A 69,976-nucleotide genomic window follows, 5' to 3' on the forward strand; every position below is an offset into this window, starting at 1 on the left:
GCTGGCCTGGGCCTGCCCTGAGGGGCAGCTGAGAGTCCCCCAGGCCCCAGCACGAGGGGCAGCCCCTCAGGAATGGGGGCATCGATCCCCTCTCACCGCCCTGCAGAGGGGATGGCTCAAAAGGAGTCCCTGCAAGGAGAGGGCAGGCTGAGCTTCATCTCCATGTGGGAACTCCTCCTTCCTGGAGTCCTCCAGGCTGGGAGGGAGCCTTTGCCTGGTGGTCCAACCACAGCGAGCCCGGAGCTGAGCAGGGAGAGGTGCAAGGCTGTGTGTGAGCCCAGCACAGCCCAGATGTGCCACAGCTGTATGGAACCCACCGGAGAGGGGAGCAGCCCTGCCCTGAGCCAGGAACCTCCCGGGATCATCGGGATCCTGTGCAAAGGCAGGCAGGGAAAGCCCACAGCCAGGGCTGGAGGAGCTGGGGTGGGAACAGCCGCAAATGTGCCCAGATGTTTCCAAAGGGTCTGAAATACCCCCAAACCCCCAGCCGTGCCTGGGAAAGGAGATGGTGAAATTGAGCAAGTCTCCAAGGAGCGGTGGTGGAGATGGGAGGGGATCCAGAGAGCTCTGATGGGATTTTCCGTGATTCCCACCTTGGCTGATAACAGGTGCAGGCAGCCTTGGGGCTGGAAGTGTTTTTTCATTGAAATATTTGGTTTTCAATCATAGAATCAATCACAGAATCGTGGAATGGCTCGGGTTGGAAGGGGCCTGAAAGCTCCTCCAGCTCCAACACCCTGCCATGGGCAGGGACACCTCCCACTGGAGCAGGATGATCCAAACCCCGTCCAAGCTGGCCTTGCAGGAGTCTGGTCCTAGGGACAGTGCTCTGGGGCCTATCCTCCTTGTCCTCGTGCAGGAACAAGGACAAGGAACAATCCTCGAGCTGGCAACAGGGAGCCAAGAGCAGGGCAGGGAGGCAGGCAGATCCCAAAGCCTCCCCAGCTCTTTCTTCCCCTGAGGGTGCTCAGAGGGAGGCGCGGGAAGGAGGAGGCAGTCCCAGAAGCAGCCGGGTTTTCACACTTTTATTGTAAAGCTTTAGGAAGGGCTAATTACAATGGAGTTGGTCATCTTGACAGCTCAGCAAACGAGAACGGAACAGGGGAGAACGGAAAGAAAGGGGCATCACGACGGTGTCATGCTCACGGCTCCGAACAGAAAGAGTTACAAGGGAATCAATTGTGCTCACAGCGCCCGGGGAAAACCAAGCCCAAGGCCCAAAGGCTTCCCCGCACAGGGAAATGCATCACACATTGAGCAGTACAACCTTAGCAAGAGGCGTCGCCTTAGACATAGGGCACCATCTGAAAAATAGTGGGGGGACTTTACTCTGCCATAGGATTTCTCCTTTAGAAAAGCTACACCTGCATGTACATAAAACTGTACAAAAAACAAGGCATCACAAGCAAGGAAATGAAATCTCGTATAAATAGAACCAACACTGAAGAGCTACAAAGGGGTCGCTTAGATCCTTCCCACGCAGCCCGCCTGCTCCCTGGCTCCCACCTTTGGTTTTCCCCCTGGCTTGTCCTAGTGCAGTGTGAGATACAGTGAACCCTCCTCCTCCCTGTGCTTGTCTGGACTGGAGCCCGTGGGGAGCTGTCCTCCCCCCACGCGCACAGAGGCTTTATCCTTCTGGCTTATAATTGTGCAAATGAGCTTCTTCCCACAGCACCTCTTCCTCACCCTCCCCCAGGACTGATCCCCAGCCACACTGGCAGCTTCCCCGCGGGACAAATCCCCTCAACCCCCTCTCCCAGGACTGATGGCCGGCACCCTCTCCTCCCCAGGCACCCATCCCCCTGCACCCCTGGCACCCCGCTGGGGCCCCCAAGCCCCCCTCTGGCCTTCCCCACACACCCACCGGTGCCCCGAGACCCCCGAGCCCTCTGCACCCCCAGACACCCAACTCTGGCCCCACCGTGCTCCCGTTCAAACCCCCAGCAGCCCTCTGTGCACCCCCACGGGACTCAGCACCCCCAAACCCATCCCCACCGCCATCCCCCGGGGACCCCCCTGCACTCCCCCCTCCCTCCGCACCGTGCTCGCACTGAGGACCTCGCCAGGTGCTCCAGGAGACAGCACAGCAATTCCAGCCACAGGAATTCCAGCCTCGGGATCCCTCTGGAGACCCCAGCACAAGGTAGGGAGCCCCCCCGGCGGGATGAGGTGGTCTTGGACAAGCCCCCCTCGGATGTGGCTCCCCGGGGGTCCCCGAGAGGGGCACTGGACACTGCCACTGCCTGGGCCCAGGGGAGGCGTGAGCAGCCGAGTTGGCAGTGGAGTCAAAGATCGTGGCCAGCGCGGCCAAATTGCACATTCTGCCCAGTTTGGCCCTGAAACTACAGAGCTACAATAAAAACAAGGTCAGGAGCGGCACCTGCTCAGGCAGCCGGAGCGGGGGAACGCGGCCCCGCGGGGCAGAGCAGGAATCCCGGCCGGGCCGACCCCCACCGGGAGCATCCCGGCCGCTCCGGGGCCCCGGCCGGGCGGGAGCAGCAGCGGGAGGCCAGAGGAGGGTCCTGCCCCCTCCGGCTGGCACCGCCGGTGCCGGGGCCGCGGGCCATGCGGGGTGGCAGCGGTGCCACCCGGGGAAGGCAGGGCTGGGGCACGAGGGGCACGAGGGACGCGGGGCAGCGGGTGCGAGCAGGCGCCGTCTGCCGCCCTTCCTCTGTGCCCCGGGCTCGGCTGGCACCGTGCCCGCTCGGGGAGCCGCGCGGGGAGGTGGCTGCGTCCGCCACCGCCCCATGGGGGGAGAGGAGCTGCTCAGAGCGGGGTGCTGGGGGGAGAGGCTGGGCAGGGGGTCCCGACAGGCACTACAGCGACGGCAGGGCAGGCCCTGCCCCAGCCCTGCGGGGTCCCTGTGCCCCCGGAGCCCGGCGGAGCCCCGCGCCACCCCCGCGGGCACGGACCGGGCGCTCGCCACAGGAGAGCCGTCCTGCCGGCCTCGCTCCCTCGGGAAGGTGCCAGAGCTGGAGATGGGAAGCACAAGGGTGCAGCACGGCCCCTCCCGCGGCCCGGAGGGGAAGGGCTACCCAGGAATGAGGCGCGAGTCGCCCGGACCCCTCCGGCCAGGGGTGCACCCCAAAACCAGGCCTGTGCCCCGGCTGCCAAGGGAGCAGCGACAGGGCCGGGGGCCCCCTCAGGAAGCCCTGTGAGGGGCAGGGGCTCCTCTGACCCTGCACGGGAGCCGAGGACGCCGGGGCAGCAGGAACCTGCCGGGGAGACCGGTGGACCTTTGACAATGGAAGAGAAAGCTGGACCCCGTGAGAGTGGCCCTGTGGCCTAAGGGCAGCGGAGTCCAGCGGGCAGGGGCTCGGCGGCCCCCGGTGTGACCCTGAGACAAAGCTCCTCCTCACAAAGGCAATGGTGGCTTTACAGGCGGATGGGACGGAGGTCGAGGGCACGGCACAGCCTGGCCTCGTGGGCATCCCCTGCCCCGGAGGAGGCCCGAGGCGATGGGCTGAGAGCCGGAGCCGCTGGCGACCTCCCTGCCGGCAGAGGCGGATTGAGGGCTTCTCCGGACCCAGCCGGTCCCTTCCTGGGGACATCCCCTCCCCGGACCCAGCCGGTCCCTTCTCTGGGGGCTTCCCCACCCCTCCTCCACCCGCCAGGCACAGGGCCACCACCGGGGACCCCCCCACCCCCAAAGCAGCCCCCACCTATGGCACCGGGCAGTCCCTAGGGACCCTGCAGCTTGTGGGCACAGTGACAACGTTCAGAAAGAGATCCAGGCTGAAAAACAGCAAAGTCCCTACAGTCCGGCCAGGATGCTGCCCCTCTCCTCCAGCTCCCCAGCTGCTGTTTCAGGGACTGATCACATCTCTATTTACAATATAGAACACGAGTGCGGGCCGGACGCTGCGCTCCCAGGGGCTCTTCCACGCAGGAAACCATTCAAAGCTGGAACTTGCTCCCTGTGGTTTGTTTTTTTTTTTTCTCTTTTTTTTTTGTTTTGTTTTTCCTCTTTTTTTTTTTGTCTGCTTTTTTTTTTTTCCTCATTTTGTTTTGTTTTGTTTTCTCTTTAAATGTCTTTTTTGTTTGTTTGTTTCAAGGACAATAAAAAAGTTGCGATCAGGCAGGACTTGAATGTCATTCCTATAAGATTCGTATTTACAGGAGTCTACAGCAAAGAGACAGGCAGCTGGCTCCCCGTGCTCGGGGACACTCCTCGTCCTATGCCCCAGGAACTCCACCAGCTCTGCGTGGACCTTTGGTACGTAAGCCCTTCTCTCCCTTCTCCGTGCCCTCCGCACCAGGAGCCTGCCCAGCCCTCCCCGGCAGCAGTTCGGGATGCTCGGCAATCGGGGTCGGGATGCTTTTCACCCTCCCCACCCGCCCCCAGCCCCGGGCAACAGGGGGTTAAAAAGGCGCTCCTCTCATCCCAGCCTCGCCCTGCCCTGCTCCCCGCAGAGCCCCCTGCCTGGAGAAGCGGCTGGAGCCATAAAGCATCGAAGTGGAAAATGTTCCTCTGGCCTCAGCTCCCTGCCCCTCGCGCCCAGCCTCACAGGTAGATCTCCCTCTTGGTGGTCTGGGCTGAGGGGGTGGTGGCTGGCTGGAAGTCCGAGGTCTGGGTGAGAGGAATTTCCTCCATGGGAGAGTCCTTGCAGGGCTCATGGCTACTATTGGAGAAGGCACTGTACGTGGGGAGCAGGCGGAGGTTGGCCATTTTGGTGCTGCGCTCTTCCGACAGTCTGGGGCTGCCGTTCCCGACTTGCTCTTGACTCCCTCTGTCTTGGTAAGGCACAAAAGTGGAGAGTTTGAGGGCGTTCTTGGGCCTGCGGCTGGGGGAGGACTGGCCAGGCATCCAGCAGGTGTCGGAGTGGCCGAACTCTGTGCACTCCCGGGTGCAGGTCCCAGTCATGGCTACATCGGGCAGAGGCCGGAGATCTGTGGGGAACAAGGGACAGCGGTGTTACCCCTGGGAGCCCCGGCTCGGGAACCTGGCCTCGGGAACCCCGCCTCAGGAGCCCCGCCTTGGGAACCCTCATTGGGAACCTTGCCTCAGGAACCCTGACTCCGGAACCTGGCTTTGGGAACCCACCTTGGGAACCCTTCCTCAGGAGCCCCGCCTTGGGAACCCTCATTGGGAACCCCAACTCAGGAACCCTGCCTCTGGAACCTGGCTTCGGGAACCCCACCTTGGGAACCCTTCCTCAGGAACCCCGCCTTGGGAACCCTGCATTGGGAACCCCAACTCAGGAGCCCCGCCTTGGGAACCCTCATTGGGAACCTCGCCTCAGGAACCCTGCCTCCGGAACCTGGCTTCGGGAACCCTTCCTCAGGAATCCTGTCTTGGGAACCCCACCTCGGGAACCCCCTCTCGGGATGGGGGGATGAGCAGCAGGGACTGGACATCTCCATCCTACCCATGCTGGGACAGACTGCCAGACTCACAGACACCCTGGGAGACGGACCCATGGACACCCCAAGAGCCAGACCCACAGACACGCCAGGAGCCAGACCCACAGACAAAAAAACGGGAGCAAAGCAGAGCTGGGAGGGAAACCCAAAGCCACAGAGAAACAGGAGGCAGAGCACAGGGCAGAGCTCCCCGAGCCCCTCTGGAGACCAGGATTGCACAGGGAGGCTCCACAGCTTGGATTTGCAGAGCAGGACACACGCTGCCACACCAGGCTTGTGATCCCAGAAGGTGAGGCACCACCTGGAACCTGCTAAGCTCCAGGCATTCCCACTGGGCACTGTGGCATCCCATGGCATCGCTGTGCAGAGACAGAACTGCCCTGGACTCAGCCCCGAGGCACAGCCGTGCGTCCTGGGCAGCATCCTCGGGCATCTCTGCCCTGCTCCCACCGGGCATTCCAGGCCACATTCCAGCCTCCCCTGGCAGCCTCAGCAGGAGCCACAAGCCCAGCCAGAAGTCCTGGTCTCCTGTGGAGCCTGCAATCCCCAAGCACACGGAGGTAAAGCCATGCCCACCCCGAGAGAGGCTGGAGATGCCATGGGATGCCCCATAGAGAAGCCAGGGGTGCCCTGTGCACCAAACCCCTGCCCCCAAGGGAGCCCAGCACCCCAGGGCACCACAGCTCCCTGCTCCTGGCACAGCGGGGACATTGAGCACCAGTTAGACCAATTCACATGCTGGTGTCCTCACACACCAGCCACCTCCTGCCCCAGGTGTCCCTGAGCCTTGGCCAGGTGTCCTTGGCACAGGCAGGGCCTGTCACGAGGCTTCTGAGGCCGGAATTTGGCACTTCCATGCAGTCTCTCCCAGAGCCATCCCAGTCACGAGCCATTCCTTGATTTCTGCCCCAATTTGGGACACCACAGAGTGCCCCAGGACACATCACTGCCTGCTGCCACAAGCAGATCCAGCCTGGTGCTGGTGCTGGGGTGGAAGCAGGGGCTGCTCATGACCTTGAGGCTGCTCAGACTTCCAGATGTCTCTGTGGTTCCCAAAAATCCTCTCCATGTCTCCACCACTGTGGAACTCTCTGCATTGACAGACTGATGGAGGGAGATGCTAAGGAGCTCTGGGGACTTGAGACCTGTGGGGCACCCCCTTCCCACGGGACACACACTGGTCCACAAAATTCCCTCATCCCAAAAGCAGGGCAGACCCACAGGTGCTCTCTGAGCCCAGGGAAGAAGCAAACCAGAGCACCACAGTGGGGTTTCCGCCCTGGCCAACGCTCCCTCCTGCCACCAGTTTGGGACTGCCACACACCCGAGTCCCCCTGGCACAGCTTTCACACACAGGACGCAGGAGAAGGCTCCAGACAACGCTGGGAATGCTTGACACTGGCATGGACAAAGGGGTGAAGTCAGCAGCCAACCACTGTGTGAGCACATCTTGCCCTAAACCAGCCCCCAGTGATGCTCCCCAAACCCGCAGCTGGGGGCTGGGGCCTGTGCCCACATTCCATCCCTGGCACCCACGGGAGCTCCCCCTGGCAGCCGGGATATCCTGGCGGGAGCCACACGGACATACCTGATGGCAGCCCCCCTTCACAGCCTGCTCCGCTCAGGGGACTCTGATGAGGGGCAGAAAAAGGACGACAGCGTCACATCAGTGCACAGCCCCGGCCTCCACACCCCCTTCAGCCTCTGCCACCCCTGTCCCCCTGGTCCCCGCTGCCTCCTCGGCCTCTCCTGGCCCTGCTCCAGACTCCTGGAGGCCGCTCAGCCACCGCTGCTCCTCCCTCACTCCTTGCTGCAGCTTCATCCTGATCCTCCCTAGAGCCCAGCGGCCCCGGCAGGACTCACACGGGAACACTGGGAGCCGCCTGGGTGGTGACACCAGAACTTGGGCACATGGAGGGGTTGGGGCTGTGCACACACACAGGGATACACACAGGGATACACACATGGATACACACAGGGATACACAGACAGGGATACACACACTGGGATACACACACAGACACACACACGTGGATACACACATGGACACACACACGGACACACACACATGGACAGACACACATGGACATACACACACATGGATATACACACATGGATACACACATGGATAAAGACACACACATGGATACACACATGGATAAGGACACATACATGGATACACACACATGGACACACAAGGACACGCACATGGATATGCACATGGATACACACACATGGATACACACATGGACACACACATGGACACGCACATGGATATGCACATGGATACACACACAGACAGACACATGGACACACACACACATGGACACACACACATGGATACACACGTGGACACACACATGGATATACATGCATAGACACACACAGATGGATACACACACATGGATACACACACATGGATAAGGACACACACATGGACACACACACAGACACACACACGGACACACAAGAAGATACACACAGACACAGACAGACATACGGACACACACACAGACACATGGACACACACAGAGACACCCACACGGACACACACACAGACACATGGACACACACACAGACACCCACACGGACACACACATGGACACATCACAGCAGGATGCTCGCCCTGCCCGCGGCGCGGGGACAGCCATGCTCACACCGCGGGGACAAGAAGCAGCAGCACAAAGCAGCCCAGGGGACACGGCGGTGGCACGGGCAGCACGAGAGCACAGCTTGGCAGGGCACGTCCTTGGGGCTGGCCATGCACCAGGGCCCTGCTTCCTGGGGAATCGCCCCGATTCTCTCTCCCACGTGAGACACAAACCCAGAGGCACAACGCCTCCCTTTCCATCCCTGCTCTGGGCCAGCAGAAGCAGAGAACGGAATCTGAACCCAAGAGGATCCTTCAGGTTTTCCTCTCAGGACCACAGGATGCTCCAGCGGCCACGCAATGGCATGGGCGCTTTGAGGTCATGTTCTGTGGTCTTTCCCTTGTGTCCATGAGGAATTATCACCATCCTTTCCTCACCAACTTTCCTCCTGGACGAACTTTCCCTCTTGCAGAAGGGCCCTGCTGCTCTGTGCTCCCAGGGGAGTGGATGGGAGCCATCCCCTCTTCCTGGGGCAGAAGGAGCTTTGCCGAGCCCGCAGAGGGGACTGGCAGGACTGAAACAAAATCCACCTCTGCAGGGAACAAAGCTACGGAGATTTCCTCGTGCCAGCAGCAGCTTGGGAATGGCAGGATCAAGCAGGAACGCTGTGTTCAGGGTCTTTTATTCTGCTCTACCCATTGTCTGCTCCTGGCACTGGAGCCTTTTTCCAGCGTTGTCCCCTCGCTGGCGGAGCGGATTCTGTGCCATGAGCCCGGAACGGGGCAGGGTGCAACTCCTGAATAGCTGGGACTGGGGAAAACACGACCCCATGGCCTAATTCCCAGCACATGCTGGAGGCTTAGGGACTCTGATGTGCCACCGGACAAGCACAAATCCCTCCTCAGTGGGAATTCTGCCCATGGATTTTCCCCACTTTTGTGGGGTGGTGAGGAGGCAGACCCTCAGCTCGGGGTGCACAAAGGGTACTCAGGATTTCCCATCCCTCCTCCACCCAAAATGCATTTTTGTTCCTCTGAGGCCCTGGAATGTGACAACATTCCCAGAGGTGAAGAGGATGGCCGTGCCCTCTCTGGTATCAGGGCATCCTGGTCACACCAAGTAAAGCTTCGTGCAGCTGCCGTCTTTTCCTGAGCTTTGGCCCATCCTGGTTATTGCAGGCCACCAGACTGTGCTTCCCAGGCAGGGAAGTGGTTGCTTGGGCATTCACAACCCTCACATCCTCCTGGCTCCCCCCTTCCTGCAGCTTTGTCTCTCTCTGGCATGCTCTCATCAGCTGCCTCAGGGTGCTCTCCTCCTCAGGGCTGAACCCAGGGCAGGAAAAGTCAGATCCCTTTGGTTTCTTGTGGGGCACTGCTGGGGTTTTACACCAGGACACCCTCAGAGATGCCAGGTTGGCTCCTCTGGGAAGAGGCACAAATTGGTGCTGCTGCTAATTATTCCTGTCTCACTCTCCCCCCACCCAGGGCAGGAGCTCATCTTGTCACAGGGCTCCTCCAAACCTTTACTGGGGGATTCCAGCACAGCTCTGGGGCACTTTGGGAACAAGACAAAAGCAGCCGCCTCAGCTAGCAGTGCTTCCATCTCCTGCAGGAGATGGGCAGAGGTTCCCTCACCCTCTGCAAGCCTGGGAGCTCCAAGCAGAGGCTGAGCCAGCCCTGAGCACATTTTTTATGCCAGCCTGGTTTTTATCCCCAGCCTGGTTTGGTCTTCCTGTGTCTTCCACTTGCGTCAGTGCAGGGAGAGCAGGGATGGATGATGCAGCACAGGAGAAGTCTTGGAAGGGAGGGGAAGTGCTGGAGCAGCCCTGGGAGGGGAGGCAGTGGGGCTGTGACAGAGCAGAGCATGGCAGAGGATGCAGAGCAGTCCAGGAAAGGGGAGGAGGGAAGCACAGCATGCCAGGAGGGACTGGAGAGGCTCAGTGGTGTGGGGAAATGGGGAAGGGGAGTGTGGGGAGAGCAGCTGGGAGGAAAACCAGATGCTTTCCCAAAGCTGTGATCAGAAAGAGCCTTCTTCCCTCCCTGGGGAGAACTCATTCCAGCCAGCTGCCCCAAAAGCAGAGCCCCAGAGCCCTGGCCTGTGCTGGCCCTGGGGACAGAGCTGCACCCTGGGGTGCCAGGAGTTCCAGAGGTCTGTCCTGAGCCAGGGAAAGGGGCAGGGCTCCCAGGAGAGGCAGCCTGGCCACCGTGCTGTGGACACCTGGAAATGCCTCCTCTCCCATTGCTGGCCCTCAGGGCTCTGCAGACCCCTCTGGGATGTCCCTGAGGGTGGTGGCCCCCTGTGACATCGCCTCCCAGCAGCACTGTGCCCCCTCCCTGTGCAACAAGGACTCCCTTCCCGCCCCACAGCTCCTGGCAGTCGGCACCATTTCCTATTTCACCATTCCTGGTGCCATTCTCCTGCACCATGGCTCCTCCAGGAACCATTCCCAGGAATCCTGCTCCCTGCTGCCCATGGCAGAGCTGCTGGCAGGCCCCATCCTGCCGTGCCGCTCTCCACAGGTGCCACTCTCCTGCAGCGCCACTCCCCACAGCTGTGTCCTCCCAGGTGTGTTCCCCCAGGTGTGTCCCCGCAGGTGTGTCCCCCACGGCGCACTCCCAAAGGCACAGCTCCCTCCAGGTGCCATTCCCTGCAGTGCCATTCCCGGGAAGCACTGTCCCCCACGGCGCTGCTGCCTCCAGGTACGGGTCCCCCAGGGTGCCACGTCCTGCAGGTGCCATGTTCTGTGCTGCTGCTGCCTCCAGGTGCTGCCCCCCCTGCTGCTGCCTTCCCTGCAGGCAGCGCTGCTGCAGTGGAGCCATCTCCTCCAGGTTCCATGTTTTACAGCGCTGCTCCCTCCAGACACCATTCCCTGCGGAGCTGCTTCCTCCAGGCACCAGTGCTGCTGCTCCCCTCCCTCCTCAGACACCCGCAGGAACAGCTGGCATTGTACAGCCCAACATCCCATGTTCTTACACTGGCTAGCCCCATTGCTGTCCTATCCTTCCATCCCATGAACACAATCCCATCCTACCCTATCCCATTCCTATCCCATTGCTATCCCATCCTATCCCATCCCATCCCATCCTATCCTATCCTATCCTATCCTATCCTATCCTATCCTATCCTATCCTATCCTATCCTATCCTATCCTATCCTATCCTATCCTATCCTATCCTATCCTATCCTATCCTATCCTATCCTATCCTATCCTATCCTATCCCATCCCATCCCATCCCATCCCATCCCATCCCATCCCATCCCAGCAGCAGTTTCCTGCAGGGAACAGGCATCTGGCAGCTCCGTGCCTCATTCCCAGCACATTTCCCCTTGCCAGGGCTGTTGGGAGAGGGGAGCTGTGCTGCAGGTGGCTCTGGAGCCAGGATCTCCTTCACAAGCTCACAGACAAGGTTCCCTTTCACAGTCCTCAAATGAGGGGGGCACAGCCAGTGCATTATCCCAGCAGGGAATCATGGAATATTCTGAGCTGAAGGGACCCAGCAGGATCACCCAGCCCAGCCCCTGTCCCTGCCCAGACCCCCCAGCAATCCCCCCTGTGCATCCCTGGTGTCCAAAGGCTCCTGGAGCTCTGGCAGCCTTGGGGCCGTGCCCATTCCCTGGGCAGCCTGGGCAGTGCCAGCACCCTCTGAGGGAAGAACCTTTCCTGATCTCCATCCCAAAGCTCCCCTGCAGCCATTCCCTCCTTCCTGAGCTCTGCCCTCGGCTCCTCTGCTGCAGCTGAACCAGCCCAGTGCCCTCAGCCCTCCTGGGGTGCCCCTGCAGAGCCTTCCCCAGCCCCGGCCCCTCCTTGGGGCACTCTGGAGCAGCTCTGGGCTCTGATGTTGTGGCACCCGAGGTGCCCCAGCACTGGGGGTGAGGCTGCCCCAGCCCAGAACGGGACAATCCCTCCCTTTTCCCTGGCTGTTCCCCAGGACACCTTTGGATGCAGAATCCCTCCCGCAGCTCCTCACCCATTTCTGGCCCATAATTCCGTATGGACGAGCCCAGAGCTCAGCAGTGTGCCCTGCAGAGCTGCCGGGGCGCTGCCTGTCCCCCGGCGGGGATGGATGGGCACGGAGCGCTCGGAGCCGGAGCAGGAGCTCCCGCAGCCCCGGCAGCCCCGCACCCTCCCCGCCTGCAGGACCACTCCTAGCACTACATCACCCAGCCAGACGGCTGCGGGACCGATCCTAGCACTACATCACCCAGCCAGATGGCTTCCCGAAGTTCCCACCCTCGCTCCAGATGGCTCCCGCTATCCGAGCCCGACCCGGCGCTGCCCACCGAGGGGTGACTGCGGCTCCGAGCCACACCTCCGGCTCCCGGGGCAAGAACGAGCAACACCCGCTCTTCCACACATCCCCGGAGCTGCCCAGGTGCTGCAGGGCACGCACAGGCTTCCCCTGGTGCCACAGTCAGGAGATGGAACCACCCCAGCATCCCCCCGGCCCCTCCAGCCCCGCTGCTCTGCCCTTGCGCTGGGCAGCACAGACAGCTCGGCCTGAAGGGAACGGGCCCTGCACACACGGAGCAGCCCCCAGCCCCTGCAGGACACTGCCTGCAGGGCACTCCAGAGCTGCAAACGCCTTCCCAGCCGGGGATGGGGGCAGATGGACCCACCAGGCTCAGCATCGCCAGCACAGCTGGGGCTGGGGAGCTTGGCCATTCCCAGGGAATGTGTTCTTCCCTGGCCCTGCTCCCAGGGGATGTGTTTCCCTTTCCCCATTCCCAGGGGATGTGTTTTAGATTTTCCCCACTCCCAGGGGATGTGTTTCCCTTTCCCCATTCCCAGGGGATGTGTTTTAGATTTTCCCCACTCCCAGGGGATGTGTTTCCCTTTCCCCATTCCCAGGGGATGTGTTTTAGATTTTCCCCACTCCCAGGGGATGTGTTTCCCTTTCCCCACTCCCAGGGGATGTGTTTTAGATTTTCCCCACTCCCAGGGGATGTGTTTCCCTTTCCCCACTCCCAGGGAATGTGTTTTAGATTTTCCCCACTCCCAGGGGATGTGTTTCCCTTTCCCCATTCCCAGGGGATGTGTTTCCCTTTCCCCACTCCCAGGGGATGTGTTTTAGATTTTCCCCACTCCCAGGGGATGTGTTTTCCCAGTGTGTGCTGGAGGAGCCACCTCCCTGCTGCAGTCACAGCGGCCACATCGCCACAGCAACGGCAGGCAGAGCACCCAGATGGATGTTCCCAGACACTGAGCATGTCCCTGCAGGGCTCAGAACACACTGAGGGCTCCCAAAATCCCCATCACCCCACAGCTTCCCTCTGATACCCAGCAAAACAAATTCAACCCCCCTATAACAGATTTTGTGGTCGTGGTGTCACCCCCATGATCTCCTACCCTGGCACAGAGGGGCCTCAACCTTCACTGGACTATAAAAAGCAGAATTATTCCATTAAACTGCCAAATAATTATGTTAAGAAGCACCTAAATAGGATTATAGGGTTCAAAGGTTAGGAAATGCCAAAATTAGGATTGTCCAGGCAGCCTTAATTCTCCTCCTGCAAGTGCTTCGTGATGCAGAGCAGAGTCTCACTCTGGAGGGAAATATTTCCCCTGGGGTCCCTTTGTGGCTTCCAGGGAAAGGACAGAACCCCTGGGAGGTTTAACAGGGAAGAAGCTGGTTTGCCAGTGAGACTCTGCCCCAGAGGCTGCAGAAACTGGGGAAGGTACAAGGAAAGGGTCAAGAGATCACAGAAAACTCCTCCTCTAAAAAGGGGCTGGAGGATGGGGGTGGGGTATTGCTCTCCTAAAGAGAAGAAACAGCAATTTTCTCTCCTCCTTCCAGAAATAAAATATCTGGGCACATTTCACTGGCACTTCTCAAAATATTTGGTACCTAGCATATGCCCTCTATGAAAAATCAGGTCCCTGCAGCTAAAACTCACAGCTGCCAAAAGCAAAGGCACAGAATGAGCATTGCTGGGCAATCCCCTCACTCACTCTGCATAAAACAACCCAATCCAGCTCCAGAGCGAAACCCTGGATGCATTCATATCCCAGCATTATCCTCTGGCTGTCCTACCAGAGGATAGGAATGCCTCTGGACCAGAGGCATTCCACAAATATCCACCAGAAAGGTTGGGGAGCCTAAACCCATCGGTGGAATAACCAAAGCCTCTCCCAGCTCTGGCTCCTGCAGCACCCAGGTGAGCAACAGCACCTGAGGTTCCTTTAGGGGCACACAAAGGCCCTAAAACCATGGAATTTGGGCACTGGAGCTCCTGTCCTCCCTGCCCCAGGAGCTCAGGGCTGGTGGGGGTTGTGTAAATCCCAGGGGAGGGAGCAGCACCACCTGCCACCCCCGGGGCTGCCAGCTCATGCATGCCTTGGATGCACATTCCTGCTGCCCAAATGCCTCCTGATTGCTCCTGCCTGCATTCCCCATTCCCACCTGCCTCGGCTGAATGGGGACAGAGGATTCTGCCCCTGGGGGGCTGGGGATGGCCTGTCCCCCTGCAGGCAGGGCTCTCTGGGGACAGAGAATGGCCACCCCAGAGTTCCCTGGGGACAGGGAATGGCCACCCCAGAATTCCCTGGGGATATGGGAATGGCTGTCACAGAGCTCCCTGGGGACAGAGAATGGCCACCCCAGAGTTCCCTGGGGATATGGGAATGGCTGTCACAGAGCTCCCTGGGGACAGGGAATGCCTCTCCCAGAGTTCCTTGGGGACACAGGAATGGCCACCCAAGAGCTCCCTAAAGACACAGGAATGATCATCCCAGAGCTCCCTGGGGACAGGGAATGGCTATCCCAGAACTCCTTGGGGACACAGGAATGGTCATCCCAGAGCTCCCTGGGGACAGGGAATGGCTCTCCCAGAACTCTTTGGGGACACAGGAATGGCCACCCAAGAACTCCCTGGGGATATGGGAATGGCTGTCACAGAGCTCCTTGGGGACACAGGAATGGTCATCCCAGAGCTCCCTGGAGACACAGGAATGGCTATCCCAGAACTCCTTGGGGACACAAGAATGGCTGTCCCAAAGTTCCCTGGGGACACAGGAGTGCCCACCCCAGAGCTCCCTGGCACACTCCGGGTGCCCTGTGCTGCCAGCCAGGGTGACCACAAGGGGCCAGGCCAGCAGGAGCAGTGTCACCAGTGCCACTCTGAGCACCCCCTGGCCTGGTGACACAGTGCCCACAGCCCAGGTGCCCTTCCCAGCCCTCTGGTGTGCTTCACTCTCAGCTGGACCTGGGTGAGGGACAGGGGGTGGCCCTGGTGGCACCAGGTCCTGGGGAGCTGCCAGTCCATTTTATCAGGGGTTGGTGACACACTGTGGTCCTCTTATCCTGTGTCCCCAAGTCCCCAGCTCTCAGAGAATCACTGGCCATGGTCCCAGAGCGGCTGGAGACCTGAGCCACGGCAGGATTGTGCCCTGTGGGGCTGGGGACAGTCCCCCCACCCAGCAGGGACATGTCACAGCAGCAAATGCTTCTTCCAAGACAAACCTGAGCACATAATCCTTGAGCTTTGAAAGTGTCTGAGCCTGTGAGAGGCCAGGTCTGACCCTCCCTGACCTGCCCCTCTGCCCTGGGCTGGGGGGAGCACAGAGGGTCCCCTCCAGCCCCGTGCCACCCAAACCATGGCACTGCACCCTGGCATCCCTGGGGCTGGCCTGGGCACCCTCCTCCTGCTGCATCCCCGTGCTCACCCAGCACCTGCAAGGGTTAATCTGCCTCTCCAGAGCTTCTCAAAGCTAATTAGAAAGAGCCTGGGCAAGTGTGGTGGCAGACACCACTGCACTTATCTCCCCACTTCCGGGGCTCTGCCCTTATCATTTAATTAAAGCTGCAGCCTGCTGCCCTGGCTGCCAGCAGCTCATCACCGAGGGCACTGGAGCTTGAGGCAGCCTCTGCCAGCTCGCCAGAAGAGCAGGAGAAGGGAGGAACAGGCCCTGGGAAGGACAATCAAAGGGAGAAGAAGATAAAGGAAGAGCCCTCTGTGCTGGCTGGGGACTGGGGAGGCAGTGAGGGACCCCAGAGTGCCACCCCTGTGCCATGCGTGGGGGACATGGGGACAGCTCTGCTCCAGGGGGACCTGGCACTGTCACAGCCTGGGAAAGAGCCAAGGAATGGCCTTGGTGGGAGGCACTTCAGACTGGCTCCATCTCCCAGATCCCCCAGAGCAGCTCTCCCACAGAATCCCAGGATCACTGAGGTTGGGAAAGCCCTCCAGGATGAGTCCAAGCTGAGCCTGATCCCCTCCTTGTCCCCAGCCCAGAGCACTCAGTGCCACCTCCAGCTCTTCCTGGGACACCTCCAGGGATGGGGATTCCAAACCCCCCTGGGCAGCCCCTCCCAATCCCCCAGCTCCCTTTCCATGGGGAAATTCCTCCTGGTGCCCACCCTGAGCCTGCCTGGCCCAGCCTGAGGCCGTTCCCTCTCCTCCTGTCCCTGTTCCCTGGAGCACAGCCTGACCCCCCCGGCTGTCCCCTCCTGTCAGGAGCTGTGCAGAGCCACAAGGTCCCCCCTGAGCCTCCTTTGCTCCAGGCTGAGCCCCTTCCCAGCTCCCTCAGCCCCTCCTGGGGCTCCATTCCCTTCCCTGGACACGCTCCAGCCCCTCCAGGGCTCTCTGGCCATGAGGGGCCAGAACTGGGCACAGCCCTGGAGGTGCCCCAGCAGTGCCAGCACAGGGGACAGGCCCTGCCCTGGTCCTGCTGCCACACTGGTTTTGATGCAGGCCAGGTGCCCACGGCCTCCTTGCCCACCTGGGCACACCTGGGCACACCTGGGCTCCCAGCAAGGCTCCCTCAGGTGCACCCTGACCCCAGAGTCCCAGAGCAGAGCCAGCCATGCTCACCCCTTCCAGAGGAAGAGGACAATCCCTGCCATGCTGAACCCAGCTTCCCAAAGAAACCTGGGGAGCACAGAGCCCTGGGAAATGTCCAGGAGGGAGGGAGGCCACTGAGCCACCGAGGGCTGTGAACCAGGGAACTGCAATGGCAGCAAACCCTGGCTGCTCTCCAAAAGAGAGCATGGATCACAGGACCATGGAATCACAGGGTAGTTTCAGCTGGAAGGAACCTCAAAGCTCATCTTGTTCCCTGCCATGCCAGGCACACCTTCCACTGTCCCAGGCTGCTCCAAGCCCCATCCAACCTGGCCTTGGGCACTTCCAGGGATTCAGGGGCAGCCACAGCTGCTCTGGGCAAGCTCAGGGCCTCACCACCTTCACAGAGAAAGATTTTTTTCCCTAATATCCAATCTAAACCTCCTCTGACAGTTGGAATCCATTCTCCTGATGGATAAACCCTGGGAATGCTGTTGTCTGAAGGCCACACAGGGCAGTGTGGGCACAGCTCCCCAGGGATGTGTTCTGAGGTACATTCAGAGCACATTTGGGGACAAGCAGCCCCCAGCTGCTGCTGGCAGCTCTCCTGCCAAATCCCACCCCTCCCTCCCAAAGCGTGGTTAAGCTAATGGATCTTGAAAGGAAATTTTCATAATCACTTTGTTAGCAGGGCTGAGGCAGCACGGCTTGTTCTCCAAAACTAGCTGGAACAGCTTGGCTAAAACTCATGAAAAACAGAAAAAGAAACCAACCTGAGGGAAACCCAGCATGGAAAATTGAAGCTGTGGTGCTGGAGGTGATAAGCCATCGGAAAGGAGCCTGTGCAGCACAAAATGTCAGAGCTGCAGGGCAGGGCAGGATCCTCACTGCAGGCTCCCAGAGCTGCTCTGGAGGCACGGCCTGGCTGGAGCCAGGGATCACATCCTGACCCCCTCCTCCTTTTCCTGCTGCCTCCAGGAGCAGAGCTGCACTGGGAACGGGAGCAGCAGCTCAGGAAGGGGCTGGGACAGGGGCTCAGCTGGAGAAAAGGGGCTTCAGGGGACACTCTGTGGCTCTGCACAGCTCCCTGACAAGAGAGGGAATCAGGAGCTGTTCCCAGGATGAGTGGCCTCAGGCTGCAGCAGGAGGGGTTCAAGTTGGACATCAGGGAACATTTGTCCCCAGAAGGATGGTCAGAGCTGTGCAGGGCAGTGCTGGAGTCACCCTGGAGGGATTTCAGAGCCATATGGATGTGGCACTTGGGGACAGGGGTCAGTGGTGGCCTTGGCACTGCTGGGGGAATGGCTGGACTTGATGATCTCAGATTTCCAACCTTAATTCCACGATTCTGTCTAAAGGGTGGTCCTCTCCCACCCCCTGCTCATGTTCTAATCACACAAGCCAGAATTAACAAGCAATAATTGGATTATTTTTAATTAATTTTCAGCACGGCCAGGCCTCTCACCTCACCTACAGCCACGGGGAGCACTCCAAGGAGCACCAGTTCATGCACACAGGGATTTGGGAATCCCAGCCTGGCTTTGTGAGTCCTCTCCAGTGTTTGCTCCTTGGTGGCTGCCTCTCATTGTTCCCGGGTATTAAAGCTCTTGTGTCAAGGAGAAAAGAAGTGGCGTTCGCATGTCTGCCTTTGAACAAAACCATTGTTCGGCTCCATCAACAATTTAATAATCCTTCCCTGGCAGGACAATGGATGGGGGGAAATGGTGGGTGCAGGGGGGCCGGGAGCCACAGAGCCAAGTGCTGTTCCCGGCCTTTGAAGTCAGGGAGGTGTTTAAGTGACAAAAAAACCACAAGTTTATGAAAAGGGCTCCTCTCAAGGAGGGGATCTGCAAACAAAGGGAACCGAGACCACTCAGAGGGAAGCAGAGCAGGGAGAAGGAAGAGCCCTTGGAAGAGAGTCAAGCCAAACCCCAAGGAAACCGGGAGAGGAAATGACACGATGGATTTGCATGTGGACGCTTTGTTTCCTTGCCACGGATCTTTCCTGGGCTGCTTCCGAGGAAAGGGAGCACCCTCAGATCGTTGCAGCTCTTTTACAGCCTGTCCTGAGCCTGTCCTGCACACGCCGAGGGGGAAGAGGCAGATCCCTGCTGGAATTTTTGGTGGCTGTGAGAAGGATCAGGGGACGGGCACTCAGCGCAGGCTGAGGCTCCTGGGCTGTGCTGAGGGGGAAACCTCTGTCCCTGCTGGAGGCACACACAATCACAAAGCCAGCCCTGGGGAGCCAAACCCACCTGAAATCCAACACACAGCAGTCCTGGGAGCGTCAGAGCAGGGATACAGCCAGGGAACTCTGCGGGAATGATCCCACATCAAACGGGGCCGTTCCTCTGCTCTGAGATCCAGAGCCCGAACCCCTGGGCTGCCCAGCCCCTTTCTCTGCAGTGCAGCCGTGCCACAAAGCACTGAAAACGCTCCTTATTGACGCCTCCAACGCCCACAGACTGCGAGGCTGAATATCTGCAGTGGGAGCACCACGGGGAGAGGTTTTGTGGCTGGCACGTGGCAGGAGCGGCACCGGTCACATCCTCCTGTGGTGCAGGCAAAATTCACCCCAAGGAATCAACCCCGGGGCTTGAATCAGAGCATTTGCCCTCCTACTGTGATTTCCCACCAAGCAGGAAAGGATCTGCTGCCCTAATGGCCAGGACTGGGGAGAAATCCCCTTCTCTAATGGCCAGGACTGGGGAGAAATCCCCTTCTCCTGGAAAAGCAGGAGGGATTGTGCCAAAGCATCTGGCTGAAGGAGCAAACACGGGATATGGGGAAGTTCAGGAACAGGGCAGCCTGGTGATGGCTCATTTGGGAAAAAACCCTGATCCTGATGAATTTTGCTGTGCCCTGTGTTTGTTTTTAGGATGGCAGCAAGAAGGCCTTGCGGGAAAGCAGGGAAAAGACAGAAAATCGCTTCCGATAGGGAATATCAACCTCCAGCTACCCCTGGGTGCTGCAGTTTACAGGCTGCTGGAGGAGAGACGCAATAAAGTTTGCACCACTCGAGGGAGGCCTGCCAGAGGCAGTCCTAAAGGCTGCCATGAATAAAACACGCTTTAAAGAGCCAGGGAGGATTACAAAATCCTGAAACCCAGGCGGGACAAGCGGGATACATCATCCCCCCCATGTCAGAGGCAGGCTGGCAAAGGGGATGTGCTCAGAGCACAGCACCAGGGAGCAGCAGGATGATCACGGGAAGATTTGGGTTTCACAATCCAACAGAGATGGATGAAAATTTCCAGAATCGGTCCACGGGCATCATTTTTTCCAGTTATTTTTCCAAAGGGAGGAGACAGCGAGAGCAGGTCTGCGCCTCATGCGAGGGAAAATCCGTGCGCGGCACGGAGCAAAGCAGGTAGAGAGCTCCGAGGGATCCGCGATTGGAGAGGTCCAGGCCAGCAATTGACCCTTTGAAGGAAGCCGTACATCATCATCAAAGAGCCTCACGTCCCGGGGGAGCCGGAGGCGAAACTACCCCGGCGCTGCTGTCCCGGTGTGGGAGAAAACAGGGCTCGGGGAATGACAAATGGAATGCGCGGGGGCGGCAGGGTTTACCTGCAGCCCGAGCACGGGAAGGGCTCAGGATCTGCTCCTCAGGGAAGCTGATAGGGGAACAATAGCCTGCAAGTGGCATTGTTTGCAGGAAAGGCGAGATATTTGCCTTTTCTCACTGATGTTGCTGCATCTCTGTGGGGGCCCCTTCCTGTGTGGCTAATAAGCAGCAAGACGCCAGACGTGGAATACAAAAATTCCTTTGGCTTTGATTCGTTTTCTTTCTGGCTAGAGTCAGCCTTACTTTTGTCAAGATCCCTGTTGTCTGGGTAATTTCATCTAGAGATCCTCAAGGAGCAGAGATCTCCACATCACTCCGAGTTTAATATCTCTGTTTGAGCTGGCATATATTCCAGCAATAATTTATACAGCTGAAGAAGGGGGAGAAAAAAAAAGATTACTTCTGTCTAATTGGCATTACACTAATTACCAGCAAAATACATCAGGCAAATATCACATCTCCTCACTCTCTGTCATTTTGCATTCCCTGCTCCATTTTCTCTTTGCTCGGCAGCGATAAAACAACACGACAGCCATTCCGACGTCCCTGGGCAGGGATCACATCCTGACCCCCTCCTCCTTCTCCTGCTGCCTCCTTGTTTCCTCACGTCCAGGCAGGTTGTACTAACCCAGACACACACAGCTGACAGAGAACTGCTGTTCCCAGGAACCTGAGCATTCCAGCACCCTGCTCTTCCCTGCTGCATCCCTTCCCCAGCCTCTCCCATGCTCCTTGTCCAGAGGGTTATTCCCTGGAAGAACGTTTTATACCTGAGTGATACAGAACACAGAGTACAGGAGAGTCACAGGTTTCACCCACGGGCCATCTGAGCTGATTTATTCCTGATTCACAGCATCCCTGCCAGTCTCCCCAGATTATTGGAAAAATGATGTTATTTTAGCCCAACACCAGTCTCATGCCAGAGTAAAGGTGCCAAGTGTAAATCCAAGCATGCCCAAGAGCTACCACGAGCAGAGTCCTCATCATCCAGCTCATTCTGACGTGAGCTCCCTGCCAGACAAGAGCCCTGGAACAGAGCACTCCGGAGGGATCCTTCCCTGTTCTTATCCCCCAAGCCCAGCAATGAGGTCTGGGTGTTTGATTTTGGGGATACAGCCCTGGAAGGAGCATCCAGGTAGGGCTCGGTGTCCATGACACCCTGGGAAGTTCCACGCTCCCACCAGTGAGGTTCAGCCCTCGGGATTGAGGCTGAAAGGCCTCACAGGGATCATTTGGGAGCCTTGTACCCTGTTCAGAGGCACAACCCCCTCTCCATCCCACTGGGGACAACACACACAGACAACGTCCCTGCATGTCTCTGCTGGGAAAACGGAGCCTTCCGGCCACCAACACATAAATTCCCCCGTTCCTGCTCGTTGGAAGCTTCTTGTCCTGCCTAGAGGTGCTGGAAAGGGAGCCCAGCTCCAGCCACACTGGCCAGGGAACAAGGACTGAGCCCCACGTGGCCACTGTTGTGTCCCTGAGCAAAGTGTGGCCGCCTCAGCTCCCGGGAAATGAGCCCTGGATGCTGGCAGGGAGCTGAGCTCTCGGGAAGGAGAGGCAAAGGCAGGGGCTGCCACGGTTTGATAACCTCTGAGGCACAGCAGCCTGGCCCTGGGATGGCTCGCCACATCCATGACTAATGGCAGATTTATGGAGTGTCCTCTCCGCCGGGGAAGCGGAGCGCCGGCGTTCCAGCCACTTAACGGAGGGGACTTCAAATCAGGATGGATGAGAGCCCGTGGGAAGGAGACAGGAAGAGAGATTCTTTAATGGTGACAGCACAAAGGATCAAATCCCGGGGAAGAGCCAACAACTGAGACTGACACCTGACCTGTCTCAACAGCAAAGCTCCCATTGATTTCAGCGGGGACAGGGATGAATCCCTTATCCTCTATCTCCTGCTGGCGAGAGGGATTTTCCATGTGAGGGATCCACACCTGACCGATCCTTCAAACTCAGCCACCCGCTATTTTTATGAGAAAGAAACCGCGGTGTGGAGTCCACAAGAAGCTCAAATGGGAGAGTTTGTAAGCTCCTCTGGCATTAAGTTTAAATCCCACGGTAATGCAGGTCCCTTGCACGGGCAGAGGCACTGCCAGGCAGGTTTATGGAGACATTCCGGAGCATTGGGAGGCAGATAAAGGGGAATAACTGCGGTAGATCACACAGGAGCTGGAAATGGCACGTCAAATTACTTCAAAAGGAGCTTTCTAAGGAAGCAGGTCTTTGAAAACAACAAATAGTCTGGGGCTGCTGAGGGATCCTGCCTGTCTGTTGCTTTTACACTCGGTGGCTTTTTCTGGTTTAGACGTGTTCTAAAGCTGAATGCCAAGCTCAGAATCCCTGCCTCCCGCAGAATCCCGGCTTCCTGCAAGTTCAGCTCTTTGTGGAGCCACAGAGCAGGCAGGGTGGGAAAACTGCTCTGTCTGGAGAGCAAAAACGGCCAAAAAATGTGACCCAGCAAAACCTCCGCCTGGTCACTCCCCTGTCCAGCTGACCATGGATGTGTGCTGGGACAGCAGGATGGCACAGGGACAGGGGTGAGCCAAGCAGGAGGGACAGGAGGGACCTGCCTATCTGCTCCCAAAACACACAGAGCGTTATGGCTCAGGAGAAGTCATCATTCCCATTCCTGGCTGTCCCCCACCTGTCTGAAGAAACGTTCATTTTAAAATGGCCTGCAAAACACAAAAGAAGGGCCCGAAGCAGCTTCACCCAACCCCTCACTCCTGAGGAAATGTCCTCCCTGGAGAGGAATGTGGGACAAGCAAAGAAGGGCCTCACCCTCCCATTCCCATTGCAGATCTAATTTGGAAAACTCTTCCTGGAACTGGGTTTAAGGAACTCGAGCTGAAGACATGAATAGTTGGAGGCTGATGTAAACTATTTTTGGAAAATCGACTTTCTACCAAAGAAGGGATGTTGAGATTTGGCCCAGAGATAAGAATAGCTGTGCATGACCATTTGCATGGGCATTTGCATCGGAATTTGCAACCATTGCCAGGGAAAAGGAAAATGCCAAGTCCTGTGTGGGTTGGGTTCCTGTTTTAAAGTCACTGGGGTCATGTTCTGCCAGGTGAGAACCTTTTCCCAGGCCTGCTGAGGTGGAATGTGATGGAAAACGTTCTTGCCTTGGACTGGAGGAGTTCCATGACACAGTCTGGCCTCCCTTGTTGGGAAGGTGGGAAATCCTCCCTTCCCTGGGACAAAAGAAGGCACCTTCCCTCAGCGAGTTCATTTATAATTCTTAGCTTAAAACTTCCACATTCCCACCTGTTTGTAGCTGATTCCCTTAAGGAAAGTCTCAAAGTTTGCCATGGAGCTGACCAAGCCCAAGAGTGGTTCTGAGGAGCGGGGTGAGCTTGAGGTCAGCAGCTCCCAGCTGTTCCCCAGGCCTGGGCTCTCTGCAGGATTGCCCAGAAAATCCACACAGTGAGGGCAGGGTCACCTCACCATGCACAGGGACAGCAGCATCCTGGGGAGAGTTTCCAGAGGGAAACAAGAATAAAGATTAGGAGAAATGATAGAATTTTCTCCCCCCAGTAAATTCAGAGCAGGAGGAATGTGATGGACATAACACAAGCGAGAGGGCATTTGTGGATTTCCACCAGTTTGCCACAGACAGCAGGAGGGAATGGAAGAGATCCCAGCCCAGCCCAGGATGGGAAGGACCAGCAAGAAACTCCCAAAATCCAATCCTGAATGTGGCAGGCACACACAGAGCCACGGGGACCTGGACATGATCCAAGAGAAGGCACCTTCCCACTGAAATCCAGAGTTTGTGTCTCTTGGGCGTTGACTCCCAACGACTGCACTGCCTGGACCTTTCACAATCACACCACGTGGGCTCAGGGACAGAAAGGAGGGGGAAAAACAACCAGAATCCAACAGGGACACTTGGGTTCTACAAATAACTCCCCTAAAGATGTCCAGGATCCGCCAAGGATCTTTGGAGAACTCGAGGACAGCCTTATGTGTGTGCTACCACATAATCCTGTGAGGCGGGAGAGGCAGATAAATTATTGCAGCTATTTTGGACGACATCTGAAGCGAGGAGCAGCCTTCTTAGAAGGTCTTGAGAGGATTAAAGGCAGTCCCTGGAGCTGGGAGCACTGTGCTTGCTCCTGGGGCAGGGGAACAGGCGTCCCCTGTTTACCCCGGGCTCCTGGGGACAGTTAGGGAAGGTCACCTGGCTGGCGTGGCAGCACAAGTGCCCTGCCCCGAGCAGCTCTGGCGTCAGAGTCTGCCCAGACACAGCCACTGGAAAACATGGAAAATAAGGAAATAGGGCTGGAATTACAGCTCAGGCAGAAATGTTGAAACTGGGATGGGGTAATCCAGGGCCATTTGAAATCTGCTGGATGTTGTCTGTCCTGATAAAAATCTTTTCCCAGCAGTGATTAAGCAAACCAGGAGCCGGTTTTGGGGATGAACCAACATTAAGTGTGGAAAGGAGAGAAGCTCCCGATTTCTTCTGCAGAAATGCAGGTGCTGAGGATCGCTGAGGGACACAGAAAGAATTTTCAGAGCCAGATGATGAGCAAAACATGGTCACAAAGAATGTGGACACCCTAAACCCAGGCAGCAGTGGGAGCTGCTGGTCAGGACAAAAGGAATTCCAGCCCTGGGGTGTTAAAAAGGGCTGAAGATCAGTAACAAAAACCCCAAACCCACAATGTCTCAGCAAGAGGGGAGTCCAAGCAGCAGCCAGACCCCAGCCCAGCTGGGCAGATGTGTGACCTGCTGGATCCCAGTCAGCAAAGACCAGGAATGGCACGGATCTAGCTGGAATCCCACATCCCAGACAAAGCCCACTCCAAAGCATTCCTCAGCCTCTGCAACAAAGCAGAAGTGCTGCATGGTACATTTGAAAAAAACTCCACAGACTGCAAATGTGCCTGGAACTCTTTCTGCAAGACAAAAGGGACATTTAGAGACAATGTAGGAAAAAGATAATAGATTTTAAGATCTAGAGGAGTCTCTGTGCCAGGGAAGGAGACAGAATGTAATTTTTTGTCCCATCTGTTGGCTGCAAGGAATTGAACAACAATCACAGTGAGAACCTTAAAAAGCAGCTCATGACTGGCACTAAAGCAGAGGCAGGAGGCAGTGACTGCCCAGGGCTGCAAATCCATCCTTGTGGTGAGCAGGAAAAGAGGATGGTTGGCTCGGGAATACTCTGAGCCATCCACTTTCTCAAGGAGCTCAGAGCTGGGGGTGCTCAGCATTGAAAACTCCAGGGAGAGCTCAGAGCCCCTTCCAGGAGAGCTGGACAGGGACTGGGGACAAGGGGTGGAGGGACAGGACACAGGGAATGGCTCCCACTGCCAGAGGGCAGGGATGGATGGGAGATTGGGAATTGGGAATTGTTCCCTGGCAGGGTGGGCAGGCCCTGGCACAGGGTGCCCAGAGCAGCTGTGGCTGCCCCTGGATCCCTGGCAGTGCCCAAGGCCAGGCTGGAGCAGCCTGGGACAGGGGAAGGTGCCCTTGCCCATGGCAGGGGTGGGACTGGATGAGCTTTAAGGTCCTTTCCAAGCCAAACCATTCCACAATCCCTGGCACTGCAGGGTGCACACACAGCCAGGTGCAGCCGTGTTTCCATGCCATGGTGACACTGTGAACACAAACACTCCCAGACACATCATCCCTGCACCTGGAGCTGCTGTGGATGTCACCAAGTGCTGCTGGGGGGCTGTGGGACAGCACCTGGACACATCCAGCCCACCAAAAGCTTGTGGGCAAACTGGAGACCACGCAGAGAGGAAAATGAGCCGAAGGAACGGAAGGCTTGAACTATAATCAGGAATTTGCAGAGGGGAGGATGGAAACTTCTCCCCAGGCTGCCTCTGCAAGGGTTGCCAAAAAGCACCACACACATCCAAGATGTGCCAGATGTTGCTGCTGCCCAGGGATGAGGCTGCAGGTCTGTGGTGGTGGCAGGAGCAGATGGCAATGGCTGGGAGGAGCGCGAGGAAGGGTGGGAGGAGAGGAAGAGACACCCAGCTGCCAAAATCCCTTGCCTTGGCTCTGCTCACAGGGAGGGACTCGACTCAGTTTACTTTCAAAGAGGTCTTTAAATGTTGAGTTGCCTGAATGGGATCTCTGAGTACACACCAGGAGAGGGAATTCTGGTGTTGTGGGACTCAGTGGGAAAAAAATGGGAGGAGCTGAAGCAGAGTTTAAGTGTAGACTGGTGAAACTGGGGGCAAAGGATCTTCCACTGGGAGGGCTCACCTGGGGTCTCACACACTGTGCTAACCAAGTGGGAAATTCCTAAAGGGATGCTCCCAGCAGAATCACGGGCTGGGATTTCATGGCCATGCCACACACAGGTAAGACAAGCTGCTCCTTCTTCCTTTGCAATGCATCCCTCTAAATCTCCCCTGAAACAAAGCAAAACCTGGACTAGGAGTATTTTATTGAGCCCAGCAGCCAAACCTGGGAAGTGGAATCTCCATCCATCCACTCCAGCTGTGCTGAGATGTTGGGAAGGGCCCAGACAGCACTGGGAAAAGACTGGGCTTAGCAAAGCCTGAACCAGGCAGGAGGGCTTCACACTAGCTGTGCCACAAAGCCCCAAAGCCAAGCTCTGCTCCCACCTCAGATGTCAGCAGCAGCCTGGGCTCTGGCATCTGGGAGCAGCCGGATTCCTGCCTCGTGCCTCGGGAACACCAGGAGCCCGACACACAGGGAGGAGCTGCCAGCTCATCCAGGGTCACCCAGAGCGAGCAGCAACCTCCAAAAAATGCAAATTGCAATTTTCTATTTCATTCCCCACCTACGGCGGAGTTTCCACCCTGGAACTGTGAGGATAAACTCATGAACATCTGGGAAGTGCAGATCCTGCGGCACGGAGAGCGTTGGGAAAGCTCATGAGGTGGTTGTTAATTCCATACTCAGAGCAGGGTTGTAACTGCATGCATTAAAAATGGCATGGGGTCCCCACTTTAAATAACAGCCATAAACCAGATCTTGGGGGTGGAAAAACACGAATCAGAAATGCCTCATCCAATAAAACACAATCTCAGATACATTTGCACCACACAGGGACAGAGGGAAAACAAGCTCCAGGTAACAACTCCCAAATTGCTCATATTTGGTCCTGAAATCCTGTTAAATTCCCTCGATGGCTGATGGAGAGTGACTGGCACTGTCCCCATCCAAGCCCTCTGTGCATTACGGCAGGGCAGAGCCTCCATGAGCACCAGCATTCCCAGGCTCCTTCCAACCAAAGCAAATCTGGGATGCGGGGGGAACAGATGCCTTTGGGAAAAGCATCGGGGGGCCAAGTGGAAGCCTGAGCTTCACTCCCAGCTCAGCATGCCCCACCAAGGTGGGGAACAGCGCAGGGAAATGTCGGGGAGGAAACAGTGGGCAGAGAGGGAAAATAGCAGGGATGACAAACGCCTGGGATGACTGAGGAGCTGCCACGTCAGTGCCAAGCTCCTGGAGAAGTCTTCACCACAACCAGCGTAATTCCTCCTGCAAAGGGCCTGGCTCAGCCCCTGCAATACAGCATTTTACTGCAGTCTGCTCAGCAGAAAGGGTCCAAAAAAGGAGGACACTGAGATGTGTGTTAATCAAGTGAAGAACCATCTACAAAGAAAAGGCATGGATCTGTCTTCCAGTTGAAACGCTATAAATAGCCTTGCATACTTGCTTATCAGATTGGTTCGGCTGCAGGGATAATCTCCTGGAGAAAGCAATGGAAGCCCTGTTATGTTGGATATTTATAACCAGATGAAAGCTGAGAAAATGCACAGTTGTGTCAGCCTGGCGCTCGTGCCGCGGGTTGGGGGTGCGGGATCCAGCGCGTCTCCGTGGTTTAACAGAAGGTCAAGAACTGCTTTGTCTGCCCAGCTCCCCAAAAACCCAACATCTGACCTCTTTGAGGGGCTGGGGCTACTGATGGAGCCAAGGCAAGGACATGGTGGGACGGTCCCCAAAAGGTCATGATAGTCCCACATCACCGGAGAGACTTTGCAGGAAACAAGTCATGATCCTTCTCGGGACTAACAAGGTCTGGCTGGAAGCACAGATGTGGATGTGCCACACCTCGGGCAGGGCACGGAGCAAACACAACTCTGGTGAGCTGATTTAACACCCCAGTGCCTCCTAATCCCCAAACTGCCTGTCCCAGTGCCAGGATGGCCTCACAGTCTGCTTAGAGGATCACGACCCTGAGCCCAGCTCCTCAGGTCCCCCCTGAACTGCCGTGCCAGATTATCTGCAGAGCACCAGGAGCAGCTCGGGATAATGCTGGTGGATTCCAAGAGCCTTGACCTGCCACGGCCTCTGCACCCAACACAGGATGTCCTCCAGCATCAGGACAGATGCTGGAGCTACTGGAGCCCGATTTCCAACCACTGTCATGGGAAGGGAGCCAAGGCAGGACGTTCTGGGGGATGGAGAGCGGAGCAGGGTTGTGGTTATTCCTGGGCGCCTCTGCAGGGTCTGTACCACACAGGGATCTGGTGGTGGACAGGTCTGGGGTGATTCCTGCTCTCCTGGGAGGTGAACACACACAGGGCACCTTGTGCCAGGACAGGGAGCTGGTTGGTAGGGCAGGTTTGTGATGCTGTAGTCAGGGAGCCATCCCTGGCAGCTCCATCCAGCTTTGTCCATCCAGCCAGGCACACAATGAACATTCCAAGGGATATCCCAAGACAACCCTCTCTGCCCTCCATCTTCCAGGTGCTCCTCTCTCTCCCCTCTTTCTACTTTTAGCCCTGCTCCTCCCTCATCACCCCCGAGTTTCCTGTCACATTCCAGGGCTCAACCTTTCCTCTGCCAGGTCCATCACCCCCACTACGTCACCGTATCCATCAGCTCATCCATGGGGCATCTCCTTGCTCACCACACTTCCAGCCTCTCTTCCAAGTACTAAAGCCATGTGCCAGGGCTCCAGGAATCACCTCAAACTGCTCTTCCCAGGTGACTAACTGGCACTTTTGGGGAGAAAGTCATCTGCACAACATTCGTGGACAGGAGGCTGCAACAGATGGATTTGGGAACCCCACTACGCCTCACTCCAATGGTTGTAACACAGAAAACTCCAGTGTTACTCCAGGAATAACCTGGGAATTGGGAAGAGATGTTCCACTAGACCTGTCCATTTCCACAACAGAGGGACCCAGCAGGTTTGCAGCTCCCTAACAACCGTCTGAACGCACACTCAGCCATCTTCCCACCACTCACACACCGGTCCCAAAGCCAAGGATGCTCCCAGAAACAGGAGGAGCCTTCAGGAGAACCCTCTGCCACCTGCTCCTCTTCCCTCCCAGAAGTTTCTTTGACCCTGCCACCTCCACAGCCACCTCCCCTGGGGACACAAGCACAGAAGGCAGCGGGTACAGGACAGAAGATGTTACGTGCACAGCCAGAGCCAAATCCAAGGAAGCAACGGGAGCTGGCCAGAGAAGACAGCTGGGGGGGTGGGCGGCAGCCAGGGGGGCAGCACAGGGGCAGCACGAGCAGCACGACGGCGGGGAAGCAGCTCTCTGGTGGTGACACCACAGACACCTCCAGGGGTTCTCAGGGAAAGCTGGACCCCACAGGGAGGCGACCTGAGGGGCAAGGTGAAGGGACATGTCGCTCTGTTTGCCGCCACCACCACCACGCTCGATGAGCCTCCACTCCACGGATCTCCTCAGCCCAGCCTGTGCCACTAAACCTGCTCTGCCCCCTGGAACCTGCCATAGCTCCGAGCCCAGACACACACGGGAGCTCCAGCACACCCCAATCCCCCTGAGGTGGGGACGGGCAACCATGGGACCCCTGAGTGCAGCACACGAGCTCCCCTCGGCTCACCCCTGTGCTGCCATCTCAGAGCACCACCTCAGGCCAAATCCACCTGTCCCCTGCCACACCCACCTGCTTCCTGCCACACCCATCTTCTGCCACACCCACCTGCTTCCTGCCACACCCATCTCCAGCCACACCCACCTGCTTCCTGCCACACCCATCTCCTGCCACACCCATCTCCAGTCACACCCACCTATCCTCTGCCCCACCCACCTGACTCCTTGACTCTTCCCATCCCACAGCTCACCCAGACCTCCCCTCCCTCGCCCACCTGTCCCCTCCCCACCCCTCCTTGCTGCTCTCTTGTGCTGAGCCTCACCTCTTCTCCATCCTCCCATCCCCACCAAGCCGGGCGTGCCCCAGCCGAGCTCCACGTCACCCACACCGGGGACACGGGTCATGGAGGGCCAGAAGCCTGGGGACAGTTCCCAGGGAGGGACAGGCGCGCGGGCGGGCACGTACCGTTCTCGGGGTGCTCCATCTCCCCGATGCTGCCATCGGGCGTGGTGCGCTCATAGTGGTCCTCGGGCAGGGCCAGGGGCCCGATGCGGGGCCCCGATGAAGATTTGCTGCTGGGGGTCTCGGATTCCTCCAGCCCGCTGTCGTAGTAGCTGTGCTGGGAGGGGTCCTGCAGGTCCTGAGCCTGGCTGGCTGCAGAGAACGTCACTCGGCGATGAGGTAACTGCAGACAAGAGAGAAGATGTTGCATCACCCACCTGACAGGTGAAGGCAGAGGGTGGAGTCATCCAACCTGACCCCAGCCTCAGCCCCCAGAGCCGTCCTTGCAGACTCAGCACCAGGCTCCATCCCAGCCAAGAGCTGCCCATCACATGTAGGGAGCACACTTTGCATGGTCCCTGTGCTGCCCCGACCCATCACTCCCTCCACGGCTCTGTCCCAGGCTCGTTGTCCCCTCCCATGGCAGGACAGCTCTGCAAAGGTCCCCCCATCAGCACAGCCTCCTGAATCACCGTCCCCACCCGTGACCAGGGCTCCCCACTTGGCAGATTCCTGACACAACCCCAGAGCCTCGCGTGGCCAAGGCCACCCCAAAGCCTCTCTGATGGCATCACTGCCCAGCACAGAGCCACATCCTCCCTCCCCTGCCAGCCCCTGGCCTGACCCCAGCTCCCATCCTCAGGATTCTCCTCCCAGGGTCACCACCAGCCTGCTTTGGTGTGCTCGTTCAGCGTTTCCAAGAGCCCACTTCACACTCTCCCTCCCCATCTCTGCCTCACGCTCGGAGCAGCTCCCTGCCAGCAGCCATTAAGCCACATCATTATCCCACTCCAAATCCTTCCACCAAATCCTTCTTTGGTGTGATTACCGAGGAGTGGAGTGGAGAGTTCAAGGGGCAAGAGAGGGGAACGAAACACAACCACCGAGAGCAAGAAAAAGCCACCACAATGTTTCTCCACCAGAAACGTGGGGAAAAGCCCAAGACAGGAATTATTTGATGGGGATCCGAAGGTGATGAGGTGAGAGAGGAGTCACCACGCCGATTAGGCTGAATACCTTTTTTTGTGCTGGTGTCTTTCCTACAAATCAGTGGCAATCAGGCGTCCCACACACAGCGAGCACCGGCCAGGAAGGGGAAGGAATTGAGACGAACAGAGGGAAGGAACACAGAGGGAGCATTTAGATGAGCTGCTTTAAGGTTGGTTGGACCTGATTAAATTCACCACAGATGCTTAGAGACCTGATTTAAGTAACTTCAGAGCTGTTAGGGCTGCTTTTTTTTTTTCCCAAGACTTTTTTTTTTCCTGAGGAATTTGTAGAGAATCAGGGAGCTTCCAGAAGACTGGAAGTGAGCTAAAATAGCGCCTGTCTTTAATGATGAGAAAAAAGAAGAGCTGGAGAATTATAAAACAGTTAGCTTAATTTCAGTTCCTGGAAAAATACTGAAGCAGATAAAAGAACTCTTTGTAAGTACCTACAAGATAACAAGGAAATGAGTAACAGCCACTGTAGGTTTGTCACAAACAAACATGTCAAGCCATTGAACTCCTTCCTTTGAAACGACAGCAGGCCTCGTGGAGGGAGGAGGAGCAGTAAATGTTCTAGCTCGACTTGAGGAAGTTTTTTTTGACACTGTTTTAGCTGATTTTCTCATAAGTAATGCAAGCAAACAGCAGAGGTGCAGCATGGTACATCCCTGCCTGGGTAATGTGGGTGCAAATCATTTGGGAAGTGTTATTCCCGAAGGAATTACTGCAGACAGCCTTTTCAGCTGGGATCATGGATCAAATTAAAGCTCTGGGTTGTGTCCCAAATCCGTTGCTGGGCTGTGTTTTCATTAGCTGCTGGCATGACAGATGTGGGATGGATCTGTCACATCTGCACCCTCGTCAGGAGCAGTCACAGCTGGCTGAGGATCACTGCACATCACGGGCTGGGGACCCACCCCTGCTCCAACCTCCCACCCAAAAATGCATCAATACTGGGATGTGTGAATGGGCTGGGATGTGCCCGGAAGCTGAGCTGGGCACCCGTTTTGAGGAGAGTGCCCCACTTCAGCAGAGAAGGACAGACAAGCAGTCGTTAGAAACCATGACAAAATATTTCAAAAAAAGAGAGAAATTGGTTCAGGGAAGAGAAGGTTAAGGATGGCAAAGGCTAGAAAGGAAAAGCCTCTGCTAGTGACCACTGGCAGATGAGAAGGAGTGACCTCTACCTGCAGCAGGGAAGACCAGGTTAATCACTGTGGCAAAAAACCCATAGTGCTAGCTTTGGCCAAGTGCAGTCACAGAATCATGGCAGGGTTTGAGCTGGAAGGGCCTTAAAGCTCATCTCATCCCACCCCTGCCATGGGCAGGCACCTTCCACCAGCCCAGGGGGCTCCGAGCCCCGTCCAGCCCGGCCTTGGGCACTGCCAGGATGGGGCACAGCCCCCTGTGCCAGTGGGCTGCCAGAGCAGAGGGTGCAACCCCTGCCCTTAAGGCACAGGTGAGACTCTCCTGGGAGGGCTCTGGAGGAGCTGAGGACAAGGCAGCGCTGCCCAGGTGCCAGTGACCCTCTGGAGTCCCATCCCAGCCCACAGGGATCCTGACAAACCTGGCACTGCCCTCCCCCTGCACCCTGCTCAGCCAGCTGAAACCAATTTCCTGCCTTGCCTGGCCCATCCCAAGCTCCTGCTTTCCCTCCGTGCTTGCACCAGCCCTGCCAGCCCAGCCGGGCTCCTGGAGGTGCTGAGATAACACAAATGAACAACTCCCAAAGCCAGCCTGTGACAGCCACCACCCCCACACCCCGGGAGCTCCATCCCAACAGCAGCGCTTCTACCTGAAAAACACCTCCTTTAAATGTCACCTCCTGCCAGGCAGCCCTCGAAAGGGCTCCTCTCACTGCAGGGCTCCCCAGCCCTGTCCCTGCTGCCCCACAGGGCAGCGTGGCACTGGCACGGGGAGTGCCCCCCTCCCTCTGTGCCCAGCCCCACAGCAGGTCCTTGGGAAGCTCTCCACCCGCTCAGCCCGGCTCTGGAATCATGGAAAGGCAGGGAATCGATTTGTCCGGCCTTGACTCACAGAAATTGGGTTTGCTGTGACCTTTCTGGGGGAGGGTAAAGAGCCTGCGAGCAGGCAGTGCCCTCTGCACAAGGAGCTGCCTGTGCAGTGCAGTCCAGGCACACCAGAGCCTTCTGCTTGAGGAGTCAAACACAGCAGGTCCAAGTCACAACCTGCAAACAGCAAATCTGTTTTGGGGCCCTCATCTTTGCTTGCCCCAGTTTTTCGCCGTTCCTCATCAGAGGTGACCTTTGCTGGTGCCATCTCACCAGGGCTTCCTGCAGTGCCTTCCTGCCCTTCCAACCTCGCAGGTTTTTCCACCTGAGGTCTGGCCAGCCTCTTAACCCCGAGCTACTCATGCAGCGTGACCCTTGAATCCATTTTCAAGCCAGCACTTCCCAGGATATCAGCCAGCGCTCCGTTTCTCCACGCGCGTTAAAATGCACTTTGTTTAAATGGGCCGGGTTTACCAAGCAATCTGGATCGCTCTGCATGACTGCTCCGTCCTCAGCACCATCTCCCACTCCACCAATCTCCGTGGCAGCCGCGGGTTTATCAGCAGTGATTTCAGATTCCCTTCCAGACCATTGATTACGGCGGTGAACGGCAGCGGGCGCGGCGCCGCTGCCGAGGAGCAGCTCCAGGAGAACCTCGCTCCACGAGGAATCCCAGCCAAGCTTCCCTTCCCTACGCTCTGGATAAACCCGATCTGCCTCACAATGCCATGCTGAGAATCCCAGAATCCCAGGTTGGAAAAGCCCTCCAAGGTCATCGAGTCCAAGCTGTGCCTGATCTCCAGCCCAGAGTGCCAAGTGCCACATCCAGGTGTTCCTTGGACACCTCCAGGGATGGGCACTCCAAACCTCCCTGGGCAGCTCCTCCCAATGGAAAGATTCCTGCTGATGTCCAGCCTCAGAACAGCGTTTATGCAAAACAATAAAAATAATAATAATGATAGAGATAACATCCCCATTATCAGCTGGGAGCATCCATCAGTCTCCAGCCGCTCCGTACCCAACACAGACCAGCCCTGCCTCTCCAGCCCTGTGGGAATGCCTGCAGCAGCCCTTGTTCCTCACAGAGGCCAGGACCATGCCTAAGGAAAGGTTTAAAAGCCAGACCTGTCACGTAATGCCAGTGCCCAGTGTCCCCTGCCATCAGCCATAGTGACTGACGTCAGTGCTATTTCCATCAGCCATTCCCTGCTTTAGCCATTAATCCAGTTGTTCCCTGGGGCTGCCGGGGGCAGTGAGCACTGCACAGCCCCAGCCAGCTCTTCCAGCTGCTCTGAAATCGCTGCCCTACCAGTCCTGCCCACCCCAGGCTCCCCAGCTCCATGGACACCTCCGGAGCAGAGAGATCCCACTCTTTGCTACAAATTATTCCATTCTATTATGTCAAATATCTCTATTTTGAATGCCTTTGCTGGTTCCCAACACATGGGTAGGTCCCACATCCTACGTTGTTATGTCTCAGCCCAAATTGCTTCAACTATTTAGTCAATACTTTTGCATTTTTCTCCATAATTAACAATTTCGCAATCTCCACTTGGAATTGACAGTTCCTGAATTCCACCTCTTCCTGGCGCATTTTTTAAAGTACTTATTGTGTTGACTTTGTAATAATTGATTTTCCCCCAATGTCTTTGGCTTTGCTTGTTAATTTTCTACACTCCAGAACGACTCATTTCTCCTAATTGCTGTAACTCCCTCCTTTTACCCCCAGTATTTATTGGTTTCCTACTTCCAACTGCTGCCACTGCGCTGGAATGGGATTTGGGGCAGAGCTCTCTATTTTTTCAGCTGAGAAATTGTGGCTTTGGATAAAAAAACCTGCATTTTCAGGTCTCCCCAGTGCTCACTGTGATATTCCTGATGGAGACACCTGTGCCAGCACCACATCTGAGGGACAAACTGAGCCCCTCTTCCCGCAGGGATGCTCTGATGGGGATGTTCATCCCCAGGAAAATCCTGCAGGCTCTGTGCTGCCACAGCTCAGGGATTTTTCTCGAGGAGGAATCCTTGGCTGCTCTCCCTCTGATGACCCCCATCCTCTGTGAAGTGCTCTCCTGCCTTTTTGAGTCCGTGCCTGCTCCGGCCTCCGCGGATTCCGGCAGCAGTGAACTCCCGGCCCATGTGCTCGCTGGAAAAGCTCTTCCCTTTGCTCCTGCCTCTGCTGCGTGCTCGTTTTGCCTTGAACTTCTCCTACCTGCAGGGTTGTGAGGAACGGCAGTAATTACTCCTTGCTCTGCCCCCTTCCAATTCCACAAATCCACGCTGCATCTGGCTCTGCCAGGTCCTGCTGCAGACACCAGGCAGGTCTGGCCAGCCCTGCTGCCCTTCCCTGTGCCCCTTCCAGCCCTGCTGCCCTTCCCTGTGCCCCTTCCAGCTCTTCCCCAGTTTTCCAGCCACAGGGAAGCCAGGCCCAAACCCACAGTTCCAGTTTTGGGGCTCATCTGGCAGTAGCAGGAGCTTTGTTTTGGTGAGGAATTTTTGTGGGCTGTCGCCGACCTGCCTGGTCCTGGCTGCACATCCCAAAGCCCCCAACACCAATCCCTGATTGTGCTGATTTCTTCTGCCAGGAGGGCACACTAGGAAAAATTCCATTTCTTCATGGAAAGGGTGGTCAGGCATCAGAAGGAGGGTGGTGGAACCACCATCCCTGCAGGCGTTTAGGTAATGTTTGGAGATGACACTGAGTGCTCTGGGCTGGGTCACATCAAATCTTGATGATCTTGGAGGGTTTTTTTCCAACCTCAATGATTCTGTGAGGATTCCCACTCATGGTGCTGGATGGGGGTTAGGGGACCCTGCACTCCTCAGCCCCTCTGTTCCCTCCTGCCTCTTCCTTCCTTCCTTTCCTTTCATCAAACATCCCCAGCTCCCAGCACGACCTTCACCAGGCTGATTCTCCTCACTAAACCCAGGGAAAACAAACTCAGCCCAAGTGACAGCAGTGCCAGGAGGCAACAGGAATTTGGGATGTCACCATGTCCCCACAAACCCACTGGCATCACCGCCTGTGCAGAGGGCAGGGACTGAGCAGCAGGAGAAATTCCATTGTTCACAAAGGAAACCACAAAATCCGCCCCGGGCACCCTTTTCCTGCTGGCAGGGATGGAGGGGAGCCACCCTGCTCCCCCTCCCCGAGCGCAGGGGGAAAATCCTGCCCTTGTTAACTGGCTCACTGCTGATCCCAGAGCAGGATCCACGCTCCCCTGGCCTCCTGTGCCTCCCCACACGCCAGAAGCCTCCTTTCAGGCAGCTGCCAAGGGAGCTGCTTCCCCAACAGCCGCCACAATGCAGCAACTCACAGGGCCGGGAGTGAAAGGCAATGTCAGAGCCAGCGCCCGGAATATCAAAATAAGCGACAAGGGAGCCATTGTGGCACTGGAGTTACTCAACTTCACAGGGATTCATCAGCCCCTCTCCTCCACACACCAACCTGGAGCCATGCAACATCCCTGGATGTGGAGAGGAAGAGAGAAGAATAAGCCCAGGGATTGTGCTTTGAGTGACCCAGAGCCAGCTTTCCATGGGTGGAGGCTTGGGAATTGTTTGCTTTGCCTGGCGAGGAGCGGGGCTCCAGTGCAGCGCAGCACAGCCTTGGGAGCAGGAGGCTGAGGGGAATATTATGTCCATGGAAACCAGGGCAGGCCTCGAGGAAAGCTGGAGCTGAATTGCCAAAACCACCCGGGGCAACGCTCGAGCTCCAGGAAACAGGACACAGCTCGTCCCTGAGCCGACCATTTTACAGCTCCTCTGAGCCACGAGATCTTCTGCTGCCGTGCTGGGGTGAGGCTGGAGCTGGGACAGCTCTTCCCATCCTGTTCCATGACCCTCCAGCAGCACATTGTGCAGCCACTGCACTGGTTTTTGGAGGAGAAGCCCCCCAGGAGCCCTCCCTGCTTGTTCTGCACTCACCCTGCAGGTGATGGGAAGAGCTCAGGGCGTCTCCTGGCACAGCAGCACCCTGAGGGACAGGGACAAGGGACAAGGCAAGCACTTCCCTGGCTTGGTGTCACCTCCTGGCATCTACAGCTCCCCTCTGCCCCTGCCCTCAGTGGCCTGGGGGTCCTGTCTGCTCCAAGGGCCCGTCCCTGGCCTGCCACAGCATCTCCAGAGGTTCAGTTTGTTGAGCAGACCCAGCTGCATTCCCAGGATTGCTCCCTGTTTGCACAACACGAAGGAATTGAGGAAGGGCTGGGATCAGGTGTCAGGGGCAGCTTTGGACAAGGGAGGGACATGGATGGGCCCATCTCTAAGCCTCTAAGATCTGTGGTCTCACAGCTGAGAGACCCATCCTTCTATTCAAAACACTCCTTCAGGCCCTCCCAAGATTTTGTCCTTGAATAAGGTGTCTCCCAAAGAACCCCAACAATTCTGGAGCACAGTTAGAGGCCCAAATTTGTGACCTACCAGTCTGACTTTACTGGGGTCACCTCCACCACAGCACTGGGGTCCCACAGGGCACATCAGCCACGGGGTGACCACTCTGCTCTGTGATGCTCACAGGGTCTCCTGTGGTGGCTGTGTCTGCCACAAATCCCTGTGTCCATCTCCCAACACCCCTTCAGCTCTTCCACTGTTGACAAACCAGAGAAGGAATCCACAACCAGAGGAAAAAAGCACAGGAATCCAAGGAATCCCAGCTCCCAAACCCAGGCAGTATCCCAAAAAGCACCTGCTCCCCTCCTGAGTGGCTGCTCAGCTGACAATTAGTGAGTGCTGACCTTGCAGTCAGCAGAGGCAGTCTCCAAGTCCTGCCGAAATAATGATAGCAGAGCAGCCAGCCTCAAATGGACATCAGCTCCCGAGGCACTATTTAATGAATAAATCCAGGGAAAATGCGGGCTGACTCCACATAGGTGCCCCGAAGCCTCCTGAAATTTGCATGATGCTCAAAGAAGCCGCCAAAGCCCGGTGCCAACCTGCCTGGTCAGATCGAATTTATCTAACTCAGAGCAAGATCTAACGCAATTAGAGACCCATTTAGGCAGCCTGGGGACAGAGCCTGCCTAACCCTCAGCCTATCCCAGCTCTGAGCCCATCCAGGAGGTGCCATTTGGCTTTTCTTTGGGTGAAATGAAGACGGGCAAGGAAAATATGGAAATAAATCATCGGAAGGGTGAACGGTAAAATGGAAAGGGGTCATAATCTTTATGGAATGATGTCTAAATTGGCCTGGCTGTGCTGCCCTGCAATGCCTGTCACCATCCAGCTGATAATGGAGCTGTTCTGGAGATGGTTGGTGTGGAGTGGAAATTGCCCTGGATGCAGCAGGAGGCCTCATAATCACGTTAAAACTATCTTAAGATCCCAGGGAGAAAAAGCTTTCCGGGACTGGGAGCAACACTTGAATAAAACCCTCGAGGAACCCAACAGCTGCAGAGTGGGAAAATGATGCTGGGAAAATAATGAGCTAATCTGGCTCCCAGTTGCACCCAGTGGAGCTGACAGGGAGCGTTGAAGGCTCTGGGGAGAGCAGGGGGTCTGAAGCTGTAGATTCAGGACTCTATCCAAAAAAAAAAATGGACATAACCAGGAATGCTTCCATGGAAGCCTTTCCACAGAAAACCTGTCAATTTGCTGAAATCAGATCATTATTCAAGCGAGCTCCCTGTTTCAGGGCTTGGGCGTGGGGGGAGATCTTTGCTGACACGTGAAAATGAAAAAATGATGCTCTTGCAAAGGTACCTTTCACTTCAGGACTCCAGCCAAGTATTAATTATGGAGCTCAACTCAAAAAGGTCAGGCAAAATCATGCCTTTAGACATTACTAGAAAAAATAATATTTATATATAATATATATTCTGATTGACCTGGGAAACAGGGGAGAAAACTGTCGGTTCTTCCTGATTTGCTTTCAAATTGAAAATTTTCCTCTGAGGGCAAACCTGTTTTGCAACCAGCTCTATTTCCACCGGCAAAGGGCAGCAGCTTTTCCTGTTTGCCCAAGGAATTGTGCCTGTTCCAGAGGTCTGGGCACCCACACGCTGCAGAGATGGGCAGAGCCCTCGCTTTAGTGGTCTGCACCTCCTGATGAGTGGAGATACCAGGCGAGACAAACCTTCCTTTGTAGACATCAAACAGGTAGGACAAGCCAGTGGAAGGCTTCTTAGGGCCACTTATCTTGCCTGCACTGCTCCAATTCCCATTCCCACTGGCACAGTACCCCTGGAATGGATGAGCTCCTCAAATCCCAGGATTGCTGTCACATCCTTGGCTAAACCAGATCCTGGCTCCAGAAAAATTTCCAGCAAAGTTTTCTGAGCTCTCTGGGCAAGAGACACCCCAGTATTCCCTAATAAACTGTGATCCACTTGAAATCCTTGGGAAAAAAATCCCACCCAAGCTCCTCCAGGCACTTGCAGAGCCTGGAATCACAACACCTCAGAGGGTCTTGCCCAGCCTGAATGAGAATGAAGGGCTCTTCAAACATCTGAAACACGGGTTTGCCTTTCACGGGGCTCGGGAGCTTTTGATGCACAAGCAGGAAGATGAATGGGTGAGTGTGAGAGGAGCATCACACGTGGCTCCAGCAGAACACTTCCAGCAGGATCTCAGTCCAGAGCCCATCCATGAGGTGCCCCCCCAGCAGCTGCTCCTGAGCACGGGGGAGCTGGGAGGATGTGAAAACCAGGCCATGTGGGAGCAAAATAGCTGCAGGCTTTCAGGTTGCTGGGGCCTTTCAAGATGTCTCCGAGGAGCTGAATCAGGGCAGGCTGCTCTGACAGCTCCAGAGCGGGATCAGCTCCCAGGGAGAGAGGTGGGATGGCTGCCCTCCCCTAAGGATGGCTCCCAGCTTTGATGGAGCGTGCCAGGATCCCTGTGCCATGTGCAGACGGGAGATCAGAGCGGTGTTTTGCAAGGCAGGAGGAGCTCAGAAGGATGTTTACATCCCGGGAAAGGGGCATCTTCAGGGATCTCTGGGCAGGACCCACAAGGCCTGGCTGTGAGTGCCACAAGGATGGAAATAATGAGGTGGTGGAGCTTTCTCCTGCTCTCCTGGCAGGTCACAACCCACGCTCCTACCACAAACCCACCCACGCTTCCCTGCCAGCAGCTGAAGGGCTGAGGCAGTAAACAGCTCCCACCACACAAGGCATTGATGCACAACAACCAGGGATGTTTTTAAAGGGATCTGGGGGAGTTGTTTTCTTTCTGGTCCTCTGCCTGACCTCCTCTTCCTCTCCAGAGGGTTGGGTTGGGAATCATACTTGGAAAAGAAGCCTTTAGTACAGGTAGGATGTGGAAACCAGGTACTCAAGGGTGAGACACCTCCAGAAAAGTTCAGAAAGTCAGAGAATAAAATCATGGAATGGTTTGAGTTGGAAGGAACCTTAAAGCCCATCTCATTCCACCCCTGCCATGGCAGGGACACCTTCCACCATCCCAGGCTGCTCCAAGTCCTGTCCAGCCTGGCCTTGGGCACTGCCAGGGATCCAGGGGCAGCCCCAGCTGCTCTGGGCACCCTGTGCCAGGGCCTGCCCACCCTCACAGGGAGGAATTCCTTCTCAATATCCCATCTAAATCTCTCCTCTTTTAGTTTCAGAGAGTTCCCCTTGTCCTGTCACTCTCTGCCTGTGTAAAATCTCTCCATCTTTTTTGTAGCTCTCCTTAAAGTACAGAAAGGGTCAGGACAAAAGACAAGGTCAGTGAAGGACCTGTTGGGGGGAAGCTGAGTGAAGCTGAGTTGCAGGTGTGACTCCAGAGGTGAAGCCAAGGCTGAGCTTCACCCAGGCTGGACTGGTGGATGCTGCAGACACAATCAGAGGTGACAAGAAAAGGGGCACCAAGATGCCAGGGATGACCTCCTCACCCCTGTTTAACCCTCCTGTGCCCCAGCTGAGCTGTCTGTGCTTTCTGGGGTGCTCAAGGATCAGGGCTCTGCAGGAAGAGCCTCTTTTGGAATAATCTCCACTGACCATCTTGGTTTCTGCCAGGAGCAGAGCTGGGTTGTGCAATGGCAGCACAGCCGTGCCCTGGGGATGGGCCGTGCCCAGGGCTCCTGGCAGGTGCTCTCACAGGACAGGGCTGTGTGGGGATGAGGGCGGAGGGGCAGGAAGGTGATTTGGGCTTGGCACAGGGCTCAGCATTCCAAAGGATGTGCCAACCAGCGGGAGCTTTGCCAGGGCACCACGTGTGCTGAGTGTCCAACACCCCACAAACCACGAAGGGGCTCTTTGGGACCTGCCCTGGCACGGCCCCACATGGGGGGATTCGCTCTGGGGGTCCCAGCTGGCCACCAGAGCACAGCAGCCACCCCTTTGCTGTTGTCCCACGGCTCCCAGGGCTGCCCTCCCCAGCTCTGACACAATTCCAGCCACTCTGTGCCCTTTGCTCCAGGCATTCCTTAGCCCTGGTTCCCTCCACAACAACCTCCTTGGCCTGTCCTACATCCTGCACCCTCTCATTACTCCAACCTCTTTCCATCCCAACCCAGAACATCCCAGAACATCCCAGCTCTGTCCTCACCCGGGAACACCCCACCCTCCACCCCCTCCAGCTGCATCCCACCCTCTGTGCTTCACCCCACCCACACCTCTGGGTGCTCTGTGGGCTGAGGGGCCACCGAGTGCCTGGGGACACACAGGGACCAGGGGACACACAGGGACCATGGGGACACACAGGGACACACAGAGACCACGGGGACCACGGGGACACACAGGGACACACAGGAACCACAGGGACCATGGGGACACACAGGGACCACGGGGACACACAGGGACCAGGGGACACACAGGGACCATGGGGACACATGGACCATGGGACACACAGGGACCACGGGGACACACAGGGACCATGGGACACACAAAGACCATGGGGACACACAGGAACCACAGGGACCATGGGGACACACAGGGACTACAGGGACACACAGGGACCACAGGGCACACAGGCACCACAGGGACACACAGGAACCATGGGGACATACAGGGACCACAGGGACACACAGGAACCATGGGGGCACACAGGGACCACGGGGGCACACAGGGACCATGGGGACACGCAGGGACCACAGGGACATGCAGGGACCAAGGGGACACAAGGACCATAGGGACACGCAGGGACCACGGGGACACACCCTGTCCCAGCCCCGGGTTCTGCCCCAGGATTTGGGTGCTGGGTGAAGCAGCCTGCAGGGCTGGGCCCCGCTCCAGGGAACAGCACTGCAGCTGAGAGCCCGGCCGAGCGGGCAGAGCAGTGCTGGGAATATCAATCAGGGAGGCTTGGAGCGGGCGGCTGCACACACAGCCAGGGCTTTCATCCCCCAGGATCCACAGCTCGGCCGGCAGAGCCAGCCAGGGGCTCAGCCCTGCGCTGGGAGGGCTCAGCATCCCTCTGTACTGCAGCCAGCACGGTCAGGAGAGACTGGGGAAAGCCAGGGAGAAGGGAGAGATCAGGAGAGAGGGTGGAGAAGAGCAGACACAGTTGTGAAAGCAGCGAGAAGATTTCAGGGACTAAAAGGAGGAGTTCCCCAGACCCGAGCTGGGAAAGGCCAAAATGCTGGCTCCAAGGGCATCAGGCAGGGGAGAGGCTGAGGCTGTGAGGAGGGAGAGGAAGAGGAGGGGAGGGAGAAATGGCAAGAGGGGAACTGGGCAGCGCTGTCACCCAGCCCCACATGGGGAGCCCCAGGCGAGGAGCACAGGCTGAGGGAGCCTTCAAGAGAGAAAGGACGAGGTCCCCAGCGCTGGTGGGGCCAGAGACTGCCGGGCAGGAGAGACCCGATGACCTCCCTGATGTGTTATGGACAGTAAGTGCCACTGTCTCCTTGCAGATGCTGCCTACAGAGTGGTCACCTGGCCAAGGCTGCCCACTCTGCTGTCACCTGCTGCCACTGTGTCCACCCCACTGTGTCCACCCCACTGCCACCCTCCACACAGCACAGCCTGTGCCCCCCCTGTGCCATCCCCTACCGCAGCCCAGGCTGCACAGTTCCCACTGCCATCTCCTTGGGGACAGGGGTTGTACCCTGCCCTGTGCCACCTTCCCCTGGGGAGACTCCAGCTGCATCCCCTGCATCCCCTACCCCTGACACACAGCCTGTGCATGTGTCCCTGCCCTCCCTTGTCACCGAGACCACGCTCCCCTCTGTGCCACCTCCACGGGGTGCTGGCAGTGAGCATCCCACTGTCACCTCCCACGTGTGGGGGCACGGGCTGGGTACACCCCGCTGTCACCTCCCCCTGCAGCACAGCCTGCACACACCCACGCTGGCTCTGGCTGCACATCCAGCCTGTACCAGGGGTTACTCTTCACCCACGGCTGAAGCTCCTCATTTGGAGGTCCCAAGTGCCCCACAGTGCTCTCGCTCACCAACCCAAGTCCCCAGCACAGATGCCCCAGGAGCCACCGCACCTTCCTGCCTCGCCCGTGGTGCCCTCAGCATGCTCACCAATGCTCCAGCACGGTGCACTGCCCACTCCCCACCCTGTCCTGTGCTCCCCCAGCTCCCCCAGGCACCCTGATGATGCTCACAAGCTGCTGTGCTTTGACACAGCCACTCTGCCCAGCAGATCCAGGGAGCTGCAGCCCCTCAATGACGCTTCCCTCATTCGATCTCAGCCCAGCAGAGCCAAATCTGACCCAAGCCCCGACGATCCCAGCAGCAGGAGCTGATTCACAGTGTGGAGGAACTGCTCCCAGCACAGCTTCTCTCTGAAACTGAGGGAAAGCAGGGCAGGTCCCCCATGAACCCTCAGCTCCATCTGCAGCTCCTGGCTGGATCCATTTATCAGCTCATTCCACGTGAACGACCTTGAGAAAACCTACTGACCCAGGACAGTGGGAGACCTTCCCAGACATCTGCCAGCACCTAAACCTGCAATTTATGGAGACTCTGAGCTAAATTCTCAAACAAGACGATTTCATTTCTGTCCATTACAGCTACAATATTCCTCTCCTCCCCTCCCGCAGAGAGTAATTAATGCTGCACCGCACTCCGAGCCCGCGGGCAGGTGCAGGAACCTCTGCTGAGCTCACTCAAGTTCACACCACTCCAGCTGCCTTCCCGGGTGGTGGGGGGCTGTAAGGACCCGGGGCAGCTCTTGGGAAAGGATGTAGAATATCCCCTCCTGGTAAAAAAGGGATGGAGCCTGGGAGCCAGGCAGCAGAAAGAGCCGCTCCCCACGCCAGCGCCTGAGTTCTCACCCCAGGTTCATCAAAGAGCTGCCGAGGACGAGGAAGGAAGGGAAAATTCTCTCAGAAAGTTCCCAAAGGGAAGCAGATAGCAGGGCTGAGCCAAGCCCCCAGACTGCCCGGCCCAGCCCTGCGGGGAGCAGTTATTGAGGTGGTTGCTGGTGTCTCCTTTCCTCCTCTGCAGCCATCACATCTCCCTGCGGGTCCCAGCCCTGCCTGCCCAGGAGGCCCAGACACTTCCTGGATGGTTCAAGATAAAACCTTATGCTGTTAGCAAAACAAACGAGGAGGCTGTGAGAGCCAAGGCTGGCACAGGGCTCAAACCACCGAAGCCAGAACCACTGGTTTCCCCGGCTGATCTAATCTCTCCCAGCGCCAGAGCTCCTCGGCCCCAGCAGCCTGGTGAGGCCACTGGAGGCCCTGGGGAAGAGGTGAACTGGTGTGACAGGAGCAGGGATGGGTGCCCCAGTTTGGAAGAAAAACCAGGAGAAACAGGAACAGGTGGCCAGGGAGGGGGGCCCTGAGATGGGATAGTGGAATGGTGGGAGAGGGGTGTTGGACTGTTCCTGCCTACCAGGGTCCATCTTTTCTCCAAACAGCTGGAGACAAGACCCCAAGTGACCCCCATGGCACTGGCATCACCCCGATCCATCCCGCCAGGAGATCCCATACAGGGCAGAGCCATCTGCATGGGGAGCAGGACCACGCAGCTCTAGCAAGCCTTCCTGAGAGGATCTCTCCTTCCCATCACCTCCCAGGGTGGGGGAGCAGCGGGATCTGGGCGCTGCTGACACGCCAAGGCTCCATCTGCAACCGCGTGCGCCCTCATTGCAGCACTGCGGCGGGCGGGAGCGGCGGCTGCCAGCCCGCGACGGAGGGATTTGGGTCAGGCTAGCCAGGCACGGGGATCTGCTCCACCATGCTCTGGCTGTGGGACGTGGGTGTGGCTCAAGAGGATGTGGGGATCAACCAGGAGAAGCTTTGAGGGAGGATGTTGGTGTGAAATGAAATGAAATCATGAAAGCTGGGCGGGCTGGGCCATGGCTCGGACTGTGTCCACATCCACACAGGCGTGCGTGTGTGTGTGTGTGTGCAGGTGTTGGGAACCCTGTCCTGGAGGGACATCTTCAGAGGGCCAGGTAGTGACTAGACATGGGACATGTCAACCTGAGGATGAAGGGTCGGCACCGTGAGGCCTCTGGACTGACCATGCTGGGGTGTGGTGGAGGGTTTGTGGAGATGGCCAGCTCATGTGAGCATCACTTCTGGCCTCCACAGGGCCTGAGTGCTCCAGTGGCCAAGGACATGGAAAATATGCCTGGGAAATTACTGAGAGAGGCTTCTCAGGGGCAGCAGGGAAAATAAGGCACAACTGGTCAAAAATAGAAAACTTTATTGAAGTCAAATCCAACAGGGCAGCTGAGCTCAGCCCCACGGCAGGAGCCCAGCCTGCCGCTCACTGGGGTACAAAGAAGGGGGCAGGGGTCTCATGGGGCACAGGGGGTACAGCACGGGGGAGAGTGGGTGGTCCTCACCCATGGGGCCCCAGGAAGAAGACAAAGCCACAGGCACTCGCTCCCCCTCTCCCTCCCTGGCTGGTTAAAGACAGAAGTGCCAAAGCAGAAACGTGGTGCAAGCTCCTGTAAGTGGCCAGACAGCCCGAGAAAGAGGGTCCTGCAAGCTCCACACTCAGCCCACGACCTCGTGGCTCAGCTCCAAGCTCCAGTGCACACCAGCGAGCAGCCAAGACCTGCCTCCGCCCTGCCCCGCACGCAGAGACCCCCCCGGCAACACCAAGAGCAGTGACCCGACCGCAGCAGAGACCTCAGTGCCCCTCTCCCCCAGCCCCCAGCACAGCCCCAGCCCTGCCACACGGACGGGCCTTTCCCGTGCCACCAGGATCTGCGGACCCTCTCCCGCAGAGCCGCAGCTCCAGGCCCGGTGCTCGTGCTGCGGGAAGCCCGGATTTCACGGTGCCGGCTGTGGCAGAGGGCCCGAGCCTGGGGGAAGCCGGAGCCTGAGCCTGGGAAAAAGGCAGAGCTTTGCTCCTCCACCCAACCCCACCTGCCCGGGCAGCCGCAGCAGGCGCAGAGCTCCCTTTGAGGCGCCCTGGCGCAGGAATGGTGGCAGGCTCAGCCGCACCAGCAGAACCAGGATGGCAGCAGTGAGGCCAGAGCCTTCCCAACTGCCCCCTGGAGCAGGGCAGGGCTGGAACCCAGCTGTGGCAGGAGCAGGACCAGTCCCTCCTCCCCATGAGCCAGCCCAAGCAGAGGGAGGGATGGGAGGGTGGGCATCACCCTCCTTAGTGCTCTTAGAGTGGTCCCCAAAGGGAAGGCAGGCGGGTGGCATTCCCTGCCCGGAGCCCCACATGCAGAGCCACACACATGCAGCGCCCTTCGCGTCACCGTCACCCAGGCAGCGCCACCAGGACCCAGCCCCGGGCGCTCTCACAAGGGCTCAGACAGTTTTTGGCCTCCCCCACACCGTCCCCATCCCCTCCCTGCACCACTCCCAGGCTCTGTGGCTCAGCTCCGGGGTAGTCCAACGCCAGCCCCCTGGGCCACACATGCAGGGCTGGGGGCCAGTCCACGCTCACTCCCACACCTCTGTCCAGATGGCTCCCCGGTGCAGCGGGGGTGCCGCTGCCGGCCTCAGGATGAGCTCTCCTACCTGCTTGTTGGTGTATTTCTGGGGGTTGGTGCGGTAGCTGTAGTCCGAGTACTGCTCGGAGCCCGTCGAGTTGTTGTCCCCGGTGCCAACAAAGGTGTTGGTGGCCGGCAGATCCTGCACCACTTGGTGCTTCTTGGAGGCGGAGGGTGACTGAGGCTGCAGCTGGATGGAGGGCAGCGGCGAGTTGGAGCGGTAGTGGCGGCCCAGGTCCGGGCTGCCCGGAGGGTAGTTCAGGGGCAGGTGGATCCGGGGGCTGTCGCTGACAGAGTCGTTCATGAGGTTGAATTTGAGCGATTTCTGCAGCCCCGTCTCCTCCTCATCCTCCGTGGGCTTGGGTGGCTTGGGAGACTTGCTCTTCTTCACCTTGTTCTTGCTCTTCCCACTCTTGCTGGCCTGCTTGGGTGCATACAGGTCCTTGGTCTCCTTCTTGCCCGCCTGGTAGCCGCTCTTGGCCTCACGCTGCCGGCAGTAGCGCACCAGGACCACCAGCACGATGACCAGGGTGACAGCCACGATGCCAGCGATGACCCCAAAGAGGATGTTGCTCCGCTGCTTGCTGCGCTCGTACTCGGGGTCACCGGCGATGTCGATGTCCAGCGGGGTGTCCAGGCTGTGCCCCACCAGCGTGTCCAGCAGCGTGCGGTTGGCCAGCGTCTCGTTGACGTAGAAGTGCACCAGAGCCGTGCCGTGCCGCGAGGGCTTGCCCTTGTCATTGACACGCACGACCAGGCGGTGCAGGCCGTGGTGCTTGCGCAGGATCTCCTTCTCCAGAGTGATGTCTCCGCTCTGCGGGGAGATCTGGAAGAGCTCGAAGGGGTTTCCTCCTGTGATGCTGTAGATCAGCTCGGCGTTGATGCCCGAGTCGATGTCCTCCGCCTTGACCTTGCTCACCTGCTGGCCAGGGCTGGTGTGGGGCAGGATGTGCTTGTAGGTAGCGTTGGAGGGGGAAGTGATGAAGGGGGCATTGTCATTCTCATCCAAGACGTTGATGGTCACCCCCACGTAGGCAGACCTGGGGGGATCTCCACCATCCACTGCTTTGAGTCGGAAGGTGTAGGTGCTCTGCTGCTCCCGGTCGAAAGAGATGCTGGAGAGGATGGTGCCAGTGCCATTTTGGATGACAAAATCCCCGTTGTCTTGCTCCACTGACAGCTGGATCCGTGCATTTTCTCCTTTGTCAGCATCGATGACTGTCACCATGCCCACGGGGCTGAGGGGCGGCATGTTCTCCATCACTGAGAAGTTGTAGCCGCTCAGCATGAACTTGGGGTCGTTGTCATTCCTGTCCATGACGTTGATGGCCACAGATGCTGTGCCCTGCTTGCTGGGGCTGCCCTTATCTTCAGCCACCACCAAGAACTCGTAGCGTTCCCTCTGCTCTCGGTCCAGCACCGCCTTCACCCGGATCTCCCCGGAGTCAGGGTCAATGGTGAAGGAGCCCTTGGAGGAGGGGTCTGTCACCAGGGAATAAACCAGCTGGGCATTGGAGCCGCTGTCAGCGTCAGTGGCACTCACCTCCATGACCAGTTCGTCGGGCTCGTTGTTCTCAGGGAAGGCCACCTCAGTGAAGCTCTGGCTGAAGACAGGGGCGTTGTCATTGACGTCCATCACCTGCACCTTCAAGGAGTTGGTGCTGGAGAGGGGCGGGTTCCCCGAGTCCACGGCCACAATCTCAATCGTGTACTCCTTCACCGACTCGTAGTCCAGCGGCGTGGTGGTCTGCAGGAAGTATTTCTTCTTGCTGTCACTCCCTGTCTCACTGGCCTGGCGCAGCTGGAATGGGACATCACCAGCCACCACGCAGGTCACCACAGCGTTTTCACCCTCATCTCGGTCGGACACCTGCACCAGAGCCACTGCTGTCTCTACTGGCACGTCCTCCGAGATGTTGGCCATGCCATCCTGGTGGGTGACCAGCCCTATGCCCCGAATCTCTATGGAGGGCGCGTTATCATTCATGTCCTTGATGGTGACCACCACCTGCGTGCGGGCGCTCTTGGGGTTGGCGCCCTTGTCCTTGGCCATGACGGAGAACTTGAGGGTGCCGATGTCCTCGCGGTCGATGGGGCCCTGCACGGTGATGAGCCCCGTGGCGCGGTCCAGGCGCAGCAGCCGCCGCACCATGTCCGAGGCCTGGTGGAAGGAGTAGTCGATCTCGGCATTGGCGCCCTGGTCCGAATCGTTGGCTTTCACCTGGGGGACAGAGGGACAAGCGGTGAGCAGGACAAGGGCACGGCGGAGCGAGCCCCTCCGCAAACCGCCGCGGCCTTCCCTGAGGACAGCCGGGGGGAAAAACCAGGATTTCCTCTTCTGGGGCCAAGGACTGTGGGGCAAAGAGCCTGGGACCGGCAGAGCAGCTGGGAGCCACCCTCGGGCACGGAGGCTTTGCCTCGCTCTTCCGGAGAAACCGGCTGGGCCGGTTGGCTGCGCTCCCCTCCCAGCCGGCTCCGGCACGCAGGGAATCCTCCGGAACCATGGAACCGTGCCGCTGAGACCCAGCCAGCAGCAGGGAGGGACAGCTCCAGCTGTGCCCCCAAGGAGGAGCAGGAGCAGCTGCCTGGCTCAGGTGAGGGCGAGGAGGGAGGCAACCATGTGCGGAGCTGCAGCAGCTCCATTGCGGCATCTGGGGATGCAGCCACACAGGGACTGGGGCTGCCTGAGCCCCCACAGCACCGTCCATCCCTGCCCGCCCGCCAGGAGCCCTGCATCCCCATAAACCTGCCTCTATGCCTATTATTTGCTTTCTAAAGAAGATGAGGTTTGTCTAACATTTGCCTCCCTAATCGGCTCTCTGAGCAGCCTCTTCTCTGCACCATTTGCTGCTCCGCCGTTATCTTGCTCAGCAGATTTGGATGGAGAACGAAAGTTGTTAAATGTAAATTCCACCTTTTACCTCCACTCACAAAACAGGCGGAAGTCATTTTCCCCCTGAAAGATAAAAGCTGAGCAATGGCAGCAGCGGCATCTCAGCCCATTCTCCTCCCGGCCATGCAGCTCCCTTATCTGCTTCCAACTCCCATTCTCTTAACAGTGAAAAATGAATTCTTAAAAAATTCACATCAGAATTAGCAGGCAGATGAGAGCTGGCCGCGCTCCGCTTATTAAGATGGCAGCTGCAGATAAACAGATGTCGACTACTATCATCTCAATGCCCCCTCCAAACCAAATCCACCAAGATCCAGGCCCCTGGGCGCTCTGGGCCAGTTTGCAGTGCTGCCCGAGACGAGGCAGAGCCCCTGCTCCCTGCAGACAGCAGGGCACCTCCGGAGCCATGGCCAGCCCTGTGCACGGGCAGCAAGGATGCTCCCTGTCCCCACCTCCTGAGTTTCCATGGAGCGGCCAAAGGAATGCAACTTATGAAAGGCTCTATGTCTTGTCTGTGGGCAGCACTGAGACCGCGCTGGCCTAAAGCCAGGCTCCCGGTGGCCCTCAGGTCCCAGCCCTCCCAGTAACCCAGAACCCTGCTCCCTGCAGCTCTGCTGCTGCCCCTCAGCCGTTTCCTGCAGCCCCACTCCAGCTGTGCCTTCCTGTGCATCCTCTCCAACCTCACTTGAGCAGATGTGATATCCCAGGCACCTGCCTGCCTGCTGGCCCAGGGTGACACTCTGAGCTCCTCCATCCAACCCTCCCTCCTCCCTGCAGAAACCACAGCCGTGTCGGTGCTCCTGCACTATCCCTGCAGCTAGGCAGGAGGGGAAATGGTGAGAAGAGTGCCGCGCACTCACCTGGAGGACAGAGTGCCCCACAGGGCTGTTTTCGGAGAGCTCTGCCTCGTACAGGGCCTTCTCAAACTTGGGTGCGTTGTCGTTCATGTCCAGGATGGTGATGCGGAGCAGGGCACTGCTCGCCCGCGGGGGGTTCCCCCCATCCTGCACCTTGATGGTCAGATCGTAGGAGTCCCACTGCTCCCGGTCCAGGTTCCCCATGACAATCAGCTGAGGCTGCTTCTCATCTTGGTCCTCGGCCACCTGCAGCCCAAAGAGCTCCTGCGCCTCCGGACCAGCCATCAGCTCGTAGGAGGCAACGCCGTTGGGGCCCGAGTCCCGGTCCATGGCCAGGGGGATGGGGAAGAGCGTCCCAACGTTGGTGTTTTCAGGGATGGAGAGGGTGAGGACGGGCGAGGCGAAGTTGGGGGTGTTGTCATTGATATCGAGCACCTCGATCTGCCCCTCGAGCAGGCGTGGGCTGCTGTTGGCGTTCAGGTTAGTGATGGACACCTCGAACTCCAGGAAGCAGGGCTCTCCAGGCAGGAGGTGCTGGCACTCCCGCAGGCTCTCCCGGTCGATGGAGGTCTCTGTGGTGTAGATGTCCCCAGTCTTGCCATCCACACGGAGATACGGGGCCCCCACTTCCAGCTTGTAGAGGTGCCCCATGTCCGGTAAGCCGTAGTCGGAGGCCAGGCTCCCTATGAGGGTGTTGGGGGGCTGCTCCTCCTGCACTTTGTAGACTGCACGTGTCCCTGAGGCCAGGGCAGGGAGCTGGCAGAGGAGCCACAGGCCCAGGCAGGACGCCAGCGGGTTCATCCTGCGCTGCAGGGGAGCTGGAGGAGACACAGACACCGGAGGTTAGTGAGCAGCCCCCTTCCCTGGCTTACCCCCTGCGCCATGTGGGACCGCACATGGTCCTGGCACGGCTCCCGAAGGGAAGGGGCTGCTGGGGCCGGCTCCTGGCAGCCTCCAGTGCCCTGAAGGACCCGTCCCAGCTTGCAAAGTTCCTGCAACGCCCTGCTGGAGTGAGTAACCCTGTCATTGAAACCTCAGCCCTGTCACTTGCAGGAAGCCACTCCTGCCACTGTCCACCCTCTTCGTCACCACACCAACTGTAATTAGACCCAACGAGGCACACTAACAGGGTGGACTGCAGGCAGCCTGCTGCCAACAACCCGATGGGAGCCGGCCAGACTCTGAGACAGCTTCTCACCACCCAAACACAGGAGCATTGTGTGCCACCAGTGCAGGGGCACTGCCTGCCACGCACGGCAGGGACACACGGGCACTGCACGCAGCTGCCAGCACTGCAGAAACGGGAGAATGAAATGTGGAGATCTGCCTGCTCTGCAGGGATGTGGGGCTGACACCCACATGGCACTGCAGGGATGTGGGGCTGACACCCACCCAGCACTGCAGGGCCCTGGGACATTGAAAGGATACAGGACTGACACCCACCCATAGACACAGGGCACTGCAGGGATGCAGGGCTGCCACCCATGCAGGGATGGAGGGCCATGGATCGCTGCAGGGATGCATGGCTGCCATGCACCCAGCACTGCAGGCACATGGGGCACTGCCAGCATACAGCTCCCTCCCATCCATCACTGCCTGCACTGCAGGAACAGCAGCAGCCATCACTTCGGAACACCGGACACTGCAGGAATGCAGGACTGCCGCCCATCCAGCACTGCAGGAACACGAGGCGCTCCAGGGATGCCACTTGTCCAGCACTGCAGGGCTGCAGGGCACTGCAGGGCCATGGGGCGCTGCGGACATTCAGTGCTGCCACCCCTCCAGCACTGCAGGGCCGCTGTGGCAGGAGCAGAGCAGCACTGCCCTTGCTGCACTGCCACCACAGTGGCACTGCCAGCCTCGCACTGCCAGGTACAGAGGCACCACCCACCCAGCACTGCAGGGATGCAGGGGCCCTGAGCCTCATCCCTCCTGCACAGCCTGTGGAGCACTGCCACCCCCGGTGCCCCAGCAGTCAGAGGGACACCAGGTCCCTGCCCAGGCTGCGCTGCAGTGCGGAACCCCCGGGCAGCCCCCGGCAGTGCCCAGCCCCGGCGCACTGCAACGGCAGCACAGCATCCCCCTCGCTGCACAGTCACTAGGCAACCCCACACCCTGCGCCAGCAGCTCCTGTTCCCTTCCTCACTGCAGACACACTGTTCCTTCCCGTTCCCTCCCACTCTAGTCTGGGACATGGCACGCACTGGGTGCCCACCCCATGCCGGTGCCCACCCCGCTGCTGCAGCGCAGTGTTGGGAGCTGTGCCCCCCTGCATTGCAGGGACACCCCTGCACTGCTGCACCCCTGCACCGCTGCCCCCACCGCTGGTACTTCTTCCCTGTGCCCACACACTGCCCAGGCCATGCCAGCCCCACAGGCTGTCCCCTCCTGTGACAAGCCACATGCCCTGCCACCAAGCTCCTGTCTGGTGGTGTGCTTGACCACCAGCTTTTCTGTTCCATTCTGGGAACACATACTCCTCCTCCAGGGTCCAGGAGCTTCTGCTGAGCTGTGAGCATAAAGTGTTTCAACGGAGCTCACTGGCACCCAAAAGCCCAGAGACTGGATGCCCTAAAATTAACAGCCACAAACATCTGCCAAGGCCCCACAGCATCACCCTGCTCTCACCGCTCCCATCGCTTCCTCTCTCCACACTCTGCACCCAAGGACAAGCAAACACTCCATGGGCAAGCACTCCATCACCATCACCATCCCCCTCTGTGGTGCCACACTGCAAATGCCCAGTTCCCGGTTAGCCTGGCATGGCATGGATCCTCAGCAAGTGGAACATCCTGCACTGCCCTCCTTGGTACTTCCCACAAGCCAACAGCTCCCAGTGCCTCCACCCCTCTGCTTTCCCACGGACATGGAGACATGGACAAGATGAGCTCTGCCTCTGCAGTGAAAATACATCTCCGTGCCTGGAGAGGAGACTGTGGCCCTAAAGCCCAGCTTGCCTCTGCTCCCTTGTCCTGCCCCTTCCTTTGTGCAGAGCAGAGCCATTCCCATCTGGCTGAGGCCGTGCAGAGCTGCCCCCACCAGCACTGGGATGTGTGAGTCCAGGAGGAAAGGATGAGAAGAGAGGACGTCTTCCATCCCTGGACTGGGCTGAGGATGGAGGTCAGGAGCCAAGCAGAAGCACGGGCAGTGTGTGCACACACACGTGTGTGTGTCTGTGCTGGTTGTGCACAGTGAGCGTTCCAGAGGGTGCACCTGCCCGGAGCACGGCCGTGTGTCCTTAGGTAAAGGCACCCAATCCCACCTGTGCCCTGGCAGGGTGTGCAGCTGTGTCACACGGGGCAAGGAGCACATCCCTGCCCGCTCCGGGCCCGTGCCCCGGGCGTGAGCTCCTGCTCCCGCACGTGTGTGCGCCCCACACAGCGCGTGTGCCCCGTGTGCGCATGCCCCTGGCGCTGCCTGGGGCTGTGTGTGATGTCACCCGTGCGGGGGCACTGGCACCTGGGTCACGCTCATGTCTGCCAGCCCCCAGGTGTGCTCACACCAGACCCCCCTCACCCAGCTGCCTCCACGGGGTGAACCTGCCCCGAGGTCCGCCAGCCCTGCGCTCCTGCTGGGGATGGCCGTGAGTGAGGACAGGGAGGATGGGCAGTTCCAGCTGTTGGGAAAGGGCTCCTGGAGGATGCCCGAGCTGGGAGAGGCACCGTGCCCGCCGCTGAGCTGTTTGCACTGGGCTGTTTGCACCGGGCTGGGCCTGGCTGCTGGTGACGTAGCCACGTCCTGACTAAGCCCTGGTGAGAGGTGAAAGATCGCCAGGAAAGGGAAAAGTCTCAAGGCAGTGCTGATGCCTCACATGGCTGAGGGAGCTGGGAGGGAGGGCCCGGCAGCTGGAAATGCCAGGAGTCCTGTGCCAGCCTGGAGGAGGAAGGGTGTCACCTAAAGGTGTCCAGCACCCAGGATTTCTTCCCCAAAAACAGGGCTGGAATCTGAGCCCAGGCCCCATTCCTGCAGGTGAAGCAAGGCATCCTGCAGAGCAGGGAGCTGCGAGGAGGAGAGGGCCTGAGAGCCTGAGGGGCACTGCTGGAAGGCACGAGGGGCCCTGGGCTGGGCAGGATAAGGAATCAGCAGGGTCAGGAATCCTGCTCGGCACCCAGGGGTGCGAATGACACGGTGAAGACGTGAGAGCCCAGAGCTGGGCGTGAGGAGGAGGAGGAGGAGGAGTAGGAGGAAGCCTCCACAAGCACGTCTGTGCAGGAGACACAGGCTTCCCAGGGGCCAGTCCAAGGCATCAGGCTATTTTCCCATGGGATCTAAGGACCATCCCACACTTTCTTCTTTGGTGCCAGGCACCTTTTTCCAACCTGCTGGCAAAGCACAGAGCACTTAAAAATAAAAGCCCCTCCCAAAACAACTATTCCTCCGCACACACAATTCTCCCTACGGGGAGTGTGTGAGAGAGACTGAACCACATGAGAGAGGCGTTAGTCACGCTGCTTAATGCATGACTGGGAAGCTCTCGGAGGACAGTGGCATGCAAAATCCGACAGAATTCAGCCATCCCCACCAAAAAAAAAACAAGCCTTAATGAGAGAGAGGTTATAAAGCGCCGCGAATTTAAGCAACTGCTTGAACAAGCCTGTGCTCCCTGTGATTCCCACAGCCTGCTGGCCCCGTTCCACGGGAGGCAGCACCGCTTCGGGAATGGGCACCAAAGCCCAGCCTCTCCTCGCTCCCAGCGGCTGATTGCGTGGCTCGGAGCCACGGCTCACAAGTCTGTCCAAACCCTGCACTGAGCACACAAGTGCTAATCCCCCCTCCACGCTCCCCCCAGCCCTGCTCCGACACCCGGAGCTGAAGCCACATCCCAGCCAGCAGCAAACAGCTCATCCCAGCTCCACGCGGAGATCAGCGATCGGGCTAGCCGAGAACACGGCCGCTGATGGTCAGTCCTGCGCCGAAGGCACGGATGGGCTGAATCCTGGGTATTCCGTAGCACGTCCCAGGATTTGCTCCAGCTCCGGCTGCCACTGCGGCTGCTCGGCGTTTCTGCAGGCTGGGCCCGAGCGCCGGGAGCCAGAGCACCCCGCGAGGAGGAACCCCACTGGCCTGGCAACAGCGTCACCCCAAAATCATCCCTGAGGAGCTGGGCGGTGATGAAAAGCCGGCAAAGCCCAGGGCCCTCCCTCCCCTTGCTGCCTTCTCCACATCCCTTCTAAGTCTGGCAGCCAGCGAGGCAGAGACCTGTCAGAGCCTCCCTGGAGTGGCACCCTCATCCTCCCAGCCGTGGGTTCCCCACAGCCACTCCGGGCTCCTGTCCCCTCCTGCCACCATCCCACCCTCCATCCCGGCTGGAGAGGGGCCCTGGGGGAAGATAAAAATGTCGCGGGCCTGGAACACCCGGGCAGGGCCGCTGGGAGCCGGGCACAGCGGGAGCGGCTCCGCTCCGGGGATGCAGCCGGGAGGCTTGGGGGGACCTTGGGGAAGGGGCACAGGGTCGCCCCCGGCCTCGCAGCGCGCCGCGGGAGCCGCTGCTGCCGGCTGCGGGGGCTGGGAGGGAGGATGGAGGCCGGGCTCCGCTGCCGGCCGCCGCGGCCGAGGCTCCCCCCGCTCCCCGCGGCGCTGCCCGGGCTGAGGCTCCGGCTGCCGCCAGCTCCGGCTGCGGGCACGGAGGGAGCGGAGCCCCCGCTCCCCCAGGCGGCTCCGCCAGCCCCGCGCACACGCACAGAGACACGCACACACACACGGACACACGCACGCAGACACCCGTGACAAAACCACGGGAGCCGCTCTGCCGGCACCGGCTTCGCGCTCAGGGAAACAGGGATCCTCCGCGGCGCGGCACGCACAGCCCGCCGACACACTCGGAGCCCGCTAACACGGTCGGAGCTCGCTGACACACTCGGAGCCCTCTGACATACTCGGAGCTGGTTGACACACTCGGAGCTCGCTGACACACTCAGAGCTCGCTGACACACTCGGAGCTCGCTGACACACTCGCAGCCGGCTGACACACTCGGAGTCGGCTGACACACTCGGAGCTCGCTGACACACTCGGAGCTCGCTGACACACTCACCGCACGCACACCCGTCACACACACACAGCTCCGCACACAGACACTCGCACCCACTCGTGTCCCCGCACCCCGGTGTCACACGGACCCCACGCGGACACCCCTCCACACCCTCGGCGTGCGCCCCCAGAGCCCCTCGCTCTCCGCCGCTCCGGCTCACGCACAGCCCCGCTCCCAGCCGGCTCCCGGCTCACCCGCAACTTCTGCGGCTCCCACGCAGCCGCGCATCCCGCGGGCGCACACACCCAGGGCTGGACGAGGGACACACACCCAGGGCCACCCCCACGCGGAAAAACAAACACCCCGAAAGACGCGCGCACCCCCCGCCACAGCCGCCCTCCCGCAACCCCCGCCCGCCCTGCGGCGCGCCGCGCTGTGCGGGGCTGGCCGCGCTCCGCTCCGCGCCGCACAACAAGTGGCAGCGCCGGGCGGGACCGGGGACAAACGGGAGCCGCCCCGCTGGCCGCGGAGCCCCGCGCAGCCCGGCGCGGAGCGGAGCGGAGGGATGCGGGATGCTCGGGAGCGGGATGCTCGCCAGCGCCGCTTCCGCCGCCGCCCGGCCCCGCGCTCCCGCACAGCGCCGAGCTCCGGCGCGGGGCATCCCGCACCCTTTCCCCCCCCCCCCCCCCCCGCCCCCGCGGCTCTGCCTGGCTGCGGGCGGGGGTCCCGGCAGCTCTTACTTGGATGGTGCCGGCGCTGCGCTCCGTGCCGAGCCCCTGCGCGCTGGTCCCGCGGCGTCTCCATCGCCTCCTTCCCGCCGGGACCGCGCTCCCCCCACCCCCCCGGCTCCTCTCGAGCGTTATCCACGGATGAAAACCAAACGGAAAAAAAATACTGGGGAAAAAAAAAAAGGAAAAAAAAAAAAAGGAAAAAAAAAGAAAAAAGAAAAAAAATGGGGAGGGGGGGCAAAAAATATATAAATGTCCCGTGGGAACCGCCCCCCTCCCCGGGCCGGGGCTGCGGCTCCTCCGGCGGAGCGGCGGCTCAGGCTGGAGGCAGCCCCGGTGGGCAGCTCGGTCCGTGCCCGCCTCCGTCCCTCGGTGTGTGTGAGGATGTGCAGGGGAAGCGCAGCGCAGGCACGGCCCCTTCCCCCCCCCCGCCCGCCGCTGCCTCCGCCTCTCGCCGCCGCCACCATGGGGAGGTGGAGCTCCGGCTCCTTATCAGATCCCGAGCCCGGCCGGGCTGCCGGGACGAGCGGGCAGCGGCTGCCGGGCAGAGCCGCCCTGCTCCGGGCTGCCGGCACCGCGCCCAGCGCCGTGCCCGTGGAAAACGGGGGTCCCCGCGGATCCCCGGGCCCCCTCACCCCGGGGACCCCTCCGCTCCGCGCCCGCACACGTGCGGCTCGGGTCTCCCTTCTCACTCCCCTCTCGGTGTTCTTAATAATTAATTCGCCGGTTTATTCTTCCAACCGCCGCTTCGCAGCCCCGCAACCCCGCTGCACAGGGCCAGGGACCCGGGCCAGCGCAGCCGGGAGGGTCCCTCCGTGCGACCGAGCTCAGCGGGGACTGTGCCCACCCTGCCCGGCCCCCCCAGCCCAGCAGGGCTGCGGGCAGGCTGCAGAGCCGCCCTGCTGGCTGCGGGGCCGGGGCTGGAGCGGCCGCTGTGCCCTGCCGTCACACCTCGGTGAATCACGGCTTCGTTTATCGCGGGGTGTCGGGGCGCAGCAGGCACGGAGCACCTGCGACTCCCAAAAGCACCCGCGAGCTCCCAGCGCCCTTGCGATGCTTTCACAAGCTCTTCTCCCTGAGCTGGCTCCTCACCCCGGCACCTCGGCTGGCCAAGCCAAGTCCCCGGGGGCCTGGGGACAGCGCGTTCCAGGGCTGCCCCTTCCCTTGCTGCCTCCGCCGCCTCCGCGCTCCTGCAAGGAGCGGCCGCGCTCCGTGCCGGGGGCTGGAGCTGCAGCCCGACCCTGCCAAAACCCTCAGCCCCCTCCGAGGGTCTCGCAGCCCGTGGCGCTGCCCCTCACCCGCCTTCCGGGCCGCTTGCGGCGCGGATTTCTCGCCAGGATGCTGGAAAGTCCTTCCCGCTCCGCCGCAGCGAGGATGGGAGCGCGTCTCCCCGCTGAGCTACGCCAACCTGTTGCGCAGCGCCCTTCGCTGCACACATGCTCAGCTCGGCTGCATGACTGCACCATCTAGAGGCTGCGCCTGCCTGCTCGGAACAGCCCTGCTCTATCTCACCCCCTAAATCGCCCCGTTTTGCCCCCAGAATTGCCGTGCTTTTCTCCCAATCTCCCAGCTTTTCCCCGGAAACAAGCGGGTTCAGGCCGTGGCAGGGCGGCATCCCGCTGGGCAGGAAAAGGGGGCTGGCGAGTCATCCCTCAGGATGGAAAGCCCAGCTCTCTTCCCAGACTTTCTGCTCCTCCAGAGATGTCGGCTGCTCCCGTCTGTGTGCGGTTTGTTTTTTTTTTTTCCCGAGTGTCAATTCACATGAAGCCAATTACACAAGAGATGTGAATTGAGAAGCCAGGGAAGGTCACAGCCCACCTTTGGGGCAGGGAGAGGAGCTGTGGGGTTTGTCAGGCTGTGCCCTGCTGATCCAGCGTGAGCTGGGTAGGGAGAGGGAACGAAATTCTCCGGAGACAAGGGGAGATTTGATGGATCAGTAACTGGCGGCCCTCCTTGGAGGGACAGAGAGCTGGAGCAAAGGGAGAAACTGAGAGAGTGACCCCGTGGATCTGAGGCTGCCCGTGGAGCAGGGACAGCAAACTTTAGAGATTGCTGGGGACCAAAGGTTTGCATTTCACAAGAGTCATGGGGCAGTCAAGGAGTCGATGGGCAGCGGCACAGGGAGTGCCGGGGAGCTGGGCACGTACATGGATCACTGGATGCCGCTGATTTGTGGGACACCTGTGACTGTCACCTCAGCCTCTGCTCACACATGTTTCTGAGGGACAGGTCCAGGCTCTAGGAAGGCAGGGGAAAAGTGGTCTGGCATCAGGAACTACCTCTGTGCAGCCCAGGGGGACAGCCTGGCAGACCCTCTGCAGTGCCAGCAGCACCCGTGGCCTGGGGAGCTGGGGGGACACCATGTCCAGGCCCCTGCTGATCTGGCATCCTAGGGCTGCCTTCCTCCTCCACCCCAATGCCTTTGAAAGCCCCTCCCAGAGTGCTCCTTGCCCTCTGACAACACAGGAAGCTTGTCTTTCCCTGCACTTCCTTCTCCTGGGTGTTATTGTAGAATCCCAGAGGGGTTTGGGTTGGAAAGGAGCTCAAAGAGCATCTCATTCCACCCTTGTCTGGCAGGGGCACCCTGCACTACCCCAGGGTGCTCCAAGCCCCATCCAGCCTTGCCCTAAACACTTCCAGGGATGGAGCATCCACAGCTTCTCTGGGCAACCTGTGTCTCACCACTCTACCAGGGAAGAATTCAATCCTGTAAATGTACCAGCTCCAGATGAGTCACCCATCCTCACCTTGTCTTCACCATTCCCAGAAAGCAGAGCCAGTCTGAGCAACAAGAAGCCCTCAGGCTGCAGCTCTGTCTGCAGAGTTATTCCGTGAGCCCCTGCAGGGCTGGCAGTGCCACCGCCCCCGGAGCTGCTGCTGGAGGCTCTGGCTTGCCCCGAGCTCCGGGTCCCCCGTGCTGGGCTGCTCCAGGTACCCCGTGCTGGGCTGCCCTGGCATCACACAGAGGCAGCTGCTTCGTGGTGCCGGTGGGGCCTTGTCAGAAGAACAAAGCCTGCGAGGGAAGAGCATCCAGCTAAATCTCTGGGAAAGCGAGAAGAAAGGGAAACACGGAGAGCAAATGAACCTTACAAGAGAATAAATACCCCCTCCCCAACACACACACGCAGCAACCTGGCTGCCGTCTGCTGCAAGGAGTTCAAAGGCTCCTCTGTTCTCTCTCTCATCAGCTCTGGGCTCCGCGGGAGAAGCAGCAGCTCGGATTTGGGCAGCAAATGCTAATAACACAGATGTTCTGACAATCCGCTTGTTTCTACAATTAAAAACAAAAAGATCCTCAAAACCCAAATGCGAGGAAATGAGCACATTAAAGAACTTCTCCTCCGCTCGCCTCCTGCGTCACCGAGGGCTGCAGGTTTGCGGGGGAAGGAGCTGGGTGGGCGCAGCCCCATCCGGAGCGTCGGTGGGATGGAGTGGGAGCAGCGCGGCCCTGGGATGGGGGCGGTGCTCCGGCCACAGGCTGGGATCCAGAGTGTCCCTGGGATGGTGGCAATGCTCCGGCCATTGGCTGGGATCCAGAGTGTCCCTGGGAGCATGGAGATGCTCTGGCCACGGGCTGGGATCCAGAGCATCCCTGGGATGGTGGCAATGCTCTGGCCACAGGCTGGGATCCAGAGTGTTCCTGGGAGCATGGAGATGCTCTGGCCACAGGCTGGGATCCAGAGTGTCCCTGGGAGCATGGAGATGCTCTGGCCACAGGCTGGGATCCAGTGTGTCCCCAGGATGGTGGCAGTCCTCCGGCCACGGGCTGGGATCCAGAGTGTCCCTGGGAGCACGGAGATGCTCCGGCCACAGGCTGGGATCTGGGGCATCCCTGGGAGCACAGAGATGCTCTGGCCACAGGCTGGGATCCGGGGCATTCCTGGGACCGCAGCGATGCTCTGGCCATGGGCTGGGATCCAGCGTGGCCCTGGGATCGCGGCGATGCTCCGGCTAAGGCTGGGATCCAGAGTGTCCCTGGGATTGCAGCAATGCTCCGGCCACGGGCTGCAGGCAGCCAGCCCCAGCTGGGATCTAGTGAGGAGCCACGGGGCTCCCATGTTCACTGCCTGTCTTGCCTGTGGGATGCTCGCTGCCAAATTATTGGGAGATTGTTTTTATTACTGTTTTAACTCTTTTTTTAACCTTGTTTTTCTCTTGGCTGCTCTTTCACTCACTCATTAATTTTGGTATTTTTCTCACGGTATATAACCCCTGTCACGGCTGCCATGGCAACAGGAGGGAATGTGCTCAGCGCTAAAATATCCTCTCAAAAATAACAAAAATAAGACAACAGAGGCAGCTTCTGTGGGCTGCTGCAAATGCAGATCTGGCCTGGCTTTGTGGTGACGGAGGATGAAAGATCCTGTAAGCCGGGGAAGCCCCTGAGCCCTGGTCCTCCCCCTGTGCTCGGCCCACCCCCCATCCCAGGGCACAGGGTTGGCAGCTCTCCTGGGATGGACATTGGGGCGAGCACCTCCACTCTCCTCATCCAGCCCTGAAAGCTCTTCCTCATCCTCAGGGACCTTTCCTCGGGGGCTACTGTCCCCTGTCCTTCTGGGCCACATGAGTTCCACCATTGCCACGCTGGGAGCTCCTCCTGGGATGGACACTGGGGCTGAGCATCACAGAAAGCTCCTCCCCTTCCTCAGGGAGCAGCATTCCCTCAATAATGAGGAGGCAGTGTGGGTCTAGGCTTGGAGGAGGTGGTGAGGGCATTGCTCAGGGGGGTTGCTGGTGTCCCATGGGTTTCCATCCACACGTGGATCCCTGGGACAAGTCCCACCTGGTGATGTGATGTCCCCAGACTCAGGAGCTGCAGGCAGCGTTGGTGGCAGGGCCAGCAGGGCTGTCACCCAGACCTGTCTGTGTGTGACAGGAGCACCAGGCTGGGGGAGAGAGGCACTTGTGTTGATAGAGCACACTCGGATCTCTCCGAGGCATTTGACTTCCTTCCACCTGACATTTTGATTAAAACTTGCATTAGAAGGAATTAACAGGGCACAGATGAGATGGATTCAAACTGCTTCCCTGGCAGATCTCCGAGGGGGCTGCTAATGGGGAGAGAGCAGAAAGGAGCATTATTCCCACCTCCCTCCCCCGGGGCCCCGCGCTTCGTCCGCTGCTATGAAACGTTTTTATCAATGATGGAGATGAAGAGATGAAATCTTTGCTGGGAAAGCTGGAAAATGACACCCAGAGTGATGAGACAGAAAGGGAAGAGGATGTTTTCAGCTGGTTAAATGGTCAGGGGGTGTTTGACTGCAGATATCCGGAATAGATCTGTGTCTGAAGCTTGGATTTGAAGCCCTCAGGCTGGATCTTGGAAAGCAGTGACTCTGGACATGCCCATACAGGCTGGGGAGAGGAACCTTGGCTTTTAACCAGCAACCAAGGCAGCTTTAAGTTCAAGCCCTCCCAGGAATATCTGCCTGGTCCAGCAATGCAGATTTGTCTGTGAAAGGGTAATTAGGGATCATTGTGTGCTGATGTGTGGGGGCTGCAAATCAGTGAACAGAGCCCTGCTGGAGCTCTTTGTCTGGCACCCACACTCGGGGATGGCAGGGGAACACCAGAGAGCTGGGAGGAGCACCACAGACCCGACCACAGGCTGGAAAAGCCAGGCCTAGGGGTGTGATGCTGCTAAAACTCTGTTATCAGGTGATCTGAGCACCTGGCCTGTGTGCTCCCACATGGAAAACAGAACGGGGAGCCCTTAAATCCCCCAGCAAGGAGTAACAAGAGCAGGGCTGGAGCTGAAGAGAGGCAGATTCAGCCTTGGATTGAAATCCAGCATCCAAGTGGTGAGAGCATTTGAAGGCTGGAGGAGCTTTTCTTGGGGAGATGATGGGCTCACAGCACTGCTGCAGCTTTTGTCACCAGATTAGATCTCACTTTTAAAAAGAAACCATTTAATCCTGGGAGCAGCTCTGAGGCTGAGGCAAGGATGGTCTGGGGTGAGTGACCTCCCTGGCCCTATCCTCCACCTCATCCCTCCACAGGGAGCAGAATGTCTGCAGTGCCCTGCAATTATTCAAGCACTGATTAATCAATCCCCTGCTCCAGGGTTCAGGAAGGTTTCTCCAGTCCCCACCCATCCTCTGCGGCACCAGAGATCTCCTCAAGACGAAGCAGTAGAGCCCCAAAATGAAACCCTGGGAGCTGATGGAGCTTTGGTGCTGAGTGCCTGAGCTGATCCTGGGATTCAGACTGGAGAGAAGCTTCCCTGGCACTCCCAGGCTGTTGGAAACCTGTGGGATGCTCCAACAACTTCCCCAGGTTGGGAGCCACCCCCAAGGGGCAGCTCCTGCTGTTCCCAGCACCGTGGTCTGGGCTGTGCTGGCCTCCCCTCTCATCCCCTGCCCCTGGCACTCTCTTTAGCCCCAAAACACTCAAATTCCTGCTCCTGGGTGTAAGGAAGGAGTGAGTGGGGCTGTACACAAGGTGTGGGGTCACAGAGTCATGGAATCCGAGCATGGTTTGGGTTGGAAGTGGCCTTAAAGCTCATCTCAATCCCAAACGGGGATATCACCCACTAAATCACATTGTTCAGGTCCCCTGCCCCCCTCAGCTGTCCTCATCCTGGGCTCCCCAGGAGCTGGCAGGAGCAGGTTTGGGAACAGGCACCCTGGCCAGGACTCTGGTGGTTCCTGTCCTGCTGCTGGAGCTGCAGAGGCTCTGGCAGAGCTGAGGAGAGGCTGGAGAGCCGCAGGAAGGGGGAAGCTCTCAGGAAGTGCAGCGTTAGGAGGAATGAGCCGAGTTTCTCACGTCCTGCCGCTCGCTGAGCTGGCCTCGCCTCCTCCAGGGATCTGCTATTCATTCCTCCCCCGAAGGAGAATTACACCCATTTCCTGCTTTTGTTAGGGTCCAACGGTCTCCTGCCTGAAATCCCACCTCCAGCTGCCGCTGGGAGATGGTCCAGCCCTGGAGACAAGCAAGTAGGCACCGGGGAAGGGAGGTTTCCACATCCTCCCAACAGGAGCTGTCGGGGAGCCCTGACCTCCCTCCACAGGATCCTGCGGCCCAAGGGAGCAGGAGCAGACTCAAGGAGACCAGACCAGACCTGCCCTGCCTGTGACTGGCACAGGGATAGGACACTCAGAAACCTCTGCTCAGGCTGGGACTTGCCTGTGGAGTCTGGGCTGGGCAGGAGAGGAGCAGCTCTGGGCTTGGAGAGAGGGAGAGGCTCATCCCCCATCCCTGGAGAGGAGGGACCCACGGCCAGCAGAGTTCTGTAGGGTTTGGGGACAAATGGGGCCCATGGGAGGGTGCTGGGTGACAACAGCAGCTCAGGGACTGTGGTGGGGGCAGCAGAGGGGGGAGACTCAGGGTGAGCGTGGATTTGGCAGCAGATAGCAGGGACAGACCAAGGGCAGGGTTAGGGCATGGGGACAGCAGAGGAGACAAGGGGGACAGGGAGCCAAGGTGCCACGAGCACCAGCAGGGTAGGAACAGATTCCTGTGGGCATGGAGGGCAGAACAGGCAGCCCTGGCACTGGGATAGGGAGAGCAGGGCAGGGCTGGGAATGGGGAATGGGAATGCACCGAGGGCAGGCTCTGGGGGAGGTCATTGTCCCTCTGGAGCTGGCACGTGGCAGGAGCACGGGGCCAGACAGGGGCTGGGGAGAGAAGGGTGGCAGCAGGGATGGACCTGAGTGACCTCTGCAGGGCTGGGGCTGTGTTTGCTCCGAGGGGGTGATGCTGCCCCTTTATCTCTGCTCTGTGTTTGCTCTGCAATATCCTGGAGCCAGCACTTCTCGGGTCAAAATCCAGAGGCCCTGGGCTGAGGATGGCAGGGCTAAACAAGTGGCAGACAAGCTGGAATCCGCAGGAAAGGCCAGCCAAGATCAGATACAGCCCATCCAGAGGGAAGGAGCCTCAGAGGGATGGCTGCAGCGGGGGATCCTGGTGGGGATCTTCTCTTGGGTTTGGGACACAGTGGCAGTGCTGACCCTAGGATGCAGTGGGGAACACTGGGGATGGGACATCACTGCCAGCTGTGCCCAGGTGCCAGGGCGATGGCACAGAGCTCACAGCACATCCTGCTCCCACCTGGGCCTGAGCATCACCACCCCAGGCTGGCACCCAGCGTGACATTCACTCCTGCAGGGGGACAAAGTCTGTCTGTCCCTGGAGACAGAAGCATTGCTGGTGTCACGAGGCCAGCATGCCCTGCCCAGGGTGGGAAGGCCATGGGAGCAGGGAAGGGTGGCAGGGCTGAGCACGCAGGAGGCGAGGCAGCTTTGGGGAAGGATCCTGAGGAATTAGGAGCAAGCAGGGAAGGGTGGCAGGGCTGAGCAGGAAAGGGGTGAGGCAGCTTTGGGGAAGGATCCTGAGAGCAAGCAGGGAGAGCAGACTTTGCCCATCCTGGTAAACAAACAGCATGGATCACTCCAAAACAATCCCTGACTCCACCATCCCTAACAGACACAACCTGCAGGGCCCTGAACTTTTGTGTATTTATTTTAGGACAAAAGCATTAAAGGGAAAATATCAAACAACAAATAATCTCCATGCACACCGGCCTGCCAGGCGTTCTCTGCTCCCCAGGGCAGGCTGGCAGCTACAGCCTGTGCTGCTGAATGCCACATCACATGCCCACATCTGCCTGGCTGGCCCCTCCACATCCACCTCTTGTCCAGCGCCTCAAATCAATCCAGCCTGGGTGGGTTCCTCCAGAGGGGCAGTTTTTCTCCAGGCTCATTTGCTGCACTGGCCCTTGAATTCCTTTTTCCCTTGCAAAGGGGCCCTGTGGGCCCTGGGGCCTGGAGGATTTGAGCAGCCCCTCTCAGTGCAGGGTGTGCTTTGAACATCTCCAGCATCTCCACATAATCCTCTCTCCATCCCTTTTCGGTTGCCTTTCATGGCACGCAGTTCCCAGCCTGGGGAATGAGCCAGAACAGCTCACTGCTGCTGGGCTCTGCACCAGGGGCACCTTCCAGCCTGGAGGGCAGCCCCTGTGGCCAAAGCGGGCACCCCCAGGACACCCCCAGGCAGGGCACTGCCCAGTGCTGCCCAGCAGCCCGGTGTCCCCAGGAGCTGCAGCTTAGCAGCGATTGCTGGCGCTCACAAACAGCCTTGTTTCATCTCCAGAGGAAACTCTTCAAAGCCACCCAAGCACTTTGATTTCAGAAAGGTTTTCATTCCTGTGAAGATAAGAAAAGCTCCCTTGGCATGGTGCAAGGGCCCCCAGGAGGGACAGCAGCCCACATGCCGGGGAGCCTGGCAGCCACGGGCTGAGAGCTGAGCAGGCAAACCAGTCCGTGGCCACCAGCAGCGTCACTGCTGGGCTGGCACAGCACAGGAGCTGGCCCTGCTGCCATGGGACTGGGCCCTGCCCTCTGCCAGGGTCGGGGGTGTGCTGGGGAGACCTGGAGAGAGGCTCTCTGACACCTGGGGATGGGCTGGGCACCGCCAGGCAGTGGGGACAGGGACGAACCTCCCTCTAGCATGGCAGGGACAGTGGGTTGGTGGCCCGAGGGCTGCTCCCAGCTCTGGGCTCTGCTGCCCAGGGGCTTGGCTGGAAACAGGTGGAATGAGTCTGGATGTGGGAGCAGTGAAACAAGGAAGCACCAGAGGAATGGATTGGGAGCAGCGAGTTTTGGGTCTAAGAGCCATGCAGGGGCTGGAGAGAGTATGGAGCAGGCTCTTGGGACAGTCTGGGAATGATGGGGACAGTCTGGGAATGATGGGGATAGTCTGGAATGATGGGGACAGTCTGGAATGATGGGTCCAGTCTCACCATGGGGGGGATGTTCTTCCTGTCACCCCTCCTGTGGCCAGAGCCTGGCCCTGACCCACTAGCCTCATCCTGGCTCAGAGTCATCAAGGCTTCAGCCACAAAAGAGACTTTGAGCTGCAGGATGTGGAGGTCAAGAAGCAGAAGCCCTTTTGGGGTCTGGGTCTTCTCCACAGCAAGGAGGAAAATGAATGAGGCCATTTGGAGCGGAGATTTAGACGATGAGATCCCATTGTCATGGGATAACAAGATCCCTGAGCCACCTCAGCTTGAGGTCCCTGGCAAAGCCACCATGAACTGACCCAAAAGCCCTCAGGGAATCGGGACTGAGTGTGGAGATGGCACAGGGGGGTCACAGGGAGCTGCAGCCTTTGGGAGGAGCTGCAGGAAGCTGAACCCATGGTGTCCCCATCCAGCAAATCCCACTGAGCTGTGCCCAACGTGGAGCCAAGGTGGGAAGTGCCACCAGGGTTAGGGAGGGCTGTGCCAGGCACACCAAGGGAGGGGCAGAGGAACAGAGGAAAGAAAATCACTGCAGAGTATTGGCCTGGCTCACAGCGAGACATTCAGAGTGGATGTGGTCACAATTTTGCTCACAAAATGAAACCTCTTGGCCTGATTGCAGCAGCACCACTCGTACCTGGAGAGGGCTGAGGGCACATCCGAGGGTGCTGTGGAGAGAGCAGGGAGCTGCTCAGCCCCTCTGGAGTGGGAGGAAGGTGAAGGGGCAGCGCTGGTGTCACTGGGGTGCTCGGTGACAGGAGGTGGGGGCACAGCCAGCATCAGACTGTGGAAATCCAGGGCAGAAGGAGATCTGGGCCCCCCACCTGCATTCCTGCCCCGTGAGGGGGCTGCCCCACAGCCCACACTGGGCTGCTCCACATGGCAGCTCTTGGCCTGTGTATGACACCCACGGTGTCACCTCCCAGAGATTTGGGATGGGGCAGCTGCAGAAAGCCAAGGAGGGATGGAGAGGACACAGCAATTGTGCCCCCATTGCTGCTGTGCCACTTCCACTGCTGTGCCACCACGCCTGTCAGCCCTGTCAGGGACACCAGCACCACATCCATGGTGATGCTGGGTGCCCATCACCTCCCAGTCCCTCCTGGGGCTGCCAGGGGGTGCAGGTGCCTCACTGAGCACCAAGAGGCTCCTGAGTGGTTTTTTAGGTGGCTGAAGGGGCAGTCCCCAGGCTGGGGGCTTCCCTTTGGCTCTGTGTGACCCTCCAGCTGCCCTGGGAGGCAGCAGACAGGCCCAGCTCAAAGGGGGGCGGTGAAATCGGGGCTCCCTTGGATGTGAGGATCACACTGGTGGAGCAGGAGAGGGCAGGGTTAGCAGGAATCAACTGGAGACATGCTGGGACTGATGGAAGGAGCACGGCAGAGCCTGGGAGACCTGTCCTACTTTTCCAACAGTGAGGAGCCAGGGCGGGGGTCCCTCCTGATTTCCCTTCTCAGGCCCCTGGGCTGCTGCTGGGGGAGCTGCAGTGGGGATCCCAGCCCACAGTCCCGGAGGTGCCCAAGCTCCGGAGGAAGGTGCACGAACGCCGCGGGGCAGCAGCAGGCAGAGGAAGCCCTGGAGGGAGGCGCTTGCTCTCCTTTCTGCCGAGAACAGCCTGGGGCAGGAACGCTCCCCTGTGCCCGCCCCCGCTGCAAACACCGGGGGGCTCCGAGGGCAAACAAAGAGGGGCACCCCGAGTATCAGGATGATCCCAAGGGTGCTTTTCAGGCACCGTTGTCTCCAAAATTATTACAGAAAAGTCTTTCTCAGCTGTTTTGGTTTTTTTTTTGTTTTGTTTTGGTTGTTTTTGTTTTTTTTTTTTTTTTTTTTTTTTTTTTTTTGTGGTTTTTTTCCAGCCTGAGTCAGGTATTTAAAACCCTGTGGACCTTTCCGTGCCACTCCACCTCTTTAAGAAAGTGGGAGGGGAGGAAGCCATACAGAGCATCCCATAATTGAGTTTTGGTTTGCAATCCTATTGTTAGCAGGGCAAAAATAAACCTCAGAGCAGCAGCAGCCCCAGCCCTGCAGGGACACCCTGGTGCCTCAGGGGACTGCCAGGGCCTTGGGCACTGGAGGGTTGGGTTCCATTTCCTTCTCTTTCAGCCAGGTTTTCTGAGGCAATGAGGTGATTGTAGCTCCTGGCTGATGTCAGCGATGTGAGGGAGCTCTGCAGGATTTAGATCTCAGAATCAGAGAATTGTTTAGGTTGGAAAAACCTCCAAGGTCATCAAGTCCAACAGTTAACCCAGCACCACCGTGTTCACCATGAAATCATGTCCCCAGGTACCACATCTGCACATTTTTCAGAACCATGGGTCCTAAAAATTCTAATAACAGAACTATTTGGGTTGGAAAGGATCTTAAACTAGAATGGCCTGCCCTGGGGAGGTGGTGGA

The 69,976-nt window shown here is 58.7% G+C and overlaps 1 protein-coding gene across 3 annotated transcripts; it reads right to left on the reverse strand.

Moving 5' to 3' along the window:
* Positions 1-4,446: 4,446 nt before the first annotated feature.
* Positions 4,447-59,187, reverse strand: PCDH1 (protocadherin 1). Of its 3 annotated transcripts, none has more exons than XM_084215611.1 (5): positions 59,143-59,187; positions 51,151-51,965; positions 47,426-49,618; positions 30,574-30,793; positions 4,447-4,890 (listed from the first exon to the last, which is right to left on the reverse strand). In XM_084215611.1, the coding sequence occupies exons 2-5, from the start codon at positions 51,946-51,948 to the stop codon at positions 4,505-4,507; spliced, it is 3,597 nt and encodes a 1,198-aa protein (XP_084071737.1). In that variant the 5' UTR covers positions 51,949-51,965; positions 59,143-59,187; the 3' UTR covers positions 4,447-4,504. The 3 variants fall into 3 exon arrangements, with proteins under 3 accessions (XP_084071737.1, XP_084071736.1, XP_084071738.1); XM_084215610.1 differs by lacking the exon at positions 59,143-59,187 and adding an exon at positions 57,857-57,960; XM_084215612.1 differs by lacking the exons at positions 4,447-4,890; positions 59,143-59,187 and adding exons at positions 6,953-6,995; positions 57,857-57,960.
* Between the last annotated feature and the right edge of the window lie 10,789 nt (positions 59,188-69,976).

Source organism: Fringilla coelebs, assembly GCF_963513975.1.
Source record: "Fringilla coelebs genome assembly, chromosome: 15".
NCBI lineage: Eukaryota > Metazoa > Chordata > Aves > Passeriformes > Fringillidae > Fringilla > Fringilla coelebs.

Bases quoted from the DNA above. Each gene is read 5' to 3' on its own strand.
- PCDH1 (XM_084215610.1), bottom strand. From the start codon at position 57,920: ATGGAGACGCCGCGGGACCAGCGCGCAGGGGCTCGGCACGGAGCGCAG. The intron at 51,966-57,856 runs GTAAGAGCTGCC...TGTCTCCTCCAG, and splicing joins GCAGCGCCGGCACCATCCAA to CTCCCCTGCAGCGCAGGATG. The intron at 49,619-51,150 runs GTGAGTGCGCGG...TCTGTCCCCCAG, and splicing joins TGGGGCACTCTGTCCTCCAG to GTGAAAGCCAACGATTCGGA.